This window comes from Urocitellus parryii, chromosome 5 (genome assembly GCF_045843805.1).
Source record: "Urocitellus parryii isolate mUroPar1 chromosome 5, mUroPar1.hap1, whole genome shotgun sequence".
In the NCBI taxonomy this organism is placed as follows: domain Eukaryota; kingdom Metazoa; phylum Chordata; class Mammalia; order Rodentia; family Sciuridae; genus Urocitellus; species Urocitellus parryii.
This window is the reverse complement of record NC_135535.1, coordinates 967,331-1,038,922: the sequence shown is the minus strand read 5'-3', so window position 1 is coordinate 1,038,922 and position 71,592 is coordinate 967,331. Positions and strand designations below refer to the sequence as shown.

The 71,592-nt window shown below is 50.7% G+C and overlaps 1 protein-coding gene across 7 annotated transcripts; it reads right to left on the bottom strand.

Moving 5' to 3' along the window:
• Nucleotides 1-16,351: 16,351 nt before the first annotated feature.
• Nucleotides 16,352-69,626, bottom strand: Brd1 (bromodomain containing 1). 7 transcript variants are annotated; one of them, XM_026413546.2, is made up of 13 exons: nucleotides 69,579-69,626; nucleotides 65,504-66,884; nucleotides 43,226-43,382; nucleotides 37,873-38,004; nucleotides 37,353-37,481; nucleotides 36,565-36,877; nucleotides 33,542-33,802; nucleotides 27,737-28,234; nucleotides 20,654-20,789; nucleotides 20,001-20,128; nucleotides 18,861-18,970; nucleotides 18,523-18,677; nucleotides 16,352-17,481 (listed from the first exon to the last, which is right to left on the bottom strand). In XM_026413546.2, exons 2-13 carry the CDS (start codon nucleotides 66,868-66,870, stop codon nucleotides 17,298-17,300), a joined length of 3,570 nt encoding a protein of 1,189 aa, XP_026269331.1. In that variant the 5' UTR covers nucleotides 66,871-66,884; nucleotides 69,579-69,626; the 3' UTR covers nucleotides 16,352-17,297. The 7 variants fall into 7 exon arrangements, 6 of the variants coding, with proteins under 6 accessions (XP_026269331.1, XP_026269332.1, XP_026269334.1 ...); XM_026413547.2 differs by having other exon boundaries at nucleotides 37,368-37,481; XM_026413549.2 differs by having other exon boundaries at nucleotides 27,737-27,841; nucleotides 37,368-37,481.
• Between the last annotated feature and the right edge of the window lie 1,966 nt (nucleotides 69,627-71,592).

Here is a 71,592-nt window from a genome sequence, read left to right as displayed (position 1 = left end):
CTGGAAATCAGAAAGACCAGTATGGGTTCCTCAGTGGCCCTTGACTAAAGAAAAGATACAAGTAGCCCATGATCTGGTCAAACAACAATTAGTGGAAGGACATATACAACCTTCTGTATCTCCCCGTAATACTCCCATTTTTGTCATCAAAAAGAAATCTGGTAAATGGAGATTATTGCAAGATTTAAGAGCCATTAATAATGAAATGGTCATTATGGGACCTGCTCAATAGGGGATTCCTCAGTTGTCTGCTTTGCCAAAAACTTGGTATGTTTTAGTTATAGATATTAAAGATTGTTTTTTTTCCAATTCCAATTCATCCTGAGGATAGTCCACGTTTTGCATTTACTATCCCTGCACTAAATCATGAAGGTCCTGATCAGAGATATGAATGGAAAGTACTCCCTCAAGGGATGGCTAACAGCCCAACTATGTGTCAAATTTATGTTAACAAAGTAATCCAGCCACTTAGAAATCAAAATCCTGAGCTACAAATATTTCACTATATGGATGACATATTATTAGCACACAAAGCTAAAAACACATTGCTAGAATGTTATGCCACACTTACAAACTTATTAAAAAATTATAATCTAGAGATAGCAATAGATAAAGTACAATTAAATTTTCCAATTAATTATTTGGGAGTTCTATTATCCTCAACCATGGTCCGTCCACCAAAAATTCAAATACGAGTAGATCAACTCAAATCACTTAATGACTTTCAAAAGTTATTAGGAGATATAAATTGGATAAGGCCTTATCTAGGTATCCAACAGGAGAATTGGGACCTTTATTTGATATCCTAAAAGGTCCATCAGATCCAAATTCACCCCGAATGTTGACGCCTGAAGCAAGAAAGGCATTAAAAATCATTGAAACATATATGGAAAATATGCATTTGGATAGAATTGATATAAGTTTGCCTTTATTATTTATTGTACTATCAACAAAAAATATTCCTACAGGAGTATTTTGGCAAGAAGGTCCATTATTATGGATACATTTATCTTATTCTCCTAACACTATTCTTACTAGGTATCCTGAGGCTGTAGGACAATTAATACTCAAAGGAATAAAAGCAGCAAAGGGAGTGTTTGGAATTTCTCCCAATAAAATTATTACTCCATATACTATGAATCAAATTGACGAGTTAGCTAATGAGTTAAATACTTGGGCAATAATCATGTGCAAATCTAATGTTTCATTTGATAACCACTTACCATCTAATCCTTTATTGTATTTTTGGTCATCGCATCCTGTAGTTTTTCCAAAAATGACAAGAAAAACACCTATCATGAATGCTCCAAATATATTCACTGATGGGTCAAATAATGGTACAGCAGCAATAGTTACACCTGATCGAACTTTTACATTTTTAGTACCCAAACAATCAGCTCAAAAGGTAGAGCTCAATGCAGTTTTACAAGCTTTTGTGATGTTTAAAGATTCTGTATTTAATTTATTTTCCTATAGTCAGTATATAGTTAATGCTATCTTATCCCTTGAAGATGCTGGTAGGATTTCCCCTTCTTCTACTGTTTTCTCTTTGTTTTCCACTATACAAAGTTTAATCTGGGACAGAAAAGATCCATTCTTTATAGGACATATCAGGGCACATACAGGATTGCCTGGAGCCCTTAGTTTGGGCAATGATTTAGCAGATAAAACTACACATGACGTACATATTTTCTCTATACTAGAAGAAGCTATAAATTTTCATAAAAGGTTCCATGTCAATGCTAATACTTTACAAAAGCGTTTTAAAATAACTAGGGAGCAAGCTAGACAAATAATAAAACAATGTCAAAATTGTGTGACCTTTTTACCACAAGTTAATCTTGGAGTCAATCCTAGAGGATTGATACCTAACCATATTTGGCAGATGGACGTGACACACTTGCCAGAATTTGGAAAATTAAAATATTTGCATGTTACAGTTGATACTTCTTCTGGATTTTTGATGGGCTCCCTTCATGCCGGAGAAAAAACTAAAGATGTTATAGCTCATTGCTTACAAAATTTTGCCACTGTGGGCATTCCAAAACAGTTAAAAACAGATAATGCCCCTGGTTATACGTCTACTTCTTTTAAACAATTTTGTTCATCATTTGGCATTACTCATATAACAGGAATCCCATACAATCCACAGGGACAAGGCATAGTTGAAAGAGCTCATCAAACTATTAAAATGTACTTATTAAAGCAAAAAGACGGAATTGGGAAGGGGTATATATTCCCCAAAGATAAACTTAAAATAACCCTTTTTACTCTAAACTTTTTAAATTTGGATTCATCAGGACTTAGTGCTGCAGAAAGGCATATGTGTCCAAAAAATGTACATAAGCCCAAGGTACTTTGGAAAGATATTCTAACAGGACAATGGAAAGGTCCTGACCCAGTAATTGTCTGGAGTCGGGGGTCTGTTTGTGTGTTTCCACAGGAAGAACAGCAGCCGATTTGGATTCCAGAGAGATTAACCAAGGTCCTGACCCAGTGATTGTCTGGAGTCGGGGGCCTGTTTATATGTTTCCACAGGAAGAACAGCATCCGATTTGGATTCCGGAGAGATTAACTAAAATCCTGACCCAGTGATTGTCTGGAGTCGGGGGTCTGTTTGTGTGTTTCCACAGGGAGAACAGCAGCCAATTTGGATTCCAGAGAGATTAACTAAAGCGAATTCTACAGACCAAAAAGAAGATGATTTGGCTCAAATCAATAATAGCTGATATCCAAAACTCCAATTTGGCTATCCTTACATCTGCGACAGAACCAGGATGCTTTTTTCAATATCTGTTTTATTATTGCCCTTTCCCATATCATGAAGTTCTATTTTGTTTTTTGAGCTCATACAGACCTAGGTTAATGTTTTGCTGATCAGTTCTATTTGTTTTCTTTTTTGACTATTGAGTTTTTAAACATTGCAATGAAGATTTCACCTGTAAAAAGTTATAAGGCCTTTACTATTATGTTATGTGTTGTATGTATTATATTATGTGTGCACACTTGTGTTTTGTGTTATATGTTTGAATGTACATATGTCCATATATCATATATGATTGAGCGCTCATAAAAAAAAAAATGGATCCAAAAATTTTTTTTATTCACGTGATTTAAATGGTTTAATTTAAATTGGGTAAATAACTGTTAAGAATTATTTTAATATGTAAACAAACAAGAAGGTTAACAGATCTGTTTGTTTACTTTCACCTATTCTTTTCATTATATTTAATAATTCTTTTCAAAATAATGTAAATTGTTAAGAAAATTGTTTTCTTTTAGTGCCTTCTAGAATGTTACACAATTATTAATATTAACCATTATTGCCAAAATTCCTATCTTCATCCCAGTGCCGGTGAAGATAATGTAAATTGTTAAGAAAATTGTTTTCTTTTAGTGCCTTCTGGAATGTTACACAATGTTTTCTTTAGCCATTATTGCCAGAATTTCTATCTTCATCCCAGTGCCAGTGAAGAATTGTTAAGAAAATTGTTTTCTTTTAGTACCTTCTAGAATGTTATATAATTTTTTCTTTAGCCATTATTGCCAGAATTCCTATCTTCATCCCTGTGCCGGTGAAGACAAAGATAAAACTAATCTACAGTTTCTGCAATAGCCATCACTGAACCGCTTACAGAACTTGCCTAAACTATGTGTCACTTGTATGCATTGTAAACTCACTTGTATGCATTGTGAACTATCTGTTGGTGCAGCGACTTGTGGTAGTGTTGGAGTATTGATTTGGTATATCTTCCTCCCTTCTGCTTGTAATGATCGTTCAGCTATTTGGGGGCCAACAGAGGTGAGGCAAAGAACCTCACCCCCCCGCTGGTACCTCTCCACAGGTGTGGCTGTATACTGGACCGGTAGTCAATGACGGGTAAGATCCAATTACAATGGTACCAACCTAAGACAGGAGGCTGACGCCCTGAGGTCAGCTCATCCGAAGACGGGTAAGGACCATATGTAGTATTGGACAACCTAAGGCAGGCACGGTCCCTAAGCCACATGCTTGTTGTTTAAACAGAGAGGGGGAGATGTTGAGAGCCACAGCCAAAGGGGCCCCAGCAAACTTCCAGCTGCCAGCAAACTTCCAGCTGCCGGCTGATGATTGGCTCACAGTGGCCCCAGCAACATCTAGCTGATTGGCTCCTCTGCGGTGATGTTCATTGGGCTGTTTCCCTGCCCTTCAAGCTGCCGGCTGATGATTGGCTCACAGTGGCCCCAGCAACATCTAGCTGATTGGCTCCTCTGCGGTCATGTTCATTGGGCTGTTTCCCTGCCCTTCAGACTACGGAACTGCTCATTGGGGGACTTCTTTGGCTCCGCCCACACGACCTAGCCAATCGGCCTCAAGAGCAGGAGGATTGTGGGAGGTGGTGGTTGGTGTGTGGGAGAGGCTTGTGGAAGCCGGTGGTGGCAGTTGGGCTCTGAGGGTTTTTCCTGAGGAGCTGTTTTGTTTGGCGTTTGTAGTTTTAAAAATAAAGCTTGTTTCTTTTGACAAGTGGCTCCTGAATTGTGCCCAGCCAGACTGCGGCAATGCTCCACCTCGTGTCATCCTCAAAGTGCAAAGTAAACAACTGTGGGACACCCCTACCCACCCGTTGGAAAGGCCACAGTTCGGAACACGACTCGCCTCATGTGTTGGCAAAGATGGGGAGAACAGGAACTCTCCTTCACTGTTCACAGGAAGACAAACTGGCACCACCACTGGGAAGGTGGCTTGGCCAAATAAACTCTCCGCATACAACCCAGTGATCATGCCTCTTGATTTATCCCAGTGCTTAAAGCCTGCCTTAGCACAAAACCTGCACAGGGGTGCTTACAGAGATTCATTCATAACTGATAAAACCTGAAAGCAGGCAAGATGTCCTCCAGACGGTGAATGGACAAAAAAGCTGTGACCTGAAGTCTTGAAAGGCACGTCACTGAGTGAAATCACTTTATGAAGGCAGTGGAGGGATAAGTGGCCGGGGACGTGAGGAGGCAGAGCACAGAGGACACGGGGCGGTGAGATGGTCCTCAGTGATCCTGTGAAGGTGGACACATCTCAGCTACACACCTGTCAGAACACCTAGAAGGTGGCCACAAGAGTGAGTAGACTACGGGCTCGGGGGAACAGGGAGCACGTGGGACATCTCCATGCTTCCTCCTCCGTTTTATTGTAACCTAAAATTGCTCTAAAAAATAAAAACAGCCAGGCATCGCGGCACATGTCTGTAATCCCCACAGCTCAGGAGGGGGGGCTCGGAAGGCCAGCCTCGGCAACTTGGCGAAGTCCCCGGCAACTTAGCAAGACCCACCTCAAAATAGAGAATAAAAAGGACTGGGAATGGGGCTCAGTGAAGAAGCACCCCTGGGTTAAATCCCCAGGTACCAAAAATAAATAAATAAATCGAATTATTAATTAAGAGGGTCTTTAGGGGCTGGGGTTGTGGCTCAGTGGTAGAGCACTCGCCTAGCATGTGGGAGGCCTTGGGTTTGATCCTCAGCACCACATAAAAATTAAAAAAAAAAATGTATTGTGTCCAACTACAACTAAAAAAATAAATATATATATATAAAAAAGTAAGACTCACTCACTCCACTTGCCAATCACCAATTTTCCAGGGCATTCCTGGTTCACCAAGAATGAGCCCATTCTCAGGACTGACTTCCAAAGTCACACCTCCTTGTCATTGTCACTCCACCTCCCTGTACCCCGTCCATGACCAACAGGACTGAGGCTTCACCCTCCACATGACACTGACCTATTTCTCCCTGGGGCTCTTTGAAAATCATTCATATCGACCCTTAGAACATGAGCTCCTCAGAGACTGTTTCTCGACATCCCAGCTCTTGATCCCTTATAGGAATCTGAAAAGGAAAAAATTAAGAAAGAAAGGAGAGAGACAGGGAGGGACGGACAAAAGGAAAGCCTGAGAAACTCGCTGGGCTCCCACACTGATGTCTTAGGCAAAGAATTCCCTTTCCACCTAGATTCCAGCATCAGTTCCATCTAAATCTGCTTCTTCCCATGAAAAGAAAAAGTCACGAGCTCCATCTTCGATCACCTTGCAGAAGTCAATGAGGAGAAAGCCCAGGTGGACCTCATCATGCACACTCCACCTCTCTGCTCCCTCCCTGCCAGCCGGGGCCCAGGAGGGACCCCAGGGCCTGCCACAGACGAGGCAAGCGCTCTCCCACTGGGCCACACCCCAGCCAAGGGGCCTGGCCTCCTGGGCACTGTCCAGGTGGAGGCTACTGGGTCCCCCCCAGGCCAAGAGGAGTGTGGGAGATCCCGTCCACCACTTCCAGCTCAGGAGGCAGGTGCTTGACCCCGAGCCCCTCCCTCTGCAGCTCGAGCCTACTCCAAGGGCAACTCTCAGAACCTCAAAGTGGTCTGACCAGGTCTGGCCTGTGTGCACTTCGAGGCCCCGGCAGGACTGGGAGTCCACTGAGGGGCCCACAGGGTCGTCAGGGCCCCTGCCCGCTCTTGAGCTTCGATGGCCCCAGTTTTCCCGAGGGCCCTGACCACGCCACTTGCTTGGGGAGAGGAGACCACCTTTCTCATAGCTTTTCCTTTCTGAAAAGTGGCGCTGCTCTCTGGGCCTGGGCAGTGCGGTATGCTTGGAGGCAGAGACTGAAGAGTGGAGGTTTCCTGCCTCCCTGAAGGCCAGCAAGCACAGTGCCTGCGGGCAGGAGGCTGAGGACACCTGGGGGCAATAGCATCTCTTTCTGTTAGGAAAGCCACCAGCAGTCTAGCCCAGATGTGACCCAAGCCCACGGAGGGGCCACACCAGCTTCCCGCCATTCCTGAGCGACCCCACCCCCACGGCCCTCCCCCAGCACCCCATCTGCATCGCAGGGAGGCAGACTCCCGGAGCAGGGAGCCCACCCATCCTCCCTACGGCTACCCTGACCCGACACAGCTGCTCCAAGGCTGTGCAGCTTCCCACCAGGGACGGTGGTCACCTGAAACCCCAAATCTCCCCCCTCTGACCTGCCCACAGCCCCGGGCCTCACCTCCTTCCAGTCCCCCCACAACTTCCCGTGCTGTCCTGGGTAGGGCAGGCGCTCCTACTCAGGAACCTGTGCCTGCAGTCCCCTGGGGACAGGGCACCCGCTGCTGCGAGAATGCCCAAGACCTCTGGGACCTGGGCAGAGCCCACCTGAGGCCTCTGGCAGGTGCGCACATGCCCTCTGCCCTGGAGGCGCAGGGTACGGCCTCCAGGTGGCTGAGGCTCCTGGGACAGTCCAGCCCTTACATGAGAACCCTATAAAACAACCAAGAAGAGGAAAGATCCAGCTGGGCTCACAGTTCCCTGAGTTCCAGCTCCTGGTCACCAGCTGCACTGCAGTGGGCCTGCGGGAGGATAGCACCGTGGCCCAGGGTGTGATGGGGGCAGTGGCAGCTCAGGGCAGCCAGAGGGGTCAGGGGAAAGACACCGTCCCTCCTTCCACCCAGGCTGCCCCCGCTCAGCCTGACCCATCTGTGCTCAGGGGAGAAGCCCTCCTGGTCCCCCCACTCCCAAGCCCACCTCTGAGCAGAGGGGACCAGCCTTCGACACGCGAGCCTCCGTGGAACATTCCAGCCTGAAACCATGACATTCTGCCTATGGCCCCTAAGGCCCATCTCCACCTCATAATGTCGGGTTCATTTAGTCATCTTCAAGAGTCCCCAAAGTCTCAGCAGTTCTGGCCATCACTCAGAAGTCTCCCCGATGCCAGGTGCAGTGGCACACTCCTATAATCCCAGCAGCTCAGAAGGCTGAGGCAGGAGGATCACGAGTTCAAAGCCACCTCAGCAGAAGCGAGGCGTTAGGCAACTCATGAGACTCTGCCTCTAAATAAATTCAAAATAGGGCGGGGGAATGGGCTCAGTGGTTGAGTGCCCCTGAGTGTGTTACCCAGTACCCTTCCCGCCCAAAAGAAGTCTCCCCCAAGACTCAAGGCAAAACCTTTATCTGTGAGTCCCTGTAAAAATCAAAAAGTAGGTCACATACTTCTACATGCAGTGACACGGAGTGAACAGTCCCATTATGAAAGGGAGAAATGGGGACATACAAATAAGGAATGGGACCAAACTAAGACCAAAACCCAGCAGGGGAAACACCAAAACCCAGCACGGGGGCCTTGGTGGCCCGGTGTGCACTCCCCTGGGGGGGAGCAGCGCTGCCCCAGGCACGGTCTCTCTCGGGCTGGCTCTACTGGCTGCCTACACTGTCCTCAGCAAATGCTCCTGGCTCCTGAATTTTATTATTTCCTGGGGTCTCCTGTGGCTTCAGCTTCAGTCAGTGTGACCGATCACCCTCGCAGGGGCTGACCCAGGGACTCCACACCCGACATCCATGGCCTGGCCTTCCTTTGAGAAACGTGAGACCGCCCAGGCCTCTCCGACTCTCATCCCTCTGCCCAGGGCCAGCACCAGGCAGCGCTGCCCCTCTACGCAGCGGGAGCCGGGCTGTCTGGACTGCGCCTGAGAAAAGAGCTCCGCAGGTGGCTCTGGGGCCCCGGGGCATCCTGGCACCTGCTCCTTAAAGGACAGTCTCTCAAACAGATTCTACTCCGACACCCTTGGGCCAGTTCCTGAGGTGCTCCTAAGGGGTCTTCCTGGTCATCCTGAGGCTCTGTAGTCGAGATCGTCTCTTCAGCCACCACACCTTCCACAGCCCCACTTTAAATCTCCTCCTTTTCTAACCAGATCGCAATATTTTCAAATCTTTGCACTCCGCTCTTTGCTCCTGATTCTCACTGTGAATCCAGCTAAAAGCATTCAGTCAACACCCGGGCCACAGCCTGAATGCTACGCTGCTTTGAGATTCTCTCTGCCAGGCTAGCCCCCTCCTTTAACCTCAGCCTCACAGAGTCTCAGGCCTGGAGAGTTCTTTGCCAGAATGTAACACGAATGGCCTCCATTCCATTCCCACTCGTGTCCGCGTTCCCATCAGAAACCTCGAGAGCACACTCTTCACTGTCTGCATCTCTACCAGCGTCCTGGTCTTCCAAACTCTCTTCTTACGGCTTTCCAGGGCTTCTCTAACCCACGTCTCCCAACTTTTCCAAACTCCTCCCACAAACCAGTTCATAAAGTCCTCTAAACCACATGGTCAGACAGAGTCACAGCAACAACCCCACTTCTCTGTACCAATGTTCTGGTAGCTTTCTGTTGCTGTGATAAAGTACCTGACAAGAACAACTTAGAGGAGGAAAAATTTTGGCTCATGGTCTTGTTAGGTTGGACATAAGGCATGCAGAAGGAATAAAAAGGTGCACCACCATCCAACAGCCCCCATCCTACCTAAAACTCCACTTGTCACACTTCCTGTGAGGGGAAACTGGGCCATCTTGTGGTCAAAGGGAGGAAGCTAGAAAACTACAAGGGGAGTATTTGCTACTGAACATATTTGTTAAGTCGTGGTCTGCTCCCCCTCTAGGCTCTTTCTGGGGAAGAAACAGACTGACTGCACGGGCAGAAGAGAAGGAATAACTCAAACTCAGCTATCGATCAAGGTGCCAATCAACCCCAGACCCACGGGGGGGGGAGGGGGGGGCACGACGACTAACATACCCTAATAAAAGTGAGTTCCCTGTGGTGTAGACGGGGCCTTGAGCTTCTGCACAGCGCATCCCACTCTGCTGTCCCGGGGCCTTTTCTTCCGCTTTGGCTTTCACTTTTATGAACCTCCACTTGTTGTGTCCTGCTCAGTTCTTTGCTGGGCACTTTAAGAGCCTGAATCCAGGAGGCCCTGGGGACCTCAGCACCAGTAACACCGTCAGGTTTCCGTCCATGGTCAGCCAGCTCCACTGCTCCGGGTCCAGATTCAGCCCCCAGGGCAGGCCCCCACCTCTGCAAGGACCCACTCTCTCCAACCAGGTCCCACCTCCCCCAGTCTTCCCATTTCCCAGGAGTCTACTGAGTCATAAAGTCATCAAGGGATGAATCCACAGACAAGATCAGCACCCTCGGGATTCAACCACTTCCCCCACGCCCACCTCGGAATGCCGCTGCACTGGAGACCGAGCCTTCGACACCTGGGCTTTGGGACATTCCCGGTCCAGACCAGGACCACACTCAGCCCTCAGCTCCCAGTTTCAGGCATCAAATCCACAGAAAGGGAAATGACATCTACAGGGGCTTCTGTGGTGGGTGCTAGTTCTTCCATTTCTTCCAGAGTCACATCACACCTCTACTTCAAAGCCCTTCAAGATACACAACTATGCAGGCCAGCGCGGCAGCCTGCCCCCCTACCAGGGCCCCCACGGTGACGTCCTGCCTCCTGAGCCCTCCCGCCATCCACCAGGGAGGCCCCTCTGTGCTGAGCTTGTGGAGTGGATCCCCTCTTCCAAGCAGCCCTCCCTGGCTGTCAGGGTGGACAAGGCCCGGCTCATGCCTGGCTGCCCAGGCCTAGGATAGCAGGTCCTCCTCACCATCCAGACTACAACAGCCCCCTAGCCCCTGCACATTTCACAGAAACAAAGAGCCACAGGGAGTAGCCTGTCCTGTTGAGAGCCACCCATGGACTATGTGTGGACCCAACTGGCATCATAGCCAGTGAAGAGAAAAATCTGGTATCTGGGGACTTCCACCAGCACTCCTGCTGGTGAAGACTGCCCAGACACATGGGAATTTCTGTTCTGTCTTCCAGGACCCACGAGATGGGTGACCAGCACCAGACAGGGGAGACCTCCAGCAGCCACCTCGGCACACAGACTCTCAAGAGATGGCGTGGCTTCCCAAGATGCCAATCAACCTGTTGACTGCAAGACACCACAAGCAGGTCTCCACCCCTGAAACCCTAACCCTGCCTTTGATGTGCCCCTTAAATAAACCACCAGAGTCATTTTCTAGTTGTTCATCTCCAGCTCCTATGTGGGCTGGACTTATAAGGCGCTCTGCGATCGAAACTACTTTTCTGACTTTACCTGTTATTTCTTCGCCAACTATTTCAGACTTGACTTTCTCAGGTGCCTTATCCGCTCCTGAACAGGAGATTTGACCCTGGCGAGGTGCTGGCCACCTCGCAATACTCTCCATCTTCTCCTGGAATATCAACGGCAGGGGAGAGGCCACACACAAATCTGGACCCTGGTCCATCTGAGACCAGAGAGGCCCCACACTTCCACACACAACTAGAGAACTCTAAGAAGCCCTGGCAGCCCCCATCCAGACCACAGCCGTGAAACTGGGCAAAAGCTGAGCGACACAGCAAGGCCCGTGACAGCCTGGGCCTCAGTCTTCACCAGGAAGTGTGGCAAGGGTGGGCCGCAGCCCAGTTAAAAACCAAACATGAATGATGAAGCTCAGAGTCAAAATAAGTGAAAAAGAGAACTGAACAACGACAAAGAAGAAAACCACAAAACTCGCTCTCAGAAAATCAGAAAAAACTGACAACACTCAAACTTCAGCTACAATCACAGGGAGGGACTCTCAAATAACTGAACTTAGAACACTCACCTGGCACGTGCAAGGCCCTGGGTTCAATCCTCAGCACCACGTAAAAATAAATTCAATAAGTTATTCTATCTACAATTAAAAAATAAATATTTTTTTAAAAGAATGAAAAATGAGATTTCACTACAAACGTCAACAGAAATAAAAAGTTTTTGTAATCCCAGCAACTCTGGAGGCTCAAGCAGGAGGATCGAGTTCAGGGCCAACCTCACAATTTAGGAAGACCCTTTCTCAAAATAAAATATAAAAAGGACGGGGGATGAAACTCAGTGATAAAGTGCCTCTGGTTCAATCCCCAGCATCCAAAAGAGAGAGAGAGAGAGAGAGAGAGAGAGAGAGAGAGAGAGAGAGAGAGAGAGAGAGAAACAGCGAGAGAATACCAGGAACAACTGTATACCAATGAATGAGACCGTCTAGACGAAAAGGACATACCACCACTAACAAAACTGACTCAAGAAGTGGAAAGGATGCATAGACCTATAGCAAGTAAAGAGACTGACGGTAATTTTAAAAAATCCCCAGGCAGAAAAGATCCAGCTCCACAACCAAACACTTGAATGAGAATGACAGTGACCCTTCAAAACTTCCCAAAATAATGGAAAACACACTTCCCAATCCATCGTATGAGTTCAGTATTGGCCTGACGCCAAGCCAGATAAAGACATCACAAGGAACACGCATGCCAGACCCTCACGGACAGACCCAAGTACCCCCAACAAGACCCCAGCACACAGAATTCAGCAGTCTACAAGAAGGAGTTGTGCCCATGACCAAAAAACATTTATCCCGGGAATGCAAGGTTGCCTTAACTCCAAAATTGAACTGATGTAACACACCACCATAATAAAGGACAAAACCACGTGACTGCCTCAATAAATACAGGAAAAAAGGAAAATGTAAAGAAATTGAAATCTCAGGTGATGGAAAATCAGCCTACTCTGGAACTCACCCGGGAATCCTCGCAACATGATGGAACCAGGTCTGGAGTGGAGGAACACGAACCCGGCCACTCGAGTCACATGTGACGTCACACATGAAAACACCTGACAACACCCAGATAAAGGTGGGCACAGGGAACCAGACAAAGTGGCCTGAGCAGGTGTAGGCCCCCTGCAGTGTGGGACCTCACAGGCAAGCCTCCTGTGAAGGAGAAGTCTGCTCCCCCAGGGACCAATACCCCCTGAAGGGCAACCCTCGACACCCTTACCACTCCAGGGAGCCCCTGGCCAAGGTCACCAGCCACTCTCATTTCCTGCCTCTTCTGTTCCCCCAGCAACATCTGTCACCTGCCCTCTGCCCATCTTCATTCCATATCCCCACATTGTGCTAATGTCCAGCCTGTCCACTCTGGCCATTTCACCATACTCCCCCAGGCCCCCAGGATTCCTCCATACCCTCACCCAGAGGACTCTCCCTGGGCCATCACCATTCCTCAGGCTACACCTGCCCATGTCTTCCCCATGCGGCACCCGCCCGTTAACTCCCCCAACAAGGGACCATGCCTGCACCCCAGGAAGGACACCCTTAAACCCAGAAAGGAAACCCAAACCAGGCCAGAGCTGTAGATGGCCTTTGTCCTGGCCACCTTTGCCTCCCCTTTTGCAGTGCCCCCAGCACCCTGCACTTCAGAGCTCCTGCTCAAATGGTTAAAGCCCACCTCCAGGGGCTATGCAGTCCCCTCCCAGGACCTGTCTACCCATGCACAGTGCAGGTGGGCATACCTGGGCCAGGAGCCAGGTGCCTACTGTGTGGCACAGTGGGCTGTAAGTAGGGTGGGGGTGTCAGCCACGATCCATAGCCCCACAGATCTGCCAGTGTCCCCACCTGCCCCCCCCAGGGGCACTCCACCCAAGGAAGCTCAGCTCTAACAGCCCCATCGAGTTCTCAACCATCCTCACAAAGGCAGCAAAGCCCCCAAACTGCCCAAGTACGGGTCAGGGAGAAGGCTGAAGCACCTGCCATGTATAAACTGCAGCAAATCTGCCATATCTCCAAAGATGCTGGCTTGTAACAGGCTACAACCAGCAGATCCCACACCAATTCATGTACGAAACAGTGTTCACCCTGAGCACAGGAGAACTCCTAACACTGCCGAGGACACTCCTGCCTACAGGAACCTTGGAAAAAGACAACGTGGAGAAGGTCACTATTCCAGAGCGGTGCAGGAAGATGGGTACAGCAGCTGGTCTCTGGGCGCAGCCCCCAAGCCAGCCGCAGGACACAGTGCACAGATGCAGACGCTGGCATCCGCTCACTGAGATGCATTCTCACCAGTTGCTCAATACCCTCAGTGGGTTAGAAATTAAAATATTGAAGTATGGACTTTTTAATGAACATTATTGATTCAGAAAACCATCCACTTAGAGGCCAGAAATCAGCTCCTTGGATTGATGCAAAACCCACCATTGGCTTTTCCTGCTGAGCTGAAGGCCAGCTGGGAAGAGCCCAGGCCCACAGCCAGGCAGGGGTGGATATGACATGAGCTAGGAACATCACTGGCCTCAGTGTTTATGGTGCAAGAAAATGCCTGAGGGGGACGCCAGGCAGGGGACCACCCCCAGCCACAACTTCTGAGCCCCACACCTCGTTCCTCAGTGTTAGAGAGAGAAGAGATGCTCACTCCCACTCAGTGCTGCCCGTTCATGGCCAGGTGCTAATACAGGTATCCACCCCAACAACTACACCCTGGGGGGTGCATCCCGGGAAGCCAGTGCCCCGTGGGGCTCCTGGCCTTCCGGATCTGTTTCCACCTCTGAGCATCTGCAAAGAGGATGCCCCCCCATGAGCCCAACAGCTGAGACCAGAGAAAGCTGCTCAAATATCTGGAAGTTTCCCTGGCCGTGGTGCTTGATGCCAGGGGGTCAGGGTCAGGAGGGACCTTGAGGTGTCCAGAAGCTCAGTGGCAGGCCCCACCCTTCCTCAGCTGGGAGGAGGGAGGAGGATGGGCAGGGTTAGCCTGGGGCTCTGCCACACCCACAGCTGTCCCTACATTCCCAAAGCCCACCCCATAGGGGCCACCCAGGTCCCAGAATGCCTGGCCAGGGGCACTCAGGGCAGGACTCCAGCACTGACATAAGCAGACACTGGCATCCACAAAGTCTCTAGTGACTAGTCACTGTATCCTTGCCTAGGAACTCCTACTAATAAGCCTCCTCCAGGGTGGCTCCTGTGGAGAGCGAGGCTGGCCCCCAGTGTGAAGGGACACAAGCCTGATGTGCATTATGAGGGGGCCAGGGGTGGGGGGTAGGGGTGTCTACCGAGGAACAACCAAGCAGGACAAAAGGGAGTACCTAGGTGCCCCAAGCTAACTTCCACAGGAGGTCACCAGGTGGTATCAGACCTGGGGTATCCACAGGCAGTACACAGGTCCATGTTGGCCCCAGCCCCAAGAGGAGAGCCCAACTCGACCCAGGGTTGCACAGGAACCCAAGCCATGGGCCAGGTGCAGCACCCAGATAGGCTCAAACAGTACTAGCCAGGGACAGGGACAGGGACAGGGACAGGTGTGGGGGGTCAGAATGAGGCTCAGAGGGAAATCCCACAGAGTGGGCCTCAGAAGACTGCTAGGGTCACCTCCAGAGAGCTGGTGATAGGACCCTAGCCCAGCCACCTTCAGGGAGGTGCCCACACAGGAAGGGACCTCAGGGGCCCTCTACACCCACCCCTAGGGGTTCCAGGAGGTCCCCAAGAAACACCAAACACCCTCCGCCCTGAACAGCCAAGCTCCCCTTCCTGACAGGGTCCAGCATCTCAAGGTGCCGTGTCAAGGACCCAGGCCTTGTCTAGCATGAGGCCGGGTGGTCAGCCCCCCATTCAAGTGCAGTGCTGACACCAGACAGCAGACAGACCTGGACAGATGGAGTCAAGCTGGCCCTACACCACAGCGGGAGCAAGGGAGGGTTCTGGGCAACGGGACTGGGACAGGTGGTGATGGCTGGAGAGACCAGGCAGACTCTGGAAGCCTCCTGAATAGCACCCAAGTAGGGGTTCTAAGGCATGGCTACATAAGATCCCAGGGTCAAGGGCATTAACACAGGCCAGTATCCAGGTGACCTTAGCATACCAGAGGCACAGGGCCAACCTACCCTCCTGCTGCCCAAACACCCTGCCCCAATTCCCCTCTCCCCCACATAGGCTAACCCAGACAGATGCACCAGAGGTCAAAAGCCAACTAAAGCTTATCCCAGAAACAAGAGCCTGAATCGAGCAGATTTCTCAGCTCGGCACATCAGGATCTGCGGGGGGGGGGGGGGGGGGGGGGGGGTGTTAGGAAACAAAGCAGGTAAATGGCACCCTGCCTCAAGCAGATCCCAGCAGCACCCCAGAGCTCCACGCTGCTCGGGTCCCTACTGACCCACAGACCCTGTGCCACCAGGATTCTTGCCCCTCTCCTCCTTCCTCTGATCCCTGAAACCAACCCCAGGCCAATACACCTCTCCAGCGTGGTCCTGGGACCACCAGCCACTCCGGCCTGGCCAGGCCTGGTGTACATCAATCTTGGCAGTCGGGGGCAGCCTGCCACAAGGGCCACAGAGTGTGCCCACAGCAAACAGGAGGCATCTGCCAAATACTAGACAAAAACTATCAAAAGGAAGACTTTTTATTTCAAGTTTCTATGGAAATATTACAAACAATGTAGACTTAAAAGAAGAACACTTAAAATTTTTTAAGTAACTATAGCTTTAAAATAAAAATATGATTAGGCAAAATAATAAATAATGCCATCCCAGGGCAATGTTTAAGATCAAGGCATGTCGTCTGCCTGGCCTGGCCCTGCTCTGCATCTGTCCACATCCCCCAGCACCCTGTCCTTCAGGCCACTCGTGTGCCCGGCCTCCTAATGATATAGGAATGAAAGGCCCACACCATCCAAATCTTGACTTTATTTTTAATATAAAAAATGCAAATTTGGAAACCCACCCTACTTCCCCCCCTAACATAATGCTTTACCTCTTAAAAATAAAAATAAAGTACTAATTCTATATACATCACATGTACCATACAAAAATGTATCCAAAGTTCTATTGCTACCAAAGTGTTCTAAATTAAAACAAGTTACAGAAAGCCCCTCATTGTAAACAAAAGATTACAAGTTACAAAATCAAAGTACACACAGGCCAGAGTCATTTATATAATCACGCAACACATTCTGCTCCCAAACCAAGTTGAATTTTTATGTGCCTGTATAAAAATGCATATCAATATACTTTTGCAAATTTATTTTTCATTATAAAGCAACTGAATACACTTTCTACAATAAATAATCCGCTGGGAGGCACGCCTGTAGGAGTCGGGGCGGACCAGAGGAGACTCAGGGCAGACAGGACGATGAGAAGGAGGGCCCCGCCCAGCGTCACGCTGGCGGGAGTGTTTTTGGTGATTTGCAAGTAAGTGATGCACACAGCATAAATTTACTCTCCATCTCTTTGCACAAGGTACCATTCAAAATAATGTCATTTTCTTTCTTAAAATACACATTTGTCATTGTAAATTTACATCCCCGTCTTATTAAATAAGTGGTACTCTGTGTAAAGAGCATGATTTACAAAATTATTAAACATTCAAAAGTCTTTAAAAAAAAAAAAAAAGCTACATACAGATGGAAGCAAGTGAGGCACGCGGCACCACCAGAGCGTCTTGCCCACACCGCACCCCACCCACCACGCGCCAAGACGAGATGGTTTCATAGAAAACTCCAAAACAAAACCTCCCCCCGCCCCTGGGAAAAAGAATTAAAAGAACTATGACTACGAAATCAGAATAAGTTAAGTTTTGAACAATATACAAACATATACAGCTTATGAACACTATGGACAAGGCTCACGGCTGGCGACGGCCTGGGCAGCCTTCTGCAGGAGCTGCCTCAGTCAATGTCGCTAAGGTCGCTGGCCGGCTCCCCATGCACACGGCTCAGGTGGTTCATGGCCCGGTCAAAAGCAATTCGCACAGCCTTCCGGATACTGGAGTTCCGCCCTTCCATCATCTTTAACTTGTCGATGGTCTCGTCAACACCAAGAGGAACCATCTTGGACTTAGGAAGCCACTGCCTTTTTAAAGAAAAAGTAGGGAAACTAAGACCCATATGCACATTCTGTAACCGCTAACCACCAGCCCTTGTGGACTAGGAGCCTGGCAAAGCCCAGCTGAGGCTGGCTGGTGTGGACCAGACTCCTCCAGGAGCAGAGTAGGTAACGTGCACAGTGCATCCCCACTTTCCCCATCCCTCTCTGAGAACCAGTCAGTCATCTCCTCCAAATCTCCTCCCTGAGGACAGGCATACACACATTCAACACAGGCCAGGTGAGCCCTAGAACAAGGGGATGCCCTAGGATAGGAGTATCAAGAACCTACGACAGAGGTCCTTGGATAAGCCAGGCCACGGGAGCCTCCCTCCAGGTATGATAAGGAACAGCAGCCAAGCAGCCAGCAGAAGCAGGTAGGCAAGGCAGAGAAGATGGCATAGGGTGCAGATGTGTGCCCCAGAGTGGCTGGCTCCCTGGAGTGGAGTGAAACATCTCCTTGTGGTCAGATACGGAAAGCCCACACCCAACTGGATGCTCCTCTTGGTGACACAAATGGTCAGGACAGTTGGTGTGGTGTGTCCCATCCTCAGAGGGGGTTCTGGATTCTGAACCATGGCACACTGTGGGTTCGAGGTGCTCTAGGCCTCAAAGCAGAGCTGGGGAATGAAAGAGCCAGATGATGCATGCAGAGAGCTCTAGGTAGAGGGGACCTGCATCTTGACAGAGTACAGAGTATGAGGCCCACTGCAGGGGCCCCTGGAACACCACTGTAGACACCAAAAGGAAAAGAAGAAACAGAGTTCAAGCTGGCCAGGACTCAAGAAGAAGAAGAGGAGGCTGTTGGTAGAGAGATCAGTGCTTGATGGTCCTCCCCACAGTCCCTGTGGGGTCACTAGACAATGCCCTTCTCAGACCCCACCATGCACACTGGAAGTGCAAGGACCCAAGGTAGCCAGCACTCTGTGGCAGTTTGGCCCCACACAGCATGGCAGGGTCCAGCGCACTGAGCAGGAAGCAATCCCCAGCCCGGTCCTGTCTTGCAGAGCCCTGGCTGCTGACACTCACCAGCTTCTCTTATTGTCAAAGAACAGAACGAGGAACAGCTTCTCATCGGACTTGGTCTGCATGTGCTCTCCAATCTTCAGCACGTCCAAGGGTGGGGCAGGGATGGTGACACCATTGTGGTGGCCAGGCACTCGAGGCATCTTGGGGTCGATGATCTGCCAAGGGCACACTCCAGTCACTCTAAGAGCTCACATCCAGAGCTGCACGCCCGGCACACCCCCAGCAGCCACTCACACACCTGCCTCCCGCCATGACGGCCACACACTACCAGCAGCACAGGCCATGCACTGGGTCCCAGGCCCCAGCAGAGCAGGCCCCGCCCACAGCGCCCGACTCACCAACGCCGGGTAGGAGGGATAGCCGCTGCACTTGGCCCACACCACTTTCAGGGGCTCCAGAACGGAGGCTGCGGCGTCAGTGGAAATCCACATGCTGTTCTGCCCCACTTCTGGGAAAGAAGGAAGCCCCAGCAGTGAGTGACCCAGGAGAGCCGCAGTGCTCCTAGGGCCCAAGCACGCTCCTGGCCTCTCAAGCAGGAGGGGAGTCAAATGAACACTATCCCCGGGTCTGAGGGAGAGAGAGCCATCCCACTGCCCCTCCTATGGAAGTCAGGAACAACCATGCACCCCCCCAACTCCCCATACAGCCTGCCCATGGGCCACGTGCCTCCCGATGACCTGGAAAATCCCATGCCATCCACAGCTCCAAGGCCTATAACACCTATAATGCCAGGTCCCCAACACCCCACTTCCTGAGACCCTCTCTCCAAGGGCAGGCCCCTGGCTTGATACAGATGCATCTTTTAAAACTGAAACCTCAAATTCAAAATCACAATCCTGGCCACTTGCAATAAAACTACCACCTGCTCCTAGGACCCGTCCAATGAAACTACCACCTTGCAATAAAACTACCACCTGCTCCTAGGACCCGTCCCCCACATTCCCAGAACCCACCACCTCCAAGAGCCCACACTAGCCCCAGCCCCTCCTCATGGCAGTACACTCTCATTCATCAGCCTCTCCCAGTCCCCATGGCACCCTGCTGCAGCCCACATGGCCTGATCACCTGTGGCCCCACACCAGCCTCCCTGCTGTCCCTGCCCTCCCCACTTCGGGTCTCCGCCCTGATACCCTCACAGCATGCAGCTGCCTCACTGGACACCTAGCCACCAGATCCTAAGCCCCAAGCAACAGAGGGCACTTCTGTCCTCAGGACTAACCAGCCAGGCCAGCCCAGCCCCCACCCACCCCACTGTGACCCATTCAGCTGCAAATGGCTGGTGAACCCAACAAACACATGCAGCTGGGATGATCTGGAGCCTTCAAGAGCCTGCCTGATGAGGTCCAGGGTAGTCCTGGGAGTCCAGCACAAGAGTCCCTCATAAGGGAAGTGGTCTCGGCTCATGGCACAGTGGTCCCTGGGACAGTCTGCAGTCTTCACCCCTGAAATGCTCACCAGAGGCCACATACACAACTCACCAGCTGCAATCCTGGCCGCCTTGGCATAGTTCCCGTTTTCAATGCAGGATATCAGCTCACTCCTATCCTCCAGTGTGTGTCTGCGCACAAGGGCAGGCTTGCCTCGCCCGCACTTGGGTGTGCTAAAACTTGAGGAGGAAAAGCAGAGTTCAGTCCAGGACTAAGACCCAAAGCACAGAAGGCCCTACCCACTGCTTCCCCCAAACCAGGCTGCATGGTGAAGCTGCCAGCCACCAGGCTAGGTTGCAAAGATGGAGCCTAACAACCCTAGGACTAGCCTGCTGGTGGGGCTGGAGGAGGACGAGCCTGTCACTGGGAGGGCTGTTCCAGCTGCCAAAGTGGCCTCCATGGGGCAGACAGGCTTGCTGGGCTATGCTGACCCCATCTTGCTAAAGGTAAGATTTGGAGAGAAAAAGACAAAGTGTAACTCTAACTATAGATTCTAAAATGGTGCTAATCTTTTATGTAGTTTTATTTTCCACTTCTAATTAAGTTTTAAGAAGCAGATCCATATATCTCATGGGAACTCATCTTTACAGGGCAGAAAACACACATGGACTCCAGGCCAGCCTCTCTCAAGGGGTCTTAAGATGGGAGCTAAAGGCAGGCAAGTGCTGGGGAGACGCAAGAGTGGAGATGAGGCCAGTGCCCACCTCGAGTCACAGAGCGGGCTGTTGCTGGAAGAGATGCTAGACTCGGATGCACAGCGCCGTCGGGGTGCAGCTCTCCTCCCCAGGCCACTGCCTGGCTCCTGCTCGGTCCTGGCACCCCCAAAGCCATTGGTGAGACCTGGAACACAGGTGGGCAGGTGCCGGGTCAAGCGCTGCCAAGGCTGCTGCTCACGTCTGACTTTTCTAGGCCTTATGCTGCACTTTTTTCTTCAATATGGACTGTGTTCTCCAAAGAACCCTTCTCACCCCGTGACCTGCAGCAGTTAGCCCAGCGCTCACAGCACTGGAGACCCAGAAGCGCTCATCCAAGTGAAGTGAGCAGTAAAAGTAAGCACAAGTCAAAGTTATTCTTGGGGGAAGAAGGCACTCTTCTTAAGGAGACTTTCTAAGAGGTCCCATGAAGGCAAAGCCAAGGGCATCTTGCCATCCCTTCCCAAATGACCAGGTCACACATACTTCCAGGAACTTGTGACAAAGGCCAGCCTGCCCTCCCTAAGGGGACCAACCCTAGACAAGGCCCATCAGATCCCCAAGGCAGTGGGGCACAATCACCATCACCAAAAATGTCTAAACTTGCAGATCTGCAGGGCACAGAAAATTATTTTTTTTTCCTTAAAGCTTTATTTCAAAAGACAGGTATTAACATGAACCTGAAAAATGCTGGTAAAATACTTCAAAATGGGAAGTGAGGCCCCCATTCATCAAGGCTCCCCCAACACCACCAGCACCAAAGCACATGGGTGCACTGCTCAGGGAGGTGGACTCCAAGGGGTCCCAGTGTCTAGTGGCTGGACAAATACAACTTCATCATCTTAGTGAGTAAAAAGTTCTTTAATCAAGGCAGAGCTCAGCTCCTCTGCCCTTCCTCCTGAAGAAGCCAGCTCTGGATCAGGAGGCTGGGAGGGGTGGCATGTCCTGGGCCGCACACCTGGCAGGGCTCCCTCTGGTGTCAGTGGGGGAGGAGGAGGAGGAGTGCTTTTTCCAAAACAGAATCCCATCTTCAGGCTTATCTCATCCTTAAAACAAATCAATTGCAAATCTATTTTCAGAGTAATAACGTAAAGCATTTTTTCAGGAATCTTTTGGAGTGCGTGGCCAGACTGCAGACTTCCAACTGCACGTGCGCTTTCTTGCCTGCCTTCCCTCCGTGAAAAGGACCTGCTTCTCCTGACACAGGGCTCCGACATGCAACAAGCTTCTTCACACCCTTCAACATTTGCTTATTTGCAGAGCAGATGACACACAGGCTGAGGCAGGGTCTGGTGCCACACTCAAGTCACAGAGGTGCTGCAAGGCTGACTGATCCAGGAGCAGAGGAACGCACGCCCCAACTCTGGCCGAAGTCAATATAGGTAGCCCACTCAGCAAAGACTGACAGACAGAAGGGACAGACGGATCCCATGCTCAGGACCCAGGGTCTGAGAAGGGACTGAAAGCCTAGTGCCCTCTGCCATCACTGAACCAAGCTGCCACAGACTTACGGGTCTGCAAGTAAGTCTCAAGGTCTTGAACGAGCAGGCACCAGCATAGGTGCCTCCACCCAGGAAAAAGCCCAGGACATCAGCAGGACCAGCCAGGACCACACACATGGCCCAGCAGCCAAGGCCACTCATTCAAGGTATAGGGACAAACGTCACTCCAAAGCCTGAGTGAAAACCCAATGCAGTGATTTCAGATGACAAAGTGCAATCTCAAGGGACACTTGCCTCCCTGTGATGTGTACAATCCAAGACCCTCAGTTACAAAGGCCAAGTAGCACAGCCAGGCCAAATGTCAGGTCCATCAGGGGCAGCTGGGGAGGACGACCTCAAACAAGGAAGGAACTGAGGGCAGAGCAGCAGCCAGCCTGACCCACACAGCTGGTGGAGGCCAGCTGGGGGAAGATGACAAACAGTGGTAGCCACTCACAGAACCAGCCTGGTGACAGCAAGCCAAGAGGAAGGGCACACAGCCCAGAGGCACTTGAGTGCTCCCAGGAATGATGGCATCAGTCCAACCCACACCAAGGAGCCTGGCTGGGACCCCAAAGTGACCCAGGAAGCAAAAGATGAAAACACAGAGGAAGGTCCGTGATTCTGAGAAAAAAGAGAATGTTCAAATGTCTTCCACTTAGTTTTCCAGAGCACGCACTTAGAGGGCACTCCATGTACAGGCTGAAAAGCTGTGTACACCCAGAGCTTTCTACTTCACAAGGTCTCCGCAGTAAGTGCCTCAGAAGGGGGCAGACACCTGCTGGGAGATAGGCACATGGCATAAAGCAGAGCTCGAGGCCACGTTACCAGGAGGGTGTCATGCAGACACAGCTAGGGACAGCCAAGACAAGCTAAGGGCCCAGGACAAGATGTCACTCCAGGTCCCGCAGGTAGGACTTGCCAGTTGGCCCAGCAGATGTTGCACACAGTCAGCCAGAGTGGGCGCTGCTCGATACTCCAGGAAAAAGCAAAGCTGAAGCAGGGCTGGGACACCTGCATAGCCAGATGACACCCTGCAGGGCTTTCAGAGAGGTCCTGGACGTGCCCTAGGAGGCAGTATGGCTCAAGGATCCTGGGGCAGCCTCAGAAAGGCCTTGCGGCCACAGGACTATGATGCAATAGACAGACACAGACCCTTCCTGCCTCTACTTCCATCATGGCCCCTGGACTGGCCTCCTGTGCTGATCCCTCCTCCCACCAGCTGCAGGCGCAGGACAAGACATTCTCATGGCACTGAGGCCACTGAGCTCAACAGGACCCCTTCCCCTAAACTCTGCAAAGAACTAAACAACACCCAGTCTAGAATGAGCACCCGGCCCACAGAGCATCTGCAAACAGCAGGAGATCACAGAGGACCAAGCTTCTAAATCATGTATACAGTGGTAACTTTCAGCCATTGAAAAAGGCTGGTGTTATGATAAAGAACAAGTGAAAAAATGAAAGGGGCGTACTTTGAAGGAGTTACTGCTCCAAGCCCCAAGCACTCACCTGTAAGCACAATGGAGCCTGCCAAGACCAGCCCCAGGACTGCCCTGCTCTAGAGCAGACCATGAACCAGTACAGATGCCATCAAGCCCAGGAGGTCCCAGCCACTCAAACAGCTAAAGAATCCCTGGTAGCTCCCTTATACCCAGGACTTTTTGTAGCACACCTGGGGCTGCTGGGGTGATCCCAAAGGACTTCCTGAGTCAGTCAGGACTCCCTTTTCCAAGCAGCTCACACACATGGCAGGGAAAAGCCCCCAGGTGGTTCCCTGGGGAATCAAGGTGTCCCCACCCACGTCGATGCCAAAAACCCTCTGGCTGCACTGGATGAGAACACCAGGGCCTGGTAAGCTGGGCAGGCCAGCTCTCTGCCCTCCACCTTCAGCCCTATGGTCTCAGATACACCTGAGAATGGAGACACCATGTGTGCTCAGCCTGTGTGAGCAGGACACAAGCCTCACCCCTGCTGTGGCCAACAAGCCACCACCGTGTTTCCTGGACTCATGTAACACGACATGAAGTGGGCACTGAGCCAAGGCCCAGCGTCTTGTAGTCCACATCCTCCAGGCATGTCAAGCCTCTGCCCTGCTCCAGGCCAGGGGGCCAGAGCACCACAGGCCAGTGGAAGGTGCCACATCTCCTGCTGGCACATTTTCAGTTCCTGCCTGCCCAATGGACTGCACTTTTGGTGCCCTTTCCCGCCTTTCAACCAAAGTATAGCAAACAAAGACGACTCCAGCCACTGCCTGCTTTTGCAGAGATGTGCTTCATGCAGAACAGCTAGGGACAGCCAAGACAGGCCAAGAGCCCAGGACGAGATGTCACTCCAGGTCCCGCAGGTAGGACTTGCCAGTTGGCCCAGCAGACGTTGCACAGTCAGCCAGAGTGGGCGCTGCTCGATACTCCAGGAAAAAGCAAAGGAAAGAGAAGCAAAGGGAAAGGGGAAATCAGGTAGAGAACCAAGAGATGAAAGATGCTAACAACTGAGGGAGAAAAATGGTGTCTGGGCCCCATCTTCAGAGGTCATCAGAGGCCAGGTCTGGGCATGCTCAGGATGGAGCTCAGACTGTCCAATTATGTTGTCCATGCTATGACAGTTTTCTGCCGCAGAACAAGGCTCTCCTCGCCTCCTTCACAACTATCCAAACGGGGAGGCCCAAGGTGCTGGAAAGTCCCACCAGCTGAAGTGGGATGCCGGGGCACCAGCGCCACTCCCCCCGCCGGGCTGACTTAGAGATGGGTGGGCTGGCCACAGCAGAGTTCTCCAAGGGCTGCTGTCTGTGTTTTTGATTAGAGGATGGATGAACGGATGATTCCAATATGATCCGCAAGAATTACGTGCAAGGCAAGGAGCAGCGATGGCTCTGTGTCCCACTCCAGTCCAAGTCGAAGTAAGAGAAAGGGATTAGGATCCAAAGAGGGAGCTACCCAGCATATTAGCAGTTAAATGAGAACCTGGAAAACAGCGAAAAAGCCATTTAGTGGGACTGGAAGTGCAGAGACAGCTCAGCCCCCTCCCTGTGCAGGAGGCAGCTCACTGGCTCGCCCCCCCACTCACGACTGTCTCCAGCAGGAGACTCCAGCACTCGCCCTGGGCGGAAGGTCTAGTGTTGGAAACAAGCGAGCAGTCACAGAGGAAGAAAGTAATCGGACAGGGCCAGCTCCGAAGGTGTGACACATAGGAAAGTAAGAGTCACGGGCCCTGAGCCAACATAAGGCCTAATGCACCATAGGCCTATCCCATAGCCACAAGCCAGGGTGGCACAATGACAGATGGATGAGCAGTCTCAGAACAAACAAGTCTTTCCTTGATCTAACTTGGAATCCTGCAATGCACTGGAGAATACCAGAGAGCTTCCTATAAGTTCAAAGCACAAAAGTGAATCTGGGAAAAAATCGGGACTTCTGAATACTTTAAGGCCTCGGACTACAACTCCAGCTAGAAATTCAGGTGCACAGAGAGCACCAGACAGTTCAGAAGGAAACACAGCTAGTACAAAGGCAGGACTGGCTCACTCAGCCTGCACCTGGCCCACCCTGGGCTAAGCAGACACAGCGGCGGACACCTGCTGCTCCCAAGAGTCTGATCTTAGCGCAATTAAGGTTCCCAGATGCTCAGGAACACGCTTAGGAATCCACCATGCATCCACTGACTCTACTGCCATTCTGGAACAAGAAGCAGAAACCTCCATTTCAGTTAGGGCCAAGGCACACTGTGGATCACACAAATCACAGGTCCGCAGTAAGGCTGCCTTCAGACTCATCGTCACCACTGAAAACCTGCAAAACACTCCAGTGAAATACAGAAACAAGCATGAAAGGGGCACAAGCAACACTTGAGGAACAAGTGTGCACAGGCCCTGAAACCACCTCTCTGGGTGCAGCCCACCAGCAGCATCCAGCAAGGCCTACTGGGATGAGGGCCTGCCTGGCAGAAGCTTGCCACCTGCACATGCAGAGGAAGGCCACAACCTTGGACACCAGATACACGGAGGTCCCTTTCCCACAGCACCCTGAGCCCTGTGTTGCCAACAGACACGAGGCCTAAAATCTGCTCTGCATGGAGAGGCACCTGAGACTGGAGCCTGCAACAGCTGGGGCCTGCCCTGTCACTGTGACCCACTGCTTACCATCTCTGGGCCTTTCCAGTCAGCTCAAATCACAAGGTGGAAAAGTCTTTTACTAAATTTGGCTGAGAAAGGCAAAAGCATAGTTAAGGAGGAGTCCCAAGGCTAGAAACGTCCAACCTCTACCTTCATAACAGTGTCTTATGAAACACTCAAATCACTTCATTTCACGTAGAGACAGGAGTCTCATCAAATTTCTAAATGATAATGCAATACCCACCCATTGGAATTAGAGGACAAAGGTAGAAAGTTCCTATAAGATTGCACGAGCAAATCAAAATGAAAATTCATTCCAAGGCCCTGGGTTCAATCCCTACCAACCCTTCACCTTCAACTTCTCTCTCCCCACCTCCCACACACAATTTATAAAAGCATGGGTTCTTATTAGCTATGGGAGGAAATGTACAAAGATCCACATGGTACTTCAGGCCAGCAGTCCCCCAAAGGTGGGAGGCTGCAGACACCCTGCAGCTGGCCACACCCACTACCCTCCCCATCTGACCAGCACCCTCTCTGGGACATGAAGTAACAACTACATCAGCCCCATGTTCTCACTGCCAAGAGGTACAGGAAACCACCCGCACTCAGGCAGTGGAGAGGAAATGCGCTTCTGTTTATCTAGGTATAAGAGGTGGACAACGAACAAACAGGAACCAAGCTCTGACCAGGGCCAGAAACCAAAGGAAAAACACCTCCAAAACAAAAAAAGATACTGGAGATCTGATCCTGGCACCTTCCAGTTACACAGCCATTATAGAATGACTGGTGACAGTCAATCTTTAAAGAACACAAGAAATTTATTGGCCTTCACCTGAGGGGCAGGTTTGGAGATTGCTCCCTTCAACAACAGCATGGTGCAGTTTCATGGAGTGCCATGGAGGGGCGCCTGGGACATCTTGGTGACCGGATGCAAGGCCCTGTACAAGCTCGGCACTGTCTCTGTCTCGGCAGGTGGTGAGGCCACACTGCACTAACACACTGCGCCAAACACTTGGAAAACCTGTCCTTTAGACTCATGTGCTAAGTGCTGCAACAGAAGGTCCAGCTGCCAATCAGGGTCCTGGGCTCACAGGGACTTCAAGAGACCCTCCAGAGGGCTGGGAAGGGCTGAGAGGCCAGCAAGTGCCCGGTGCAGCCACTTACAGTTCACCCAGACACAGAATGGTCAAGGTGCTCAACCAAACCACACGTGAAGCTGAGTTTTAAAAAACACAAAGAAAGGAGACAAAGGAGAAATCAAGGCCCTTCCCCTGCAGCCTCAGGACCAGCACTGGCCTGAACACTCCTCACAAGGGTGCCAACCCTGGACTCAATCCAGAGCTTTTGAAAGGAAGAAAAAAAAAAAAAAACACCACCTTTTTTTGTCATCTTCTCTGGAAATAAGAAAACAGGACACTGCAAAAAACAGCTCAGCACCAAAAAGTTCACATGAAGACCCCTGGAGGAAGAGCATGTCGCGTGGCAGCCGCCCCTGACATTTACCTGTGTCCAGGCGCTTTCCCGGGGACTCCTCCTCCACCTCGGAGTCTCCACATGTGCTCCGCGACCTTTTCCGTGGCTGCAGTAGAGTCTCCAACCTCGGAAGGACTACAGACAAAAAGGTTTTGGTCCCTAGCTGAGGAGAAGTTGGCTGGGTTTCAGTGTTCTTGGCAGACTTTGGGGGGCTTACACTTTTCGATTTGCAGAAGAGAACAGAAGTGCGTCTGTTTACATCGCTTGATGGCTCCGCCACTGCGGAGGCCGCCGCCGCCGGCACATCGCCACTACTGGCGAGGGTGGGCTCTGGAGGGTGTCCGCTTACCAGTGCGCTCTGAGTGCAAGTGCTATGTGATGCATTATCAAATGTGACTCTTTTGAATAGTTTACTCTGCTCGGGGTTGAGTTCTACTGGTTTGAGGGTTGGTGGTTCTGAATTAGTCTCCGAGTTTGAAGGAAGAGGTAATGCATCTGATGGTTCAAGTTTAGGGGGAGATTTATCTCCTGAAAAAATTATAAATAAAGTGATTTTTGAAACTGAAGATTATAAAATCTATCATAAAACTTACTATAAATGTGAAGTCCACCAATACACTAATTCAATCAAGGAAACAAAGCATCACACACAACCATCTGTCGAGCAGTGGGGCAGCCCAGGGTCCCTCGGGCCACACTGTGTGCCTGTCCCTAACCAGAGACTGCGGTCTGGTACCCTGGGCCCAAGTGCACAGTTACTTTCTGGAGAAAGCTGAACATGTGCTTCGCACACATCAATATTGGCTTGTCACAATTTCTACAATCAACATTCACTTACCTTGAGGAGGACAAAACAGCCACAGAACTAAGGGGACCTCACACAGGACCCCACAGCACTCTACACTGCACCCGAGGCGCGCCAACAGAGGGAACAGACATTAAATGGTTCTGACCAGGGCTAACTGCTGGGAGTGGCTGGGGATTAGGAAGGAGTCCCAGGAAGGGCAGGAAATGCCCCACTCCTTCAGAGTACCCATCTGCACAGAAGCCCTAAAGACTGAGGGCAATTCTCACATGCCTGATTTGAACAGTCTTTGGGAGAAGACTATTTTAGCCTCTTGCAACAGGTGTTTAAAAACTACCAATACAAAAGGACATGGAGCCGAGCTCCCAGGTCTAACCCTGGGAGGCAGCTGTCTGGCTCCGTGGAGAGCATGAGTGCATGCCACTCGGGGCCAAGACACTGGGGTTTCAGGGTAGGACTGATTTGGGCTACAGGAGGTGTGATATTAAAAAGACAAAGAGAAACAACTTAAATGATCCAGTAGTATACACTATTACTATGTGTCGTTTTTTTAAATATTTTTTAGTTGTAAATGAATACGTTGCCTTTATTTTATTTTTATGTGGTGCTGAGGATCAAACCAGTGCCTTTCACATGCAAGGTGAGTACTCTATACCACTGAGCTACAAGCCCAGCCCCATGTGTCATTTTATTTTATTAAAGCTGCATATACCCACAAATCATTTGAAATATGTAAGGTTGATATTTTAAATTCAAGAGTTCACTTTGAAAATGAAAAGCTTCACAAGTTACAAGCTTCACTATGTGTCTGGCCATCTGATCAACTGAGAGCAAAGACTCTAAAGTTATCTCTAACCCTCAAGAGCAGAGCACAGCGAAGCTGGTCACGCACCCACAGATGTGTTACTGCCTGCCACAGCAACCCCAGCACCAAGGCACAAGTGCTGCCTCAACCAAAAGGCCTTCTGTCTTAAAATGTGTTACACAGGGAACAGAAACATATCTAGCATGTAACACTCACTCATGCCCCAGGGGCCAGCCACCTGCTTCTCTAGATCACAATATCTAGGAATTGGAAACACTGAGCTCCAAACACTGACATCAGTGCGAACAAGTCTCCTCACCCGCCCTGGTTAAGTCACCATTAGTTTAGGAAAACATGCTAAAATAAATGAAATAAAATTTTTTAAAAAACAAATAAAATAAAACAGTTTAGGAGAATGTACTCACAAAGCACACAGAAGTGCCAAGTAGCTGTGCCTGGGGAACACGCAGAGCCTGCGGAAAGCTCCACTAACACTGTGCCTGCACCGCATCCCTGACAAAAGGGCTGGCTGGTAAGGGGCACGGGGGGGTGCCTGGGGCTGTCACCAGCTTGATTCTGCAGCCCAGCTCGGCTTGGCTCCACGTCTCTCCTGGGGCCTGCAGGCACGAGGCTTGCATCCTGGCTAAGCTACCTCTCCAGGGCTGAGAAACCCATCTGTCTACCACTCTGGCTCAGCCCTGGGGGCCTTGTACTCCTGCACAAAGCCATTCACCACAGTCCACATCTTCCAACCCCTGGTGCTGTGTGGCCACACTCCCCAGGTGTCCTCCACCGTGCCCTGTAGTCAGCCCACATGTAAGCCCAGGTTCCCAGCCACCACAATGTGGCTCACTGGACATGCTGCTGTGGTGTTTACAAGGCGGACACAGGAAGGCAGGCACTGGAGAGAGAAGGCTGCCCAGATATACAGACTCAAAAACACCTCCACCCACTGTGGGATCCACACAGGCTGCTCAACCTCTCTGTGCCTCCATTTCCTCACCCATAAAATGGGGAAACATCAGCACCCCGGCCTCTCTGGGCAGCTGCAAGGAGAGTGAGTTTCTAGGGTGGCTGGCTATGAACACATCCCCAATAGCTACCACCCCTTCTGCCAGGGCTTCGGCTGACAGAGAAACGTGCCCAGTCAAGTCACTCAAGTGAAGCCAGACGGGAAGTTAATACATGCCTATGAAAATTCTTTGTATCATTGGCTGTTATCAATCACATGCTGTTATTTAACTGCATGTGAGAAATGCTCGATTAACTTCTAGAATAAATTCTACACAATCAAGCACACAGCTTGAATGTGAATATAAAGGCAGGTACCCTGAAGTCCCCCTGGCCAAGACTTGGCTCACACATAGCAGCAAAACTGCTAAACATGAAACAGCCTCACACACGGGGTCAGATCCAGACTGGCTACTTCATTAAACTGAGGGATCTGGTGACCATGCTTTGACACACCTGGCCACCTTCCACCTGAATGCTTGCACCCAAGCCCAAACCTCTGGAAACCACTGGGTTGGGTGGGGGGTGAGCCCATGGGAACATTCCCACCAGTGCCACCAATTGCTGTCCTCCTGGTTCCTTTCATCAGCCACCCTGCAGGAACAGAGCTCACACACTAAGCATTCTGCACTTGAGTTAAAAATCCCTTCTGGCCACAGCATGGCACATACACAGCAAGAACCTGACTACTATCACACAGCGGTGCCACATGCCTGCACTGCACTGACTCTGGAGCCTTCAGCAAGGGACAAGCACACTCCCTGTCCCTTGTGACCCATCCAGGAGTGAGGTACAAGCCTCACTCACCATGTGTGGGCTCTTGCTCCTCCCAAAGCCTCTGCTTCACCAATCAACTGAAACCCCAGTGGGTGTAAAGGCAGAGGGAAGGCTCCGAAGAGCTCAAGTTCACCTCACAAGGCTCATCATGCCCAAGTTCTAGACCTCGACCTCACCCAGCTGGATCTTGGTAACTCGAGTCAAGACAGAGGGGAACCTGGCAAATCAGCCACTCACCCCTGGTGTCAGACCAGCCAGAGAGCTGTGTGTCAATGTGCAGCACCTAGGGTTATCCTGCCTGAAGTTGTTCACATGCAAACAACACAAATGTCACATCAACATCTTTCCACTGAAATTTAGGTGAAGCCATGCATTTGATATCAAGGAATTTCTGTCTTTACAGGAGTAACAATACTGCAGGTATATTTAATTAAATAACAGAGGTCTTAATCTTTCAGAAGAATGTGCTGAAATATTTCCGAGCATCTGGTCCCTGGTCTCAGCCGTCACGGACACACTGAGCACACCTCCACACCAGCTCAGACGCACTTCTGGCTGCCCACCCCGTTCACGCCATCCCCCATAGCTTATCTGCTCTGCCTGGAGATGGGACGTTGCCCTCTACTCCCCTCAGAACAGAGCAGGCTGTTTCTTTCCCCATCTGTCTTTCCCCTTAGCTAGAAGGAAAACACCCTTTTTGTGAGTTCAGTCATTTCAAACACAGACCCAACATCCTTCAGCCATTCTTGGTGTCTTTGCTTCAGATAATACCATGCATGTTTTCTCTAAAATGACCCCAGCTGGCTCATGCTCAAGGTCAGGGGAATCTGGGGAGCCACACTCACAGCCGAGTGAGAGTCCTGGACCCTGTGCACACACTATGGATGGAAGGCACCTTTGAGGAAAGACCTGCAAAGGCAGCACATGACTGCAGTGGGAAAGGTGGTATCAGGGAGGGGGCTCTCCAAGGATGGAGCTGCTCTGATCAGGGTAACCAACCTGCTGACAAACCTCCTCCCTTAACTCACTGTTTTGTTCAAGGGAAAGAGACACTATACCCAAGAGCGGTTAAACCCCAGGATCCTCCTCAGTCAGGGGACCGGCTCAGGCAGTGGCAAGAGGATCACCCTGGGAAACAGGCAGTGACGCCATCTAGGACCCACCAGGGCACAGGGACAGCAGCAGATGCCAGAAAGTCTGGCTGTCAAAGGTTCCATGAGCAAATGCTCCTCAAAGAAAGGTGCACAATCTCCAGAGTCAGTAGGGTGTTACATGCTAGTGACAGAGGCTCACAGAGCACAGGGTGAACATGGGACACGCTAAGAACTTAATTCTTCACCGTGTGAACAGACCACACCACCACCAAAAAGGATGGAAGGGAAGGGGCACAAGCACGCCCCAGCTGGACAAGCGGGAGGACGTGCCAAGCCCAAGAAAGCCCAGGTGCTGGAGTGACTTCCTGCCATCGCCTGACAGCAACAGGATGGAAGGCCTGACCACGCGGGGGCTGTCTGACACATTCAGCAGCCACCAACAGGGAGCTGCAGGAAATGACATGGTGGGGACAAGCAGGGAATCCCGTGTCAATCAAGAGCACACTCACAGCAACTGCGTCTGTGGGTCTGCGTTCAGCTTCCCTATCCCCACTTGGATACGTGAGGAAAACACTCTGGGAGATGGGAAACCACCATGGACAGCCGTGGCAAGGACAGGAGTGGCAGGAGCAGATCTTGCTCTACTCTACTCTGTACAACTGGAACCAAAAGGGGGTGGTGAGTAGCAGGAGTGGCCTGGCCTGCCGGCTCCACTCAAGCTGGTTTCTAACTCTCACCTGGACCCTACCTCTTCAACCCAGACGTGTACAGTTACCCTCTTGCCGCTACAACGCTACGTCTGCACTGGACTCCCCCAGTTTCTCCACTAGACGGATGGATCTGTCCTCCTGTATGTCCCTCAGACAGATCCATCGGAAGAGCTCTGCAGTCAGGAGAGTAGAGTCCATGGAGGGTCTTCGCAGGAAGGGCTCTGGCCTCTGCTGGGAGAAACGGAGCCTCCACACCGGGGGAGACTTCAGGGATGGCAGCCACTCTGAGGACTGGTGCATACTCAGCAGCCCTCACTTACAAAAAAGCAGCATTTCTCACTCTTATATGCCAACCACCTTGCTCTTCTACACACGGGAACATCTACATCGTTCTTTAACATGTTTTTTTCAGGCCTGAATTGGCGGGGGAGGGATATTTTATTCTCTGTGCCATAAAGTCTATAAACTATGCAAGTGCCAAAATATGATACAAACGGCACAAACTGCACCATCTTTTCAAAAGGAAACAAAACCTGGTGGGAAACCACGATCAGGGCTTTTGTGAATTTCAAAGCTTACGACAACAGTGATGACCACAGAGCACTGGTCAAGGCTGACCCCCACCATGCTTACCTTCCTCCCCTGTGTCAGGCCCCAGCGGAGCAGCATCCTCTTCAAAGCTGCCAGTCCCTGACCCCTCTGGTGGGGACTGGCTGTGCTGCTGGCTAAGCTTGTTTCGAAGGACAGCAATTTCTCTTTTGAGCAGTTTTGCCCGTTTACTCCGCGAGCCGCTGGACTTCATTGAGCAGGTGAGGTCCAACTTTTCCAGCAGCTCTCTCAGCTGCTCCTCCAGGCCCAGGTGGGCCCTATTGGCGGGGTCCAGCAACCTGTCCACTAAACCAAAGGATAGATACCATAAACCATCAGATTCCAGGACCCCTCTGAGAATACTACACTGGTCCCAACTGTCCCTGAAACTGCCCTTGGCCACTCAAGGCTGTGCCCAGGCCTCTCTACCCATTCTCTGAACCCACGGAGGGCCAACTGCCACAAGGAGACACAGGAGGTTTTTGAAGGAGAATCCCTACTCCCACAGCCACCAGGCACAGTGGGGGACAAGGTAGACGAGCAGAGGCGGTATCCAGATGACACCCACCTCCTGCCGAGGGTAGGTCCCAACTAGGTCTTCCTGGGTGGACAGCCAGATCTGAGCAAGGGTGCACAAGGACCACCAGAGAGATGCACATTCTCTACCAGTTCCAAGTCTGCCAGCAAAGTGATGGCATGCCAACATGTCCACCTAGGACTGGCACTCATCACAAGATCCCAGCCAGTCTTCAGAGACAGAATACAGTGTGGCTTTTCTGAGCCTGAGCTAAAGAGCTTACAGGTGGTTCTGAATCCAGGCATATTTACTATTAAAGTCCTTACAGTTTCAAAAAAACACCCAAAAAAAACCTCATGGGGTACAAATCTTACACCATCGAGAGATGACCAAGAAAGAAATCACACTTAGAAGCTACCTAAGATGAAGTCAAGAGCCAAAGGAAGACAAAGCCAATCAGGCGTGTGTGGCACAGTGGCCCAGGCCTCTGAAGAAACCTGAGTCCTCCTGAATACCTTGTCTCTACAGGATATGCAGCCCTTGTGTGGGAAATGAACCAACATCTGCAACGTGTGACTCACATCCCTGTCGCTGTTCCCACAAAACCTCCAGAGGCAGCCTCTCATGCCACCTGTAGCCCCCAAGGAAACAGCCTTGCAATGCCGGCCTCTTCCACGGAGGCCAGCAGCTCCTCCGTCTGTACCTGCAGGACGACACGGTAAGACTTGGGGTGCCTGGTGCCAACAGCATAGCAGTTGCACCCTCCTTGAGCAACACCATGGCTCAAGCGTTCCCTGCCCAAGCAGAGAAAGAAACGACATGGGACTTCTCATTCTTATTTTTCTCCTCTGCAAAAAGTCCAGCATAGACATTTATGTAGCAACATGCATGATCATTTTCTCGAAGACACCAACTCATAGGTCTCCAAGCCCAGTCTGTTCAGGGGAATCTTGTGGTCACAGTTAGCAGGCCTTGAGGAGAAGAATCAGGGCCTATGAGGTCAAGGGCTCCCAGTTATCACATGGGCCCTGTTTCTTTTTCTTTTTTTTCTTTTTTTTTTTATACCAGGGATTAAACCCAGGGGTGCTCAACCACTGAGCCACATCCCCAGCCCTTTCTATATTTTATTTTTAGAGACAAAGTCTGAGTTGCTTAGGGCCTCACTAAATTGCTGAGGCTACCTTTGAACTCACGATCCTCCTGCCTCAGTCTCCTGAGCCGCTGGGATTACAGATGTGCACCACCATGCCCAGCTGGGTCCTCCTGTTTCTAAGGGCAGCCAGCACCATGTGCAGGGAACAGTCTCTGCCGAGGGCCACAGCTGGTGAAATTCCACACCAGACAGGAAAGGCTGGGGGGCTGTTCCCCTTCTCCCCACAAGCAGACTGGAGAAGACATTCAGGGAAGTGAGGTGAGTGTGGAAGAATGAGGTCACTCCAAGACCATGATTCTCAGACCTACTTCTACCCAGGACCCCAGGGAACATTACAGAATACAATGGTTCTGACCTAACCAAGCTCTATCTGGGATTGCCAAGGGTCATCAGCTCCGAGTTTTGAATCTGTGGCTTTTTCCCAATTTTCTACAAAAATACACATTCCCCTTGAAACCAGAAACAAAAAATAAAAAGACATTCCCTTCTTTAAAAAAAAAAAAAAAAAAGTTCAACCTATCCTGCATGCCCTAGTGCTAGCAGGAAATGGTCCCTCTGGGCTAGATACAGGGGCCAGCAGCCAGCAGCCAACAGCCCACAGGGAGACCTATGTCCTGGCTGAAGCCACAGTCAACAGGGAATGGAGGGAAAGGAAGATACCCAGACTGCACCAATCCAAGTCCAGTCTCAGCACTGGTCAGTGATTACCAGCAGGCGGGTCAGGCCAAGAAACCAGGAATATGAGAACTCTGAACAAATGACCCAAATACCATGACTTTTAACTAACAACTCAGAATTCAGGAAAACCATGCTTTAGGGTGCTCTACCTACTCATGTGGACATTCATGCCACTCAACAAACACCAACATGGGCTTGAGAAGCAAGGGTCAGCAAGGCTTCCATAGACTGCTCAGAGGAGGAGGCAGATGAGAGGCAGGCAGACATGGCATGTGCCTGGGGCAGCCAAGAAGTACAGGCCCAACTGGGGTCAAGAGGGCCAGGGACACACTTTTCCTCAGGCCCTTCTGCAACATGTGCAAACCATGAGTAGAGGTCAAAGGCAAAACCAATTAGTTTCTACCCTTGTCTGTCAACTCTGACAAGAGCTCATAAGCCGAACAAGGCCCCCGCTGGGTACAAATCTCTAACTCAACTGCCTTCATGGTCTGTATCATGGAGACCTGGGCTGCTGCAGGTCAAATGTGCCTGAAATGCAACAGCACCCGAATGATATATGTTGTATACAATACACACCAGGTTGCAGAGAGAATAAAAAAAATAAAACAAGGACCCTCTGGCATATCTGCACTGACCACATGGCAGGAATCCTGATGCTTTGCACAGTGGGCTGGGAAGAGCATCCTCCTGTCTTTGCCTGGACACAGCACCAGTTCTTACCATCTTCCCAGGAGAAAGGCCGCCGAGGGGGCACAGCAGGCCGCTCAGGCAGGTGCATTCCCGAGGCCTCTTCCAGGCCAATGCCGTCCAGCTGGCGCCGGGCCTGCCTTAGAACCACGCCGCCCTGATCGCGCAGCCTCACTGCGGCTCTATAAAACACGGTGTCCTTGGCATTGTACTTCAGGCAGTTATCTACAATGAGGTCAAAATCCTCCTCAAACGCACGCAGATTTCTATACCCCTGAGCTTCTAGCCGTTTCCTCATCGTGGCAAAGTCCATGGGATGTTTAATATGGTCCAGATAATCCGGTACCTGATTTTAGGGAGGAAAACAATCATTTACAAACTAAAACAGGGTTCTGAGCTTACTCTACTTACCTACACTAGCAATCATATTTGTGAGCCACAGCCATCTCAAGAGTATTTTCATACAGCTAACAAATGGTAGCACCAAAGCAAGCTGACAAGGACCCTCCTGACCCAAGTTTCTTTAGCTACAAGTACCACTGGCCAGGCAATGGTGCCAATTGCTGAGGCTGAGAGGAGACGCCCTCAGGCACTTGCTATACTTCACAGTGAAACCTATTTTTAATAAAATACTTATATACAAAAATCCTGCTCCATTTGTGTACAATGAATCAAAGAGTATTCTGTTGTCGTGTATAACTGATTAGAATAAGTAAGTAATATACACATGCATTAAATAAAATTAGAATATGTCTACAGTGTTCCCCAGCTAAACATTAACCATCAAACAGCAACTCTTGAGACAGAAAAGCAACACACACCTCCTTCAAACTCACGGGCTGGGCAAAGATCTTAGCGGGGTCCTTCTCCTGCAGCTGCTCCAGGACTGAGCGCAGCAGCACAGTCAGGGGAGTCAGCCGCAGCTCCATGGCCATCTGTTCCACCTTTACCTGCAACAGCAGCACATGCTCACCATCAGGGACTCAGGCACACCCCTTGGGAACCTTGGTTCCTTCCGTTCTGCACAGCCACAGAGAAACCCCTACAGACCAGGCATCACATGTAGGCCAGCCCCTGCTACAAGGCAGCCCTCCTCCTGAGCCCTGCCTATACTTATTTCAAGGAAGCTATCAACACAGCCTTCTGTTAAGGACCTGCAATCCAGCGGCAGTCACCTGACCTGGCTCAAGGGAGGTACAACTGTGGGGCTAACTATGAGGCAGGAACATACTGGGAAGTGGGGCTGCCTAAGGGTGTCTCCAGAGCTCCTGTGAGACAAACAGAGGTCCTGGATACCCACAGGTCGCTCAAGGAACAGCCCAGGGAAAAGGGGGACCTCACCTGCTCACGCTTGAGCTTCTCCCTCTTGCGCAGCAACTCGATCAGCAGTCGGGCGCGCTCCAGGTCATGCCGGAGCCGCTGCCAGTATTTCAGCTTCTCTTTGGCTGCTTTCATTTCTTCATCGTTTTCTCTCTGAAAACATTAATTGAAACTTCCCCTCAGTCAAGCGCACAGACTGTTCCTGCCAACGGCCTCAGATGCCTGCACAAGCAGAGCCCACTGTGCCTTGCATGCCAGTACCAGCCACATAGGTGTCCCACAGGCCTGTCCTAGCTGTGGAGCTGAGGGAGCTACAGGACCCCAGGAGAGCTGGGAAGGGAGAACATGACAGGAATGCACCAGGTGCACAAAACCAGGTCTGTGTCCATCCACCTCACAGCGTAGAGTAGCTTGGGCTCTGGGCTTGCAGAGAGGCGTGGGACAGGCATGCTGATACCCAACCCTGCCCTTGGAGATGGCTACACTCTGCAGTCCCCAAAGACGGCTCCTCTCCTGCCTTCCCTCCTTGGGGGGGGACAGGGTGGTGGACCAGGCAGCATGTGCCATGACCTCCCCATGGACTATGCCAACCTGTTCCCACGCTAACCTGTTCCCAACAAGTCATAGATATGAAAGCACAGTACTGCAAAGCCATGGCACGTGGTGGTAAGGAGCACACTGGGTCTGCCTGGCCGTATGATCAGTCACCCTGGCTATACAGAGGGCTTAGCAGGATGAAGAACCACAGCAACCCATGCTGGCCCTACAGGCTCACAGAAGCCTCTCAGAGGGTGTACTCAGAGGCACAGGCACACTCCCCTACAGCAACCACTGCAGAGTATCCAGCAAGACAACCAAAGCCCTTCCCAGCACAGGACCAGCTCTCTAGCCACATGGCAGCAAATGACAACCAGAAAATTTACCAGCCAATGTAAGACATGCCAACAGGCCTCCAGCACTCCCATACCTTATCCAGTTAAGACCCCCCCCCCCTCTGCTCCCCTGCTCAGGGCCTCTCTCTGACAACACTTCAAACTTCCTTTTCCTGCCCAGTCAGGGCACACCCACACTAAGAACACTGGTCCTCAGGTCACTGCCCAAAGTGAACACCCATCCTCTGCCTTATGGAGGAGGGACATGGCAGGGACACTGCACCCCACTTACAGGACCACACAAGACAGCTTATGTCCAGGACCATCTCCATACAGTGGCTCAGCATGCCCTGACCCCACCACCATGGGAAGGATAATGGCCTACCTGGGATGTCTGCCCTGTACTGCTGAAGGATGACCCCTGGACACACACCACGGGGCAGCCACAAGCCAGGAGCTGACATCAATTTCTAGAACAAGCCCTACACTCATGGGGCCATGCTATCTCTGGGCTGCTCTGCCCCTCACGTTCCCACACCCAGAGGACAAGCATGCTTGTTCAAGGATACAAGGTCTGATGGCAAATGGTCATGGACTCCACCACTCAACAGTGAAAAAGCCCCGAGTAAAGATGGTGCAGGAAGCCAGGAGGCACACAAGCCAATGTACCCTGTGCCCATCTCAAACCAGGAGGTTCCTGCTTGCAGGGAAGCAGTGTCAGCGCCTACCATAGCACAGGTCACAGGGAACACCTAATGCTACTGGAAATTCTCAGGCATTGAATCAGGATTAACAATCTCACTCACATGAACAATGCCAGTAACATATTTAAAATGTGGATCTGACAAACCACATCCCTAAAAGCACCTGAAAATCATACTGCCTATTAGTTCGAAACATCCTGAGGATACTTGGCCTGGACCATGACACCAAATAATCTTCTAAATACCAAGAAGCCCCTTCATGTTCACGAGCTAGCAAAATGTGCTAGTTTGCCCAAGGCCTAGGTTTAATAAGAAAATGCCATCCAGCAGCAATGTGGTCACATGCATGGTGATGGAGCACTGTGGCCCTCACTCCTGCATGCCATGGCATCATGACTGAAGGGCCCAAGTACACACAGTCTCGTCTACTCCGAAGTCCTAAACCTCCTTGTTCTGCAAATGTCAACTGTGGAAGACACCTCATAGGAGGACAGAAGTAGAGAGGTTTCTGAGAGGGGGAAGTACAGAGGTGGTTGGCCACTGCCAGGAAGAAATGCCCACCCAAGCTAAAACACAGGAAGAAGACCCAAGTGCTGGGATGGGAGGCGTCCCCCATGGTGAGGAACGGCTCAGCAGTCATAACAGAAACCCCGGTGCTGAGGGATATGCCAGTAGGGCTGTAGACACTAGCCAGCTCCACAACAACAAATCCCATGCTGGACACTGCACCAAGGGCCTGAGACCCAGAGAGCAACCAGTCCAGCCCAGCCAGCCCCAGTCTCCCTGAGACGCCACCAGCAGGAGGCTGGGAGGGCTGGCAACCTAGAGGGAGTTGACAGACACACTCACATGGCAAGAAAGGAAGACCCAGGGAGCAGGATGAATGGAGAGAGGCCAGACTGAGTACACAGCTGCCAGACTGTAGGCCCAATCTATGCAGCCACCTTATTTCTTCCTCCAGACAGGGAAGAACATGGTACTTGTCCTTCCACTGTCTAGGGCATACAGCCCTCTAAGAATGGCCTCTGGACCCCAGCTGCACCATTGGCAACCTTGGGGGCCTAGCTTTCAAAGTTGCTCATCCACCCTGTCTGTGGTATACCTGAACAGTCAGCCACGGGACCAAAGGGCTCTGCCAGCCTTCTCCCAGGGCCTGGATGAGGGCAGACACCCAGAAACCTGGGCAAATCAAATTCTAACATCAAGTATTTCTACTTTCAAAAACCATCAGGAGGGGCTGGGGATGTGGCTCAAGCGGTAGCGCGCTCGCCTGGCACGCGTGCGGCCCGGGTTCGATCCTCAGCACCACATACCAACAAAGATGTTGTGTCCGCCGAGAACTAAAAAATAAATATTAAAAAAATTCTCTCTCTCTCTCTCTCTCTCTCTCTCTCTCTCTCTCTCTCTTTAAAAAAAAAAAAAAAAAAAAAAAAACATTAGGAGCCAGGCACGATGACACACACCTATCATCCCAGCAACTCAAGAGATAGGAGACAGCAAGTTCCTAGACCAGCTTGAGCAACTTAGCAAGACCCTGTCTCAAAATAAAAAATAAAAAGAGCTGAGGTGAGACTCAGTGGTAGAGCATGTGCCTAGCAAGCAGGAAACCCTGAATTCAGTCCCCAGAACCAGCACCAAAAAAAGATTAACTCAAACATTCCCTGAACAGCACCACTGTCATGGAACCCCTAGAAAAATCAATCCTCATAGGACAATATAGGAGTAATCTGGGGCTATCACCCATCAGTTCCCGCTTATCCCAACATGGCATTGCAGGTGCATATGCCCCACCAGAAGGTCAGCATGTTCATCAGCCCTTTCAGCAATTCCAAGTTCCTCCTCCCCAAAGCCCTCTTAACTGAGAGGTAATGCAGGCCTCCTGACACCTCTGTGGAATATGCTGGGCTCCAGTCCACAGACCCTTCTTCTCCACCTCCTAGTGAGGTGTCCTCATAGACTTTCCTGGGACTGGATCAGTCTGACCCACCCAAGCACCTGGTGGCACCATCCTCTCCCATCTTGTCCTGTCTCCCCCTTTTCCTCCCTGGCCTTCCTACCAGTTCCATTTTGCCCAGGCCCAGCCACCCACAGACCACACAAGCCCTGCATCCTTCAGTGTTTGTGAAGGGCAATGATCCCCACAGCCTTCAGATCCCTCCCAGCCACGTCAGTGCTCTTTTCATGGAGACTCTATTGACATTTGCTCCTTTGTGACTTTTTTCCCGGCTTAATGGAAAGCCCCCTCCAGCCAGGGATGATATCCAAGGTCTAGATTCTCCACTGCCACTGGCCACAACTCTCTTTCCCAAATTTCCACCATCACAGAAGCAAAGCTGAAATCCTTGATCCTGCCAGTGTCCACCGTGGCCACATACTCCTCCACTCTGTAACTCAATGTCCTAAAGGATCCCCTGTGGGGTTGTGGAGTAAGAAAAAAGGATGTAGAAGGGTGAACAACAGTGCCTCACAGCACAACGGGGTGAAAAATATGGTTGAGTCACTCAACAACCAAGAAATACCCACTGAAGCCGCTGCTCTGCCAGGCATTTCAGAGCCTGGCAATATAAGGATGCTTGCCAGTGAGGGGCTGACTTACAAGCTCAAGCTCCCCTGCAGAACACAAAAGAAGGAAAGATGCAAGTGGGGGAGTCTGTTCGTGGAGACCCCAGACTCTCCACAGTCACTAGGAGATTATAGTGAGGAGCAGTTTCTATCCATAGCCTCTACCAAGCACCAAGGACTCCACCACCCAGATCAGACCCACAGACCAGCCAGCTCTCCAGGGAGCAGCATGGGGCAGCCATTCACAGGTACAAGCAATCTGTCCACTCAGGGCTCAGTCAAGCAGCACCACTGAGCTGACAGCCAACCGCACTCACCCCCTAAATCACAGGGCTCCACCAGGAACTCTACAGCCACACACTCCTACCAAAACCAGGGCTGAATTTCACAGCAGACTAATAATGCTACTCCGACTGCAGCGCAGGACAAGGGCCGCACAAGGGTCCCATGAGGCTCCACCCAGCCCTCCTAGCCTCTCAGCCTGAGGAGGTGGCTGACACAAGACACACCCTCCCAGAGACTGGCCCTTCCTTGCAAAACACAAGTGAGCAGAGCTGCCAGATACATATTTCTGGGTGGTGTTCAGGAGTACCATTTTCTGTCTTCAATTCATTTTTGTGACATCTTACAGAAGCCACTTCTTTACTTTCTACTTTTCTTTTACTTTTTTTACATTCTTTCAAAACTGTTTTATAATATCGGATGGCTCCTTAGGTCTACATTAACAGCTAAAATGTTGAACTGTTATGGTGCCTGAGCTTGTTCTTCTTAAAAGGAAACCTCTGGACCCTCTCAGCTCCTTTCCTCCTCACTAAATGCTAAAACTGGCCTTCAGAGCAAAGCCCTGAAACAAATCACTCCTATGCAAGGCTGCCAGCGCCCACCGTGCAGACCAGCCATCAGACCCAGGCGCTCCTCCAACTCCTTCCTGCTGTCCCTGCTCTGAACACTCACGCAGCCAATGTGACAACAGCTTCCCTGGGCAGCACTTTCTGCCCCCAGAGCTGCCAAGTGCCAGGCACGGGGCCGACAATTCATCAGCCTGTGCGGTAACAGAAGGAAGAGCAGACACACAGGCCGTGGGGATGCATGTGTCACCTGCACAATCCCAGCACAAAGGCCCAGTGCCACATCCTGCCTAAAGAAAGTGTCCTCCATGCCAGGGGCTGTCTGCTCAGTGTGGTCAGTGTGTCAGGAGGCAAGAGACACTGAGGCTGACAAGGCGCATGCACGTACCTGCTGCGTGTTTCTCTGGGACTGCAGGCTGGACTGGAGCCGCCGCAGCAGGGGAGCGCCATTCCTAGACAGCCTTTTGAGTAACCAGTAGCTGTGGGCTCGCTCCACAAACTGCTTCTTCCGCTGAATGGCCACCTGATTCGCAATCCTATTTAATCTAAAACATGGAAAAACTCAGAGTTTAGCTTTGAAGCAGTACATTCAAATGTTTTCATCAAAGAAACTAGAAATGAAGCATTACTTTTAATAAAACCACAGGTTCATAATTTAGTCTTCTCCTGAGCCATGATATACATTATTTCTACTATCCCTAGTGATACAAAAACAAAGTTCACAATTCAGCTATTTGAAGATTTCATCTACCAAAATATGTATCAGATTAAACATCTAAAAAGAAAGAATTGAGCAAAGCTTGAAGTACTTGTGATTCTTTGCGCGCTCTCTCGCCTATTCACGGGCTGGCCGGGGCCATCACTGCTGTGCTGAGGCTTCTCAGACTGCCACTGGGGGCCTTGGTGCCGCTCAACCCTCAAGGAAGACAGACTGGCCCACTGGAGGGACAACAACTGACAGCCAGGGTGGGAAGAGTCTGTTCTGACTAAGTGACAACTGGGCCTCTCCAGACTCCGGAGAAACCTCATTTTTCTAGGGACTACAAAATGCAAAATGGTGAAAACACCTGCATGAGAATGAGGTCCTTATTTAAACTCTTAAAAGCCAGCCAGAGAGGCTTTCTGCTAGAACAAAAGATGGCCCCATCATCAATTTGCCTCAAGGAAGCCAAAAAATGATAAATCCAATCATAAACCAGCACTTACTGCAATAAGCAGCTCCTCACCCCCCACAAAACATCAAAAGTTTCAAAACTGTTTTATGATATCGGATGGCTCCTTAAATTAAAATTAAGGAATTTTGAGTTCAACTTTTTGAAGACTTAAAATCAAAACTTTTACAAAATAAAAAAGAAACAAAAACAACAGGTAAAAAGCACAGCTCCTTCCTGAGACTGCTCCCAATCTCTCTGCTGTAGGCCTCCTGCCCTGAGGCTCTCCTTGGGTCACCAGGACCCTTTCTGTGCCTGCATGCTCAAGGCAGCCCAGGCACCCAGCCCACATCTCCAATGAAGGTGACTGCAGCACACTAAAAGGCTGGGCTTTAGCAAAAGTGGAGTGGGGGACCCTTGGGCTCAGACCATGGCCCCACACAGGTTCTACAACCACAAGTTGGATAGGGCTGGTCATGCTCAGCTCATGGACTACTGCTTGGCACAGCAGTTTTACCACTTCTGACTGTGAAGTGAACTGTGTGAATCCTAACACTACACAGCCCAGAGCAGCTGCACCCAGACAGGGATGCTGGGACACAGAACCTTGGGTTCTTTTAATGATCAGATGAGGCAAAACAAATGGAAGTATATTTGAGCAATCTGAAGAGACAAGGAAATGCTGGTTGCAATCCGTTTCAAGAAGGACCTCATAAGACCCACCACACCTTCTGCAGCAGCAGGATCTCTGGAAACATGCATAGCCCCAGGGCTGCAACGGAATCACATGTAAAGTGCACCCCAGAAGACAGTACCCAGACACCACAGGTGCGACACTGGCTCTGCCCTCGTGAGCCATGGCTCACCCCGAGGCGGCACCAGGTGCACAGGCTGCAGCCACTACCTCCTGGCAGCAAACACAGCCACACTCCAACCTGCACCCATCAACCAGTCCAAATACCAGCTTACTAGGAGTGCAGGGTGGAACAACACACCAGACTGCACCAGGGACACACAATCAACCCCAGCCCAGTCGGGGGTCCACTGCAGACAAGAACCTGGGAGGACCCCCAACAATTAAATTGCAAAGAAGAGACCAAAGAAGAGAGATCAAAAGACATAAATGCTGGATGTGGTCTGTCCCAAGAGTCCATGGACAAAAAGGCTAATTGCCAGCGTGGCAATTTGAAGAGGTGCCCAGTGGAAGGTCAAAAAAACAGCTGCTCTCCACACTCTGGCTTCCTGTCTTGCCACATTTGCTCCCACAGAGGCCAAATCCATGAGGCTGCCCCAGCTTGAACTTGCAGCTCCAAAAAATGCTGGGTCCTAGAGGATAGGAAGAGGCTAGCAGGAGATGGGGCTGGCAAGGCCTTGCCTTCTGACATGAATGGTGGTTACAGAGGTGTTTATAGTAAATCAATAATGCACACATCAGTTTTACAACCTTTCCAATCTTGTATTGTATGTACAAAATTTTTAAATATTCATCATCAGTGCACTCAAAATTTTCTCAGTACAGCTAATTTTAAAAGCAAGGTGTCTTCAAGGGGAAGGTTTCAGGTACATTTTGGTGATACAGCCTTTAGAGATAACAATAAACACCTACACCTTGCAATAGCAGGTTACTCTAAACCCTCTTTCAGGGCTTAAGCTTGCCCACCTTCTACCTTCTGGAGAAATCCAAGCGTTCAAGTGGAGGTCAACTGATTAACATCAGTTTGTAATTTTTGGTATAACATTTTTTTGGCTTAGTTTATTCAGCACCACATAAATGTAAAATAAAGATATTGTGTCCACCTAAAACCAAAAAATAAATATTAAAAAAAATTGCAACAATAAATTCCATTTACTCTAGATACACATCTCCAGTAAGCATCACCCGTGGTCAACTCTCAAGCTGAATACTTGGTGTTTCCATGTGTACTGACAAGTTTAACAACTTATCAACAGGAAACCTAGGTCCACCTGGCATGCACTGGGACAATGGACAACAGAAAGAAAGCAGCCCTGGATAGAAGCCAGATGTGCCAGGTCAACTGCCAGACTACTCTCAATCCACCACACCACCTTCAAAAGTATGTGCATATCATTTCACCTCCTAGAAGTTACAACTCTCCACCATTGGACTCTGGAGTGAAAAACGCCCAGGTTCCAATTCAAAGTGCAAACTGCTTTTTAAAATTACTTTAGGGACTCATGTAAGGAAAGATCTAAAGAATTCAGAATTTGAGAGGGGAAGAGAATGGAAGAGAAGCTTCCAGGCTGCAAAGACTTAAGCCCCCATCTCAACTTTTAATCAAGAGTTAAGGGAAAACAGACTACAACTGATCTCAACAAAGACACAATTCAAAGAAACAAGAAAGAGGCCCCTGAAACCTGGACTGAGATGCCAGAAAAGCAACCTGATATACACCCGTTAAGCCACGACATGCACTGGGGGCGCCTGGGGAAGGGTCCCCTCAAAGAGGAAAGATCACCAGAGTGGCAGAGTCAGGTGCTCATTGCATGTCAAGGAGAGGAGATTCCTGGACACCTGTTGACAGAGACTATATTAAACTACCTGAAATGAAACATATGGACTGAAAGAGCCAACACTGTTAGGATGCCAACACCAGGCTGGGTGCAGCTCAGAGTGGAGCACTGGCCCAGGTGCACTAGGCCCTGGATTCCACCCCAGCATGGCATACAGGAAAAAAAGAACATACAAGGAAGCCTCAGCAAAACCAAAACTTGTTCTTGGAAGGAAAAGCCAGTCAACTTCAGAAAGACCCCTTCAAGGAAAAAAGACCAAAACTGTTGGGGAAAAGTATAACGGCAGCCGCACCCCAGGAAAAAAACCCCAACATGGCACCTAAGGACCTTCTCTTCCTATTTTCCCCTTTTTTCACTGATGCGAACTCTCCCGCTGGTGCCAATTTCAAAGCTCGCTGGTGGGAAACCTTAGCCCCAATGAGAACTAATTTCGTGGGCTCTGGAACCACAGCCTTTAGTAATAAAGTGGAACTCTCCCCCGCGAAATGTCTTGGGTGGAGGAATTCTTTCATTCCAGGCTCCACCAAGACACTCGGCCCTAGTCCGCTCTTTCAGACGCTGGCTCCCTGCACTCACCACTGATCTGGTTTAGGTAAGTTCCCCCTCGCGGGTTCGCCATCTCTCTTCCGGCTAACAGCAGGACTGTGACTGTGATTGTCCAGCACACTCCTGACGCCCGCCCGATAGGGAGGAGGGAACCCACCCCACTAAGACCTTCACTGGCCACAGTGGACCCTCTGGCGATCCACTTCCCTTTTGGGCGTGAGGCTTCTGGGTTTACACGAGAGGCTCCCCGGTTTCTTCCTCCTCCGCCATAGCTGCGTCCTGCCGGAGCTGCGGTCTGCTCGGAGATGAACTTCCGGCCAGGAGCTACGTTCCGCCAGAGCTCCGTTCCTCTCTCTTTCGCTCCAGTCAAAAACTTTCCTGACGTCAGGTTGCCCATGGCTCCGGCCCTATTGGGTCTCACAGATGGCACTTCCTCGCAAAGATGGGTCATTTTGGGGACGCCCACTTGATTCCCCCATTAGCCCTGAGCTTCCAGAAAGCTATTCCGGCCCGGGTTTTCTCTTTGTCCCTCTCTCTTACTCTTATTCTCTCTCTCTCTCTCTCTCTCTTCCATCTCTCCCTGTGACCATGGGTGCATCTTCGTCTGTACCTGAAGCCTCACCCCTCAAATGTCTTATAAAAAATCTGGCCACACTCTCTCTCACACCAGACATCACGCCCAAACTCCTGATCAAATTCTGTACCCAAGATTGGCCTACATATCCTCTGGATAATGGCAATCATTGGCCTCCAGAAGGCTCATTAGATCCAAAATCTTCTCCGGGAACTACTGCTAGCCGTCTGAAAGGGTGGAAGGAGATTCCCAGATCTTCCCGTCCTGCCCTCTGCTCTCTGCTCCCAACCTTCCCTCTGTGCCCTTCCTCTGCTCTTCATGTCTGCTCTCCCTCCCAGCAGTACCGTGTCTCCTCCCCCTCCCCCTCCCTGCTGCAGGGGCCGTCTGCTCACTTCCCCTCCTCTTCCTCCGGAGACATCCCCCTCCCCTCCCTCTTCCTCCTGCCGCCGCTGTGGCCCTGTCTGCAAGCTTCCAGTCTGCCTGGCCACCAGACATGTGCACTGGTGCTCCACCTTCCCGGTGCAGTGGGCGAAACGGGCAGGTAGCGCGCCCTCGGTAGCCTGGAGAGGCCTCAGCAGCCTGGAGAGGCCTCGGGATCCCACCTCGGCGGGCGGGCGGGCGAGTCGCTGTCCTTCACCTTCATTGTGCCACGGCAGAGCCCTTGACTCGCTTGCACCTCCCTTTTGCCACCCGGTTCCCACCCGGCAGGATGGGTCCCAGATCCCTCCGAGCCTCCTCCCCCACTCTGCTCACCTCTTCTGATAAGCCCTTTCCCCTCCCCCTACTCACGCCTCTCCTCTAACCCACAGTTCCTTTGTCCTCTCAGGGAAGTAGCTGGTGCTGAAGGGATAGTCCGAGTACACGTCCCATTTTTCGCTTCAAGATCTTTCCCAGATTGCAAAACGTCTTGGGTCCTTCTCTGCTGACTCTTCTGCTTATATTAAGGAATTCCGATATCTCTCCTAGACCTACGATCTTACCTGGCACGACGTCTATGTTGTTCTGTCCTCTACTCTGACCCCAGATGAGCAAGCCCGCATTCAGCAGGCTGCTGGAGATCATGCTGACCAAATTCGTTTAACAGATATGACTCTCCCCACAGGTGAAGCAGCTGTTCCCCTAACCGGACCTAAACGGGACTATCAAGATGGCCCACAAGGTCGCCCTCACTGTGCTCGCATGGTCCAATATCTTACAGCAGGCATGCAAGCAGTTCCTAATAAGGTAGTTAACTTCCATAAACTGAGGGAAATTACCCAGAATCCTGATGAAAATCCAGCATAATTTCTCCACCGCATCACAGAGGCCCTAACCAAATACACTAAGCTGGATCTCGAGTCTCCCATCAGGGCTACAGTGTTAGCAACCCATTTCATTACTCAATCGGCTCATGATATTAGAAAAAGCTCAAATGAGCTGAGGAGGGCCCTCAGATCCCTATCTGAGACCTGGTGAAGATGGCCTTTGAAGCAGGCTCCATTGCAGAAAAAGGTAACGCCCCAAGCCCAGGCCTTGGCAGCGGCCCTGAGGCCTACGTCTCCAGCAGAAGTTTCAGAGGGGAACCAGCGTTCCTCACCACCAGGGGCTTGCCTCAAATGTGGATGTGAAGGTCACTGGGCTTGCCAGTGCCCAGGCCCATGGCTTACTCCCAGGCCATGCCCCACCTGTAAGCAGACAGGACATTGGAAGAGTGACTGCCCCATGGCTGGCCCTTCCTTGGCGCCTCTACGCAGGGGTGTGACCAGTCAGGCGGTCCCTTCTCCTGAACTTTTGGGGTTTGCAGAAGACTGAAGAAGCCCAGATTCAAAGACCCCCATCACCCTCTCTGAGCCCAGGGTAATGCTCCAGGCAGCGGGTAAGTCCATAAGCTTCCTTGTGGACACGGGGGCTACCTATTCTGTCTTGCCTGCCCACTCTAGGCCTCTGTTTCCTTCCCAGGTCTCAGTTATGGGGATTGATAACAAACCCTTCTCCCCAAACAGAACTGTAAAGCTGGCCTGTGCCCTGGAGGGACACCCATTCACTCACTCTTTTCTGGTCATTCCATCCTGTCGGTTCCTCTCCTAGGCAGAGATGTTCTCCAATTATTAGGAGCCACCCTCCAACTACACCCCAAGAATACTACCACCCATCTCCTTCTGCCTCTAATCCTTACCCTCTCTAATGACCTGACAGTACCTACTGTGCCACTGCCCCCTGATCTAGTTGATCCCCAGGTCGGGGACATCTCCACACCAGTCATAGCCTCCCACCACTAGCCAGTCCGTATCCAGCCGAAATGCCAAACTTAAATTTCCTTCGAGTCCCTAAGACTCCCCAAGACTCCCCCTGCAACACTCCCACATTTCTGGTATGCAAACCCTCAGGAGCTTATCACTTAGTCCAGGAACTCCGCCTAATTAACGAGGCCATTATTCCCATCCACCCGGTGGTTCCCAACCCTCATACTTTTCTTTCTCATATCCCCCTTTGACCATTCACTTTACTGTCCTGGATCTTAAAGCTGGCTTCTTTACAGTGCCTCTGCATCCTGACCCTTATTACCTCTTTGCCTTCACATGGGAAGACCCTACATTCTTTAGGTTTCAACAGCTGACATGGACAGGCCTACCCCAAGGCTTCAGGGACAGTCCATACCTCTTTGGTCAGGCCTTGACACAGGATCTAACTGTTTGTGACTTGGGGATAGCACTCTCTTACAGTTGGATAGAAGCCTTCCCTACCTCCAGGAAAACTGCTGACACTGTCGCCTCCATCCTCGTTGAGCAGATCATTCCTAGGTTCCAACTTCCTGCCTCCATCCAGTCAGACAACGGTCCAGCCTTCACTTCTCAGGTTGTTCAACTAGTTTCCAAAGGCCTTAACAAGCACTTGGAGGCTCCACATCCCCCACTGACCCCAATCCTCGAGTAAGGTTGACAGGACTAACAGCATTCTCAAGGACCATCTCACCAAACTTGCTATTGAAGTCAGATTGTCTGGGCCCAATCTTTTGCCATTGGCCCTCTCCCAAATTCAGGCAACTCCTTGAGCCCCCTCAGGCCTTAGCCCCTTTGAGCTGTTCTATGGGCACCTTTCTTAATCAACTAAAACTTTCCTGTAACTCCCTCCCCACTTATGTCCTACCTGCCCTATCTCATACTTCTGTACAAACTCCTAAGAAAACATGCAGTCTGGTGTCTTCCTGCACCATCTGTTACTTCTGTTCCAGCACAATCAGGAATTGAATCGGACCCTCTTCAACCGGGTGATGAAGTCTTACTTTGAGAGCTACATTCTCAGTCGTTGAAACCTCGCTGGACAGGACCTCATACAGTCATATTTCCACCATGCTGGGGCCCATCAAACTCAAAGTTTCTCGCCAACCCTCTCCTGTTACTAATCATTAATCTCTCTCAAGCTTCTATCCCAACCCACAGATGGAGCTTCTACATCCAAGTGACATGGCAACAGGATGGCACCACCCACTCTCAGTTTATGGGTCAAGGCTTACCCTTTCACTGGCTGTAATTGGGCCCTTAATGTTACTGGATTCAACTGGACCACCTCATCCCACTTATGTTCAGCAATGCTATGCTTCACAGCAGACCAAACTGAGGAATCCTGTAAGCACTGGCCTGACACCTATGGCAGATGCCCTTATAACTCATGCAAAAAACGCTTTCTAGATAAGCCTCGCTATGAGAATCAAACATATACCAAATTGAACTTCTAACAGCAGAAAAGGTGAGGTACTTGCTTATTTATCAGGGAAGAATGTTGTTATTATATTAATGAATCTAGTCTAATAGAACAAAATGTTATTAAATTACAAGAATTATTGACCCAATTGCTTAAACCCACCTCCCCTAATCCCATAATGGGGTTCTTCCAATCCTCTCTCACCACGTACTTGCTACCTCTCTTGGGGCCCCTTATTGGGATGCTCCTTTTTTGTGCTCTCTTGCCCTGCATAATGAAGTTCCTTCAAACCCAATTACAGAAAATTTCTAATCAAACTTTCAACCAGCTTCTGCTTAGGCACTACCAGCCTCTGATGACCAATGAACCCCCAACATCTTCAAGAAAACAGCTCACGCAGTGCTGAAGCTCACTACCAGGCACAATGGAATGCAACGGAGATCGGACAGCGGAAGACAAGGAGCCCGGAGACCCTCTTAATCTGCCACCCTGGATTCTTGAGTCTTTATGTCCTTTTAAGCCTCCTCATGGCCCACCTTGGCCTCTTCTCTGTCAGTCCCCCAACACAGAACTTCTGCCAAAAACTGAACTTTGCTTTAATTTTTATCTTCATCCTGTTTTTGTTCGCTCTGATCTTCTTCAGGTGCTGGTGACGCCATGTTAAGGCAACGCTTCCAGCATTTCCTAGAGTCTCTGTTACAGGACGAGTGGCTGATACCAACAATCTCCTCCATCCAGGACTGGTTCGATGCCATCGACGACTTGTGGCTTCAGTGAACTTTTATAGAATTTACCTCTACCGAAGTAGCTGTCTATAGCCACTGGGTTTTATTTCTGGTTGCCGTGATATCCCCAGACCTGCCCCCCGAACATTCCTCCACTTCCCCTTCTAGGCACTACGCTGCCCCTGCAGAGCCGGAAGCACCAGATCTGACTAACAACACCCTAGTTCCTAAGAAAACAAAAAGGGAGGAATGTTGGGAAAAAGTATAACGGCAGCCGCACCCCAGGAAAAAAACCCCAACATGGCACCAAAGGACCTTCTCTTCCTATTTTCCCCTTTTTCCACTGACTCGAAAAGTTCCCGACGGTGTGAACTCTCCCACTGGCGCCAATGTCAAATCTCGCTGGCAGGAAACCTTAGCCCCCAATAAGAACTAATTTCATGGGCTCCAGAACTGACATCTGGAAGAACTTACCAATAAACGAGTGACCCGTCATTTACCTAAGCCCTGTCACCTCTCCTTAGATCTATATAAAAGCCCACAGCCTTTTGGAATAAAGTGGAACTCTCCCCGGCGAAGTGTCTTGCATGGAGGAATTCTTTCAACAACAATGTAAGAAATGGGAAGGAAAAAAATAATCAGAAACCCAATTTAAAATGATCTTATGCCAATAAATTTGAAAACTCCGATACAAAACAAATCTGCAGAAAAATCTTACCTGTCAAAACTGCCTTGTGGAGTCACCTAAGTACACCAATAAAATAATTATTTTAGAAACTGATTTAATAGTTGAAAAATTTACTCCCATCCCCAAAAGAACACTCTCCAGAAAAGGATCTGGCTGAGTGTCCCCAGTCTGCTTGGATGGAAAGAGGAGTTGCAGCCAGCTCCTCAGAACCTGCAGCAGTGGGGCAAGGGTCATGCACAGCAGGGACACTTGGCCTGTGGGACAAAAGGAGTCCCTGAGGCCAAGTAAGTATGAAAGGTCACAACACACCCAGACCAAGGACACACCCAGATTAAGGACATTGGCAGTTTTGACCCTGGAAGGTCAGCCACCTCCAAGGGTGCACAGAAAGCTTCCAGGAGGCAGGGCCACATCCTGCAGGGGAGTACCATAGGAGTTTACGGGCTGGCTGGGCAGCCCTCGCAAAGGGAGAAAGTTACAGCTTGACCTTAAAACTCTCACAGAATCAGGGTCAACACCAATGCACCTGCAGAGGCAGCAGATCTCACCCTTGGGAACAGGCTGGGCAAGTGCAGAACTCCAAAGAACAAAACCGGTCACGGAGAAAACCTGTAGAGTGTACAAGAGGTGTCATGGATCTCTATGGACAAAGAGGCCACCAAGCAGTGATTATGGAACAAATAACACCCACAATGAAAATTCAAAAATCAACCCTAAGTGGACTAGCAACATCCACTGAACAGCATCTGCTGAGCACTTCCATGTGCTGCCAGGCTAGACGTGGAGTCAGCTCAGGGAGCCAGGCAGGCCAGAACAAACAGAGCAGGAGGATGGCCAGAGGGCAGGCACAAACTAAAGTTGCCACGAGAAAACATTTTCAGACCTCAGAGAAATGAGGATTATTCAAATCAGACACAACAAGCACAAGCCATGAACACCTTGACCCTAAGAGCTGCCTTTATAAGACAATCCTGAGGGAAAGCAGAAGAGATAGCAGCCCACTCCCACTGATAGAGGGTGTCCCAAGGTGCAGGGCAGACTCCTGACTGTGGCTACGTCCTTCAACTCTCACACCTACCAGGGTGGGCACACTTGCACCTCTGATTTACAGGCAGGAAGAACACTAGGCCCAGGGAAAAGATGTGCTAGACTTGCCCTTGGCCTTTTATCACACATGCCCATGCAAAAGAGGATGGCAAGTTCAAGGTCAGCCTCAAGTAAAAAGGGCTGATGGTGCAGCTCAGTGGCAGAGCATCCTTGGGTTCAATCCCTAGTATAGCTGGGATCAGGATCACATCCTGATCTACAGACAGAAGGACAAAAGAAGAGTAGGTGTGGAGTGAGACGGTCACAGCTACACAGGCCCAGGAGGGCCAAGAGATGCTGCAGATGTTCCTAGGACAAAAATGTATTACTAAAGAACTACTAAAGATTCAGAGCATTCTAAAACTCCTGTTAAATGACCCCAGGTTTTGCCTAAAAACATTTTTAGACAAGACATCCAAAGCACAAGCAATCAAAGAGAAAAAAGAGCCACCATGATAGTACACACCTATACTGCAAGCTACTGAGAAGGATCACGAGTTTGAGGCCAGCCTCAACAACTTAGCAAGACTCTATCTCCAAAAACTAAAATTAAAGGCTGCATAACTCAAGTGTAGAGCTCTTGCACAGCATACCCAAGGCCCCGGGTTCAATCCCCAGTACTAAAAGATAAAAAAGAGATGATAAAATTGGACCTCCTAAAAATTTAAAAACTATTTTGCTTCAAAGGATACCATGAATAAAGTACTAAGGTAACCCACAGAATGAGAATAAACACCTGCAAATCATATACCTGATGGGAATCTAGTATCCAGAATAAAAAATTAATAGCTGGCCAGGCGCAATGGCGCACGCCTGTAATCCCAGTGGTTCAGGAGGCTGAGGCAGGAGGATCTTGATTTCAAAGCCAGCCTTATCAATGGCAAGGCACTAAGCAACTCAATGAGACCCTGTCTCTAAATAAAATACAAAATAGGTCAGGGGATGTAGCTCAGTGGTTGAGTGCCCCTGAGTCCAACCCCAGTACCCCTCCCAGAAAAGAATCAATAACTGAACAGTAAGTCAGATAACTAAATAAATAAGTAAATAATGGAGGCAGGGGATGTGAATGGACATTTGTCCAAAGAAAACACACACACAGACAATAAGTAAGATGTTCCACAGTTTTAGCCATCAGGGAATTGTGAATCAAAGCCACAAATAGCTATTGCTTCACATCACTACATGGCTATCATCAAAAGACAAGGGAATGAGAATGTGCAGCAGTTCCTAAAAATGCTCAGCAGCATTACCATGTGACCCAGCAACTCCTCTCCTGGGAAGAGAAACGAAAACCCAGGTCCACACAAAAACCTGTACTCAAATGTTTGATGCAGAGCTACTCCTAAGTCACAAAGCAAAAACCCAAATATCCACCAAAAGATGAGTATATTTATTTTAAAGAGAGAGAGAGAGAGAGAGAGAATTTTTTAATATTTATTTTTTAGTTTTCGGTGGACACAACATCTTTATTTTTACGTGGTGCTGAGGATCGAACCCAGTGCCCCGCGCATGCCAGGCGAGCGCCCTTCTCCTTGAGCCACATCCCCAGCCCAAGAAGAGTATATTTTTAAAACATAATTTATTGATACAATGGAACATTACTCAGCCACAAAAAGGAAGGAAGTACTGATCCATGCTACCACTGATCCAGATGGACCTTGAAAAAGTTCGCCCTAGAAGCCAACACAAAGGAGAAGCAGTACCGGTTCTGTTTACACAACACTGCCTGAAGAGGCATGCCACCAAGACAAGACAAAGAGGCCAGCAGCAGAAGGGGGGGAGGGGGACGGGGGTTTCTTTTGGGGTTGATAAAAATGCTCTAAAATTGGTTAAGGTAAAAATAAATAAATAAATAAACAAACAAATCCACTGAACTGTACACTTTAAATGGGTGAAAATTTTATGTGTGTGAACTGTATCTCGGTAAAGTTGTTTTAAAAGAAGTGATAAAATGTTTCCATAGATGGGAGCAGTAAAAAGGGTGTGTGTAAGCAAACCTCACCTTCTAACACGGAAGGGCCACATGGGTCCCCAGGGCTATCTGGAGTTATTATTTTCACATATGGTCTACATACTACTTGGTATATAATGAATGTTATCAGTTCTTACACTATACTAAAATCTATAGTACTAACAAACAAGTCTCTCAATCATTTGAAAAAAATAACATTAATGCATATTGACATACTTTGTATCATAAATTTGGGGGGTTTTTGTTAAGAGAAATAAAAAGGAGCCTTAATTTAAAAGGGTTTATAAAATCTCCTTCCAATCAGCTCTCCATTGGCAATCCTAGACTAAGAGATCAGATAAAGATGAGAAAAGCCTACCTCAACTGTCATTGTCACATTGTCCACAAAAATACTCCCCAAGACCCACAATGCCATCATATATAAGTTTTTTTGTTGTTGTTTTTTGTTGTTTGTTTTGGAGGGGGGGGGTTTGTACCAGGGATTGAACTCAGGGACACTCAACCACTAAGTCTCATCCTCAGCCCTATTTTGTACTATTTTGTGTTTTATTTAGAGACAGGGTCTCACTGAGTTGCTTAGGGCCTTGCTTTTGCTGAGGCTGGCTTTGAACTCATGATCCTCCTGCCTCAGCCTCCTGAGCCGCTGGGATTACAGGCATGCACTACGGTACCTGGTTTTGGGGGGGGCTTTTTTGTGGTGCTGTGGAATAAACCCAGGGTCTTGTGCTTGCAAGGCAAGCACTCTACCAACTGAGCTATATCCCTAGCCCCACCGCAACTGGCTTATATGTAAATCTTAAAAAAAAAAAATTGAGGGCTGGGGATACAGCTCAATTGGTAGAGGGCTAGCGTCACACACAAGGCCCTGGGTTTAATCCCAGCACCACCAAAAAAAAAAAAAAGAAAAGAAAACCTATAGACACAAAATGCTCGTTTTAAAGAATACACTATACACTGAAAGAAGCTACCTAAAAATATATCTAACCGATTCTATTTTCTAAATATTTTTTAGTTGGCAATGGACATTTATTTATTTATTTATTTATGGTGCTGAGGGTTGAATCCAGGGCCTCACACATGCCAGGCAAGTACTCTACCACTGAGCCACAACCCCAGCCCCCTAACCAATTTTTTAGAGAACAAACCATGAACTTTCACTATGATGCTCAGAAAGTCCTACATGAGAGGTGAGGTGAGGCCACGCAGGCCAGGGTCCTGTCACAGGGACTCATCCAAAAGCACCAGCTGGCAGAGTGCCACCACCGCACAGAAAAGACCCAAGAGCAGACAAGACTCTGTCAGGAAGAAAGGTGGCCTACCTCAGCTGGGTGGCTTGGTGCAAGGCCACAACAGGGCAAGAGACAGGGCAGGCCCCCAAAACCAGCAGGCCCAGCCATATGGCCGACAGCACCGACAACTCACGCCACCCTGAAGGACGAACCCGAGAGCCTTCTGACCCTACACCAAGTGAGAAAGGCCTGATCCGCGTGGCTACACTGGTTATGGTTTTAAGAGTCCACACACATCCGTGGGTGAAATCACACAACTGAAACTTCCCCCTTCTCCACGACAGAAGGGGAGGACAGGTGAAGGGATCCTGATGGTGAAGGGATCCTGACCAGGCACATGAGCTTTTGAAGCTAAGCTGCAGAACCAGTGGGTTCTCTCTGAATATTTCCTAATTAAAATACAGATATTTTTACAGACATCACTGAAAATAAGAAGCAAGCCGAGGGGACGAGAGGTCCAATAACTAGTGCACACAGCCCAGGGCAAGAGACACACCCAAGTCCCACCCAGGCCAGAGGAGGAGTGACAGGGCCAGTCTGTAACTAGCAACTCACATACACAGTGGTAGAGTGTGGCCACTCTCCCACTCTGAATCCCACCTCAAGACAGCTCCTGCAGATGGCGCCTCTTCACCCTGGGTTCTCCGGCTTCAGCCAGGTTGGCACCAAACAGCAGCTGCGAGGGGCCAGGCACATGAAGACCTGAGGACAGAAGTCCAGGCCACAGTGTGTCCACACACTCACAGGAGCCTACCCAAACAGAGCGCTGCTGGGAGGGGGACAAGAAGACTGCGGGGTCCCAGAAGCCACACATGGTACTAGGGCCACACTGAGTACTTCAGAGGAGGCTCCACTGCTTCTCGTTTGAAAACTCCTTGGGCTGAACCATATTTTGACAAATAAAAATGTTTGTTTTGCTTTATTAGAGAGAGAGAGAGAGACAGATAGAGGAGCTGGGGCTGGGGTTGTGGCTCGCTGGTAGCAAACTTGCCTGGCATGTATGAGGCACTGGGTTCAATTCTCAGCACCTCAACAACTAAAAACAAAAAAAGAGAGAGAGGGAGACAGAGAGAAAGAGAAAGAGGAGGGAAGGAAGGAAACTCCTGGGTAAGTATCATAAGAAACGAAAGAGACACCAAGAACCACCACTGCCCAGGCGTGGGCACAGCTCCAGGCGCACTCTCCAGAGCTCCCACTCCAAGCATCCTTTCTGGAAAGCAGAGTCCGACACTTTCTCCTTTCCTCCCTGACACCTCTGCGTTGTCAAACTTTATAGCGGATGCGACTCACAGGACAGTTCAGGTCAGAGTGGCAAGAGCCTTTCCCCTCACAGTATCGATGCACAAAAATCACAGAATCATGAAAATGAGAGACAATGTAATTTAAAATATTATTTTATGCCCTCAAAGCCTGAAAAGCCCAGAATTTGCCTCTGGATGCAAATGCACAACACCACCGACAGATTCCCACCAACCCCACCACCCCAACCCGGCCACTGTAGCACACACCCAGTAGTCAAGGTCTCCTTGGAGGCAAGAGACCAATTTTATTATCAATCTCACTGATGGGTGGCTACTGAGGCACAGCTGCTCCCGGGACCCTAGGCCTCCCCTGCCACACCCATGTCCTGCTGTAGCAGGTGTCATGGAAAGTCGGGCCTTCCCGGTACACACTGACATCAGCACAAAGCTAAGAGAAGGCAAGGACCCTAGACTAGGAAGCTGGAGGGATGGATACTCATCTTCCTGTCCTCACGGGAAAAACCAAGGAGAAACCACCAACAACCCCCAGTCTGGGCCTACACAAACTAAGGTCTCCCTGCAGACGTCTGATCATACTAGGTGGGCGCACACCCAGCACACACCACAGCATCCAGGCATGACTTAGCAAACCACACAGATGCCAGACCAGCCCAAAACAAAAAGCATTCTTCAAAAACAGCATGGAAGAATGAAAGAAAATGAGGGAAAGCCGTGGGAGCGTCCCACTCCAAGGGTGGAGGGTCACCAGTTTCAAGCAGCAACTGGCTTAGGACTGGGCCCTAGACAGGAGGAGGGGGAGGCTAGAGAGACACCAGTGTCTTTCTCCAGCAACGGAATGCCTGGGGACCTGAGCCACATGAGGCAAACTCCTGGCACAGGTGCAACCTGCAAGTGAGGGATACGCCCACACAGTGAAAGGACAGCAACGGGTAACTGTTGACTGCTGGGTGGCTTTATTCTCCTTATTTTGCAATATTTTGGAAATCTTTTTAAAGATTTTTATAAGTTAAAGTTATTTCCAAATCAGAACTGAAAGCAAGGTCCTTGCTGCATTCCTTGGGGATCCAGAAGAAAGTGCCTCAGTGGCTCTAGAACAAAGTCCATTGTCCTGCTGTTTTAACTACAAGCAAATGCAAGCATGCCAGTCCCACCTAGAAGGGACAGTGGCGGGACGGCAGCACTAACCTGCCCCCACTATTAAAGAAAACCTCCAATAAATATTCGACCCCAACTCTGCCCAAACCAATTTACTGTGGTTGAGAGTGACTAGAAATGGAAAGTCAGCCACTCTAGCCAAGTCCTCTCCACCTGGGATGCTTCAAAGAGGCCAGGCCCAGGCAGGAGAGGCCTGAGGTACCAGGAGCAGAGCACAGTGGGCAGGTTTTGCTTCAAAAAGTAGGGGGATACCTCAGAGAGCACAAGGGCAGTGCCAGGCCTCACATCCTTCCCGCACCCAGAGCCAAACTGTTTGCAGATGTCTGTCTCCCCTCTTAGGTGTGCCTCACTCCTCCAACCCAGGAGAGCCAGAGAAAGCACCAGAGCCAAGGAGGGCAGAAGGACATCTACGCCAGGCAGCAGGAGCCCCCAGGCTGCTTTAGCAGTGAACACTGGCCCTGAGCTCCACCCAGTACCTGGCGACCCTCGGCTTTTTCCTGTCAGTTGTTGCTACGGTGCTTCTCTCCCAACAGGGCTACTTCAGATACAAGCCACAGGCACCCACAGCCCATCCACAGGGGTGAACTCAGACGGCACCGCTCTCAGAGCCTCCAGGGCAGGGCTTCCACCACCCATCCACGGCAGATGAAAAGTTACAGAATTTGGATGTTCTTTTGACATGACAGGCTACAACCCGATAACCCACTCTAGGTTGACATATCTTAAGTCAAAAATGCACTTAATGCACCTACTCTACCAAGCATCCTTGCTTAGCATCAGAATACCCCGTGGATACCCACTGTCCACCCTCTGCGCACTGCCCAGCATCTCCAGAATGTGTCACACTGCGTGAACACTAGCCAGGAAAAACAACAATCCAAAATTCAAAATGCTATACTGAACAAGTTTCATTTTCACACACATTGTCTTCAAAATATCGTAAATAAAACCATCATTAAGTCAGGCAGCATCAGTATAATAAAATTAACTGCCAGAAACATGAAGGGAAAACAAAATAAACCGCAAAACCCAAGCCAGTTTTTAAAATTTATTAATTGATTTACTTATTTATTTTGGTGGTGCTGAGGGTTGAACCCAGGGCCTCACTCATGCTAGGCAAGCTCTCTACCACCGAGTTACATCCTCAGCCCCCAGAACTTTGTACTGTCACACTCAAAAGTATGACATGACGCTGATAATGAAGTGTCAACTAGGCACTCTCTACTTCGGCCCTCATCTGGTGGCAGCAGGGCCCCACCGTGAACAGCACACACAAGGAACACCATCATCATTTACCCAACAGCAGGCCCGCTAGCCAGGCTTCTGCACTGGGTAAACGAGGCACCACGGTCCCAGTAGCCAAAGGTACCCACGACGCGTTCTGAGCCCAGGCGCGGATCAGAGCAGACGTGAGCTACCTGGCTTCTCTTCTTCTGAAGAGAAAGAGCACCCCAGGCACAACCCAAGCAGGAGTTACCAGGTTTGATGTTTTAAGGGACGCAGAGCTCATGACTCTAAAGGAAGCTTACCTGTCCCTTCTTTCTAGAACATTCCCTGGCTTGTCCCATCTCCTATCCCATGAAACAGCATGAAATGGATGAGTAAGCAGAAAACAAATTCCACTGGAGCAGCAGAGGCAAATGACTGCTCTGAACAAGCATCGAACAAGGTGCAGCAGTGCACCCCTGTAATTCCAGCAGCTTGGGAGGCTGAAGAAGGATCTAGAGTTCAAAGCCAGCCTCAGTAATTTAGAACCTAGTAAGACTGTCTCTAAATAAAATATAAAAGGGCTGGGGATGTGGCTTCGTGGTTAAGCACCCCTAGGTTCAATCCCCAGTACCCAAAACAAAAACACCAAAATCATCAAAATGTGATTTTTCTTAGGAAAAAAGTAAAGGAAAAAAGGAATTCTGTCTTCTAATCTAGACTCTCCTTCTTCTGTCTTACCCAATTTTAAATATAGTCACACAGAGCATAAGATTTCACACATACGAAGATAGTTCCATAAAAGTATGACAGACTGGAAATTCCTATGACCAGTTCCCTCATAGTATGGTCACTTTTTTTTTTTTCTGAAGACAGGGTCTCGCTATGTTGCTCAGACTGGCCTAGAATCCGTGCACTCAAGCAACCCTCCTGCCTCAGCCTCCCCAATAGATGAGACCACAGGCATGTGCCACCACATCCATTATCATATTGTCTGTGAGGACACTGGTGTAAAGAAACCTGCTGCACTGCTTGTCACAGTACAGCAAATACAGGCATGCACAGTACTTAGTACTTGTCCTTGAAAATCAGCAAAATCACTGGCTGGTGTATTTACTAAACTATATTCTTAACGATTATTTTGGAGTAAATCCTTGTTATAAAAAAAAGTTTGTAGTAAAATAGAATGCATCAGCTGCGGCCTCTCATATCTCATTTACCACGTGACTGACCCAAACCATCCAGGCTTCTGATGGCAGAACAAGGACAGGATCACTACTGACACATATTTCTCAGATGGCACCGCCACTTAGTGGCACATACCTATTCTTGTTTCTGTGTTGGAAACCTTTTCTTAGAAGATGAGGAAGGAGCTGAGGACATAGCTCAGTTGGTAGAGTGCTTGCCTCACATGCACAAGGCCCTGGGTTCAATCCCTAGCACCACCAAAAAAAAAAAAAAAGTGAGGAAGACACAGAAACAAGGGAGCATGACTCTTGAGACACTGCCACAATTGTTCCAAAACCTCTGCAGCTGCCCACCAGGCTTGAAGGCTGAGACCCCTGCAGGCCTAACAATAAGAAACCCACAATGTCCAATCAGAGCAGAAGACAGTACATCCTCACACAGAGAAGGCCAAGCAGCTCGACAGCTGGGCTGGGGCAGGTGCCACCAGAAAGCTCCCAATGAGTCATCTGGGCAGCCACCGATGAAAACAGCCCCTCTAGCACCAACTCCAGAGGAAGTTCCCCAATGGGTAGGCAAAGCCAGGAATATCCTTATGATGTTCACAATCTATAGCTGAAGAGAAATAAAATGCCATCTTTGTGATACAGAAATGCTAAACATTAGAAAATTATATAAGGAAGATACTTTCTCTAAAATCTCTAAACAAACACTTCAATGGATCAGGCCTGTGTCCTCCTTCCATGTGATGGGCCTTCTGAGCTGATCTGGACACATGCTCTGGACCCAGAGGCCAAAGGAAATGCAAAGCCTGAACAACTGCACATGGAACCCCAACCAAGGGTGCAAAAACACCAAGGGCAGTATCTCAGGCTTAAGAAGGGCCACCAGATCTGCTGCAAACTCAGCCATGGGCAGCAGCCAGCAAACCTCAGTCTCCAACAACACCCATCACAGTGCTCAGGGCCTGCCCTTCACACCTTATACAAGCAGAGCACAGGAAGTGGGAACCTGTCCCAGAGGGCAAGGTAGCCTGAAACACCGCATCTCTGGGAGACCTGGCACTCAGACGGTAAGGCCTCAAACACACTTGCTCAGGTGTGCCTTTCTGTCTCTGCTCAAAGCTGGATGTTTCTTTCTAAACTTGGTGAAGGAAGGAAGGAAGGACGAACGGACAGACATCACCCAGACTGCAAAGCCACACCATCTACTCTGAAATATTCAGATCCAAAGCAGCCCTGGCCACTATGGCCAGGAGTGCCCACATCCTTCCCCTTGCCAATGCTTTCTCCTGTCCACAGCCCTGCCCACCTGATGGGCTCTGCTGTCCCAAAACCTAAACAATGGGAACCACAGGACTGGGATGTAAAATGCCAACAGGCCCTGCCCTCACCTGGAGCAGGTAATCCTATGATGCTAGTCAGAGAAAGGAGTACTGCTAGTTTTTCCCTTTTGGAGATTACATTTGTGTTTCACTTCAATTTTGGTTAAGCTGAAATTTTTAGGCCTCTTAAACAAAGGCTCTTGATACATTCCCATCATTTCTGACTCACAAGTAGGAATCCCAGTTAAAGTCTTTCAGGTCAGGCTGACTGATCTGTAAGACAGGCACCTTGTTTTGACAGGGATCTTCTCTGAAGGAGAGGGACTGTAAACACATTTTACTCACTTTGAACTTACGATTCTATAATGACTATATACAGCTCTGCGATAAGAAACCATTTGGGGAAAAGGTCAGTGAAATAAAACAACATTTACAGAAATTATTTTCAAACTCTTAACTGCTAATACAAAGTTAGTCTTCGCTCCTATTAGGGTGAAACCTGTTTTCTAAGTGGAAGACTCCAGCACACCCCTAGCCCAAGCCAGCGAGCTAGCTTGCTGTACACTTGCGGCACATTAATCACAGTGTACTGATAAGCATGAATAACTTCAAACCACTACAAACCTTGGGAAATAACACATAAGGCTAACAACATTCAATGTCAAAAACATTTAGTAATAAAAATATCCTGCATGTCTATTTTCCATTCATTCGCAGAAAAGTACAATTTTATTAATGCATGTGCCCCATCTGAAAATAAAGCAGTTTGCAAGAAGACACCATAAAAGCACCTGTAGGAACAGCTTTCCTCTGCACCTCACTGTCTCTAGGCATTACCAACCTGACCAGACTGTTCGGAAGCCCACACCCTACACAGAAGCTATGTCACTTCCTCAAAGTTCCAGGAAGTGTTCACGTGGGTCCAAAAGGAGCCAGGTTCACCTGGAAAAGGAGTGCTTTCTTGTCACTCACAGGCTCCAGTGTAAAACTCATCCACTCACTTACCTTATATTCGTAGGCAAAGAGCCTTTTTTTGTTTTTTGGCAGTACCAAAAGACTGGACTCTGGGCCCTCACATGCTAGGCAAGCACTCAACAACTGAGCTACAGCATCAATCCCCTCCCCCTTTTTTAAAAATATATTTATTTTATTTGTTTATTCTTTAACGTGGTGCTGAGGATCAACCCAGGGCCTCGCACGTGCTAGGCAAGCGCTCTAACACTGAGCCACAACCCCAGCCCACCCAAATGCTTTTCTTAAATTTTATTCTATTTTGAGATAAGATCTCACTAAGTTGCCCAGGCTGGCCTTGAACTCATGATCCTACTACCTCAGCATCCTTAGTAGCTGGCATTACAGGGGTGGCCATCAGGCCCACTGGCAAAGAGCATTTTTCAAGATAAGGGAACAAACAGAGCAAGTCAGTAACAACAAAAACAGGTCAAGAAGATACAAGTTGTGAGATGGAGATAGACCAAGACATATACAGGAGGATCTGAAACAACCCCTGGGTCACATAAAAGAACAGGGCTGGGATAGATTCCAACCACCAGGAACCAGCACTAATCAGAGAGCACTTCTATGGATCAAGCAATGTTTGCACTACTAAAGAAAACTATCTGCTGGGTGTGGAGGTGCACACTTGTAAACCCAGAGGTTCAGGAGGCTGAGGCAGGAGGATCACAAGTTCAAAGCCAGCTTTAATATTTAGTGTCACCCTAAGCAATTTAGTAAAATCATCTCAAAATTTAAAAAAACAAAAGGTCTGGAAATACGATTCAGTAGTTAAGCCCCGTGGGTTCAATTCCCCACCACCCAAACCAAAAGAAAAAAAAAAATGAAAGAAAGAAATTATCAGAAAAATGTCCTGCCACAAAGCAGGACAGCGGGACAGGGAAGACCATCTCCTTCCCCACAGCTACCACTCTCGACATAAATCCCATTCTAATCTCCACTTCAGGAGCTGCCTTATTGATCAGTTTCACTTTTCCAACCAATTGAGGGATGGCAGCCACCATGAGGCAGAGATCTTGATGCAGTGAACACTAGTGTGGCCATCGTTACCATGACTGTATCTGGCTTATTCTGCAGACCAGTTAGGCACGAAGGAAACTCTAAATCCTCCGCAAGTCTTTTACAATACCACTGCCCCCGAAAGTGAGTGCAAGGCACTTTAGCTGACTACTACAAAGTGGGAAGGCCACCTGGCAGGGCTCTCTGCAGGCGTGAACCCTCAGGTCAGGTCCCCCACTCCAGGCTTACTCTTCACCCAGTGTTCAAACGCGCTTACCTCTGTGGGGGAATATATGGGGCGCACACAGTCGGCATGACTGCACAGGGCTCAGCCAGCACTTTCTTAGCCTTTTTTGCTTTCTTCCTGACTTTGGACGTGGACCTGACCGTTTTGACTGAGCTCTCTTTACGACAGACGCCATTTTTCATTTCAACATCCCCGTAAATGTTCAGAGGCCTCCGTGTGCAACCAGGAGGCGTGTGGACGTCACAGTAAGCGGTCTTTCTGACTGAGAAGGTGGTGCTACCACCAGTCAGTTCCTTCACAGGCTCCATTTTCATATATAGGCCAGCCTTCTGGGCACATGTCACGTGGAATGCTGTGTAGCAGTTTGCTTTGTGGCACTGGATACAGGCGCCCACGCCCTTCTGCTTACAGAGGTAGCACGTCAATTTCCACCGGGCCGGAGGGATGTTCCTCACACCGTCGATGGGTTCGATGAACACCGTGTTGGCAAAGCCAACCTCTGGGATCCACAGGGCACACACCACATGGCCCCAGCGGTCGTCGTCCGTCTTTTTGAAGGCACCGCCCTTGTTGGGGCACAGCACACAGTCCGCGGGACGGGACCGGGACTGCAGGCAATGGCGGCAGAGCCACTGGCCCTCAGGGATATAGGGCACGCCATAGCACTCCTGGTGCACAGCCAGGTTGCACATATCACAGAAGAGGATCACATTGCTGTTCTGACACTCCCCATCCATGCAGATGCAGCATACAGCATCCTCGTCAATCAGGGACTGCTGCTCCCCCTGCTTCTGGTTCTCGCAGTATGACTCCTTCTCAAAGCGGTCCATCAGGAACTCAAACATGTTCTGCGACACAGCAGAGACACAATCACCCTTCCGCTTCTCGTTGATGATCTCCAGCCAGGCGTAGTCCTCCTCATCCATGTCATACTCCACCTCGTTGTCCAGCTCCTCAGCCGACTTCTCGATGAATTTGTAGTACATGGGGGGCCTTCTGGGTGCAGATGGAGGGCTGTACTCCACAATCCGAACCTTGGGCTCAGGAAGGGCACTGGCTGAAGCCGGTGTGCCATGGGTACTAGGAAGGGCTTCATTTTTCTTTTTGACTCTGTTGTTTTTGTGACGCTTAGTTCTTAAGCAAACAGGTGGCCTCTCGCTATTTTCTTTATTGCTGTTGCATTCACTCATTTCTTGAGCAGTGAGGTCATCTTCCAATATGATCTCCAGGGGATCAAAAATACTGATCCGATGCAAGCGTCCTTCAATCTCTATCTCAACCATCCTTTGAGCTTGAGCGTACGTCAATGTTTCTCGGGTGGGAGAGTGTTTAATACTGCATGGGGAGGAAGGATGCCTCGCTGCAGAGCCTCGATGACATCGTCCTTTCCTCCTCATTTGGCAATAATTACCTGAAATAGAATCAAAGGAAAAGTTAATTCCATGTAGACTGACAAGAGACTGGAGAAAAGCACACAAGTATGCAGGGGCAACGCCCCCAAAATGAACTCACAGTTCACACACTTCTGAAGTTTCCAAACTCCTACTCCTAGGAGTCATGACTACACTTCAAGAGTGTCCCAGGACTGGAAATGGCAGCAGGCGGGGAGGCAGTACAGGACAGCAAGGGCCCTGATCCCCACCACTCAGCCAGTTACCTTTTTAGACCAAGCCAAAGGTAACGCAGAGAACAGCAACAAGCACTCCAGAGCGGCCCAGGATCCAGCCCACAAATGCAGGAGTGTTATTCTGGTGTACAGACAACCCACTGGGGAAACCCATGCACAGAGCTTGAGCCCACCAGGCTCAGAGGCTGTGGCTACAAGGTAGATATGTTCAGTGGCTACCTGGTCCTAACAAAAACCCCCTATAAACTCCTCTCTCCACTGCTGCCCAGCAGAGTGCCCCTGTGAGCCCATAGTCCTCACAGCACCTCCACTGGGAGCCAGAAGCTTCTGTTCATGTCCCAACGATGTAAGCCTGTCCATCCTCTCCACAAATACGTCCTCCACACACATACCCCCAGACCAGGGCCACCAGCCACAGCAGGACCCAAAAGAACCCTATACTAGCCTGTGGGGACATCACCACCTCTGGGTGGCCCAATGCAGTTTCTGCAGGCAGTGCCAGCCTGCCCCTTCCCCTCAGGGTGACTTTTCAGCCATGGCTTGACTACTATACTAGACCTTGTCTTTCTTTTTTTTCAAATAAACCCAGTTATGTACAACATGCCAAAGGGCATCTGTTCTTCCTGACACATTTGCAAGTAAGATGCTCAGCTCCTGCTCCACAGCAAGAGTGGACCCTCCCAAACCCCATACTGCCAAAAGCCCCACACTGCCTACACATACACTGAGGGTCCCCACTGCTGGCTCAGGTGGCCAAGTTTTGGCCACAGAAGTTTATTAGAATCTGCTCTTTTCAGAGGTAGGCAGAACCAGTGAGTTATCAGCCTATACCTCCACCTTGTTGTGGTGGAGACTTCTACTGTTTAAATGTCACTGACTGCATCTACTTCCAGTTTTCCCCAGTATGGCTTGATGTCTAGGCACCTCATGTGAAGACATGCCAACTATAGACCTCTGCCTGCCAAACAAGGCAGCACCTTGGGCAACAATGACAAGGACTGCTCAGACTCCTTCCCCCACACACACACAACCACATGTTACTAACAGGGAACAAAATGACTTTTGAGTGACTGACTCACAAGTACTTCAAGATGAAGCCTACATCAGCAAAGCCCAGCATCAAGAACCTGAGAGAGTGTGAAGTCACAGCTTCAGCGATCTAGCTGATCTTCAGGAAATCCCCTCAAAGAACAGACTTCACTTTCTAAGGCCAAAAAGAAAATCCAGCAAATCCTAAATGCACTTCGGGTTGCAAAAACCTGCATTTTATATAGAAATCAGATAGCAACTTCCTAGAGAGGACATCAAAGACTGGTCAGTCAAATCCTAAGTCACCTGCATCTGAGTGGGCCTCCAGATGCAAATTCAAACCTGGATTCCCAAGCAGCTGCCAGCAAAGCCACCCCAGCTGGCACTGGACTCCAGCAGCAGCCCATGCCATTGCTTTTGAGGGGAGCTGGATGGATGCTGCACTCAGGGTCAGCCTAATGTGTCATCACCGAGGTGAGGCAGAAGCAACAGCTGGTCTCTCACCAGACTAAAGAAAATGTGCAATTTTCTCCTCTACAACAAAGTACCAAGTGGCTCTAACTGCCAGCGGCCCTTCAACCCCACCCTCCACACTCCCAGCAGCTCTGTGGTCCCAAAGTGCAACCGTGACCAGGGAAGCAGAGAAGAGCGGGCACTGGAGCACCGTCCACAGTGGCCGCGACCGCATCTGCCTCGTCACTTCCCCGACCCCGCCTGAGCCTGGCCTGCACCCGAGCCCTCCGGGCGCTCCGCAGGGCCGCGACCCGCCCCCGACGAGCGCCGCTGCCCAGGCCCCGCGCGGCCCAGCGGGCAGGAGGCCACTGCGCGGGCGTTTCCTGCGGGCCCGGAGCGGCCGCGGGCCTCCGCCACGGGGCGCCCCTCGGGCGAGGCGCCGGCCGGCGTGGGCGCGCCACTCGGCAGGAGGCGGGTCACGCCCAGCGTCCCCGGCCGCGGACACCGGCGCGGGCCGCCCCGGCTCCCCGCGAAGCTGCGGGCCCACAAAGGCCGCGCGTCGCGCCGGCTCCCCGCGCAGCGGCGCCGGGCCTCCCCCGCGGGCGGGCTGGGCAGAGCGGGCTGCCTCCGCCGGGGCCGACGGCGCACAGGGCCCGGCCGGCGGTTACATAATGGGCCGGCGCGGCGCGGCGCGGGCCGGGCGGACGTGGGCAGCGCCCGGGACCCGCCGCCTCCCGCCCCGGCCCCGGCCCCGGCCCCGGCCCCGCCCGCCCGCCCGCCCGCCGCCCCGCCGCGGCCTCCTCCGCTTCCCGGGCCGCCGCCCGCCTGCCCGGCCTCCCGGCCCCGATCCCGGCCTCCCCCGCCCGGCCTCCCCCGCCCGGCCGCCCGCGGACAATGCGGAGCCGCCGCCGTCGCCGCCGCCAAACATGGCGCCGGCAGCGCCGCCCGGGAGGCCGGAGGCGGGCGCCGCGGGGCCGGGACGCCGCCGCCACTCACCTTCTGGGCGCCGCGGCCGCGGGAGCCCGGCGGGCGGGCGGGCGCGGGGGCCGGCGCGGCCGAGGCGGCGCTAATGGCGCCGCGGCTGCTCCGCCAACGGCCGCGCTGCGGGCCCCGCCGGGCTCCGGGGCGCGCTCGGCCGCGGCGGCTCCGGGCCCGCAGGGCGCCGCGGCTCGGGGGTGGGGCGCCGGCGGCAGCGGGCTCGGGGCCGCCGGAGCGGCGCGGGCGCGGGCGCGGGCGCGGGCGCGGGGCTGCTCGGACGCCGGCCGGACCGCCGCTCGCTCCCCAGCGAAGCAAACAATGCGGCGAGCGCTCCGCCCGGCGCGCTGCGTGCGAGACGCGCCCCGCCCGCCGCCGCCATGACGCGCGCCGGGCCGCCGCCGCGGGGGAGGGGCGGGGCGGGAGGAGCGGGGGCGGGGCCGCGCGGAAGGGGACCGAGGGGACGGCGGAGTGAGGGGCTGCAGGACCTGAGGGGGACAGGGGGACGTGAGGGGACCTGAGGGGGACAGGGGGGCCTGAGGGGGGTCCGAGGGGGACAGGGGGGCCTGAGGGGAGTCCGAGGGGGACAGGGGGACCTGGGGGACCAGAGGGGGCTGAGGGGATCTGAGGGGGTCAGGGGGACCTGAGGGACCCGAGAGGACCTGAGGGGGATAAGGGGTACTTGAGGGGACCTGAGGGACTTGAGGGGGCGGGCCAGCGGCACCTGAGGTGGATGAGGGGACATGAGGGGACCTGAGGGGACCTGAAGTGGCTGGGGGACCCGAGAGGGCCGAGGTGGCTGCGGGTGGATGGAGCACAGGGTCCTGGGGGACCAGGAGGCTGATCCCAAGGAGCTGGGGGGTCCTCACAGTGTGGGGTGACCAGAAGAGGGTTCCTGAGAGGTGGAGGGACTTCCTGAGAATGCAAGGTGACTGGTGGTCCCTATGGAAGGGACTAAGCGGGCACCACAAGTCGGGGTCCCCAGCAAGCTGCTGAGGGGTGAAGCCCAAGGGGGGGTATATTCCACCTGGGGGCCTCAGGGTTAGGGGGTGGCTCTGAGGGACTGAGGGGGCCTAGGAAGCGGGATCCCTGTGGGAGGGTCATCAAATCCCTGGGAGTGTGTCCTTCAGTGGTGGTAGTAACCAGGACTTGGGGCAAGGGAGGCTGGACTAGGAGTGGAGGATCACTGATGGCAGGGTGGGCAGGGTGCAAGAGGAAAGGGCACTGCGCTCCAGCCCAGACCTCCCTTGAGAGTGTGGCACACCAGGTTCCAGGTCTATGACCCCCACCTGGGATCTGATAAGCCCACTGAAGATGTCCGGAAACAGACCCTGTGGGCAGCTAGGACCTGCACCTTGGACTTCAACTGGCTGCTTCTACTTTGGCCTAAGCTCTTAAATTAATTCAGTGGTTTTATTGGTGACTTTCATTCTAAGATTAAGTCCCAAAATGTTTCAAAATGAGAGAGAAACCTAGATGGTTCTTCGGTTTCTTTCAAGGATTGATTTGTGATTGGTACAGGTGGTGTTGAAGGAGCTCCTAGCAGGGTGGGGAGCCCTATCTGTGGTATTAGGGCAAGCCCCTCAGAAAGAGGGTCTGTCTACCCCAGGACAGAGGTTGGGTCATTCCGAGCCAGAGAGACCTCCCTCCACATGGTAGGCAGGTCAGGACCACTGCTCAGGATGCTCCACCAACAGCCTTATAGCAGCAGGGTCACCTTGTTCACCTAAGCAATCCAGGTGGGAGCTGGAGCCCCACAGTCCTGTGGCTGGCCAGCTCTCCTGCCCCACTGCACCCAAAGTACAGATCCAGAAGTAAAGACATAGCACCACAGCCAGGGTCACCCAGTGATCAGTCCTGAGCAAAGTCCCACCTTCCTACCCATAAGGAAAAGGTTTCTCTGGCTCAGAAGGACCAGAAACTGGAAATCCCTCCAAACACAAAATTCAGCTATGGTGGAAGCAGGCGCAGCACCCAACCAGGAACTGCAAACACTGTCTCTGCTCCACAGGTGTCCGCTTATCTGAGACTAAAT

Bases quoted from the DNA above. Each gene is read 5' to 3' on its own strand.
- Brd1 (XM_026413546.2), bottom strand. From the start codon at position 66,870: ATGAGGAGGAAAGGACGATGTCATCGAGGCTCTGCAGCGAGGCATCCT. The intron at 37,482-37,872 runs GTGAGGTCCCCC...CTGCTGTTGCAG, and splicing joins AGAAGCTCAAGCGTGAGCAG to GTAAAGGTGGAACAGATGGC. The intron at 36,878-37,352 runs GTGTGTGTTGCT...CCCTAAAATCAG, and splicing joins AGCCCGTGAGTTTGAAGGAG to GTACCGGATTATCTGGACCA.